The sequence below is a fragment of the Fukomys damarensis genome, unplaced genomic scaffold, assembly GCF_012274545.1.
Source record: "Fukomys damarensis isolate Sample0158 unplaced genomic scaffold, DMR_v1.0_HiC HiC_scaffold_19, whole genome shotgun sequence".
Classification (NCBI taxonomy): Eukaryota; Metazoa; Chordata; class Mammalia; order Rodentia; family Bathyergidae; genus Fukomys; species Fukomys damarensis.
Window position 1 is genome coordinate 29,570,567 of NW_022900931.1, and position 72,089 is coordinate 29,642,655.

Genomic DNA, 72,089 nt, shown 5'->3' on the forward strand with positions numbered 1-72,089 from the left:
ATCCATTTGGATTTTAGTTTAGTGCATGGTGAGAAGTATGGGTCTGGGTTAAATTTTAAGCAGCAGAGGGGCCAGGGGTTTAGCTCAGTGGTTTGGTGGCCTACCTTGCAAGCACAAGGACCTGAGTTCAATCCCCAGTACAAAAAAAATTTTTTTAAGCAGCAGAAAGCCAACTTTCTTAACATGATTTATTAAAGAGGCTATCTTTCTTCAGGTGAAAATATTTGGCCCCTTTGTCAAGGATAAGGTAGCTGAGTGTACTTGAAGTTGTTTCTGCATTTTCTATTCTGTTCCATTGATCTTTGGGTCTGGTTTTTATCTTTGTGTTGTTGTTAGTATCCTGCTGTTTTTATCACAGTAGTTTTGTAGTATAACTTCAAATCGGGGGTTGTGACGCCCTCTACCTTGCTTGTGCCCTTGTTGCCCAGAATTACTTTTGTTATTCTAGTTTTTTTCTGGTTCCAAATTAATTTAGAATCATTTTCTCTAGTTCTGTGAGGTGTGCTATTGGTATTTTGATTGGGATTGCCTTAAGTTTGTATAACAGTTTTGGAAGCATGGCCGTTTCACTGTATTGCTTCTACCTACCCAAGAACAGGAGATATCTTTCCATTTTCTGATATCTTCTTTGAATTCCTTTTTCAGAGTACTTTACTTTTCAATGTAAAGTTCTTTCACTTCTTGCATTAGATTGACTCCTAAGTATTTCATTTTTTTAAATGCAACTGAGAAAGATTGTTTTCCTAATTTTTCTCTCAGTGAGTTTGTTACTTGTGTACAAGAATGCTATTGATTTTTGAGTGTTGACTTTGTATTTTGCTATGCTGCCAGATTATGTTATTAAGTGTAGGAGTCTTTTGGTGGAATTTTTGGGTCTTCTATGTAGAGTGTCATGTCATCAGCGAATAACAATAATTTAACTGTTTCCTTCCTTTTCCAAATTCCTTTTATTTCTTTCCTTCTCTAATTGCTTTGGCTAATGTTTCCAATACTACATTGAATAAGAGTGATGAGAGTGGGCATCCTTATCTTCTTCTTCATTTTAGAGTGAAAGCTTTTGGTTTTTGATCATTTAGTATGATGTTATCTATTGATTTGTCATAGGTGGCTTGCATCAGATTGAGATAAAGACCTGATATTCCAGTATTCTGTAGGGCTTTTATTATGAATAGGTGTTAAAGTTTATTAAATGCTTTTTCTGTGTCTATTCAGATGATCATGTGTTGTTGTTGTGTTTTGTTTGTCCTTGGTTCTGTTCATGTGGTGTATTACATTTATTGATTTGCATATGTTGAACCATCCTTATATGCCTGGGATGAATCTTACTAGCTCATGGTGTAGAACCTTCTTGATGATTTGCTGCATTCTATGTCAGTATCTTATCGAGGATTTTTGCATCTGTGTTTATTAAGGAGACTGGCCTGTAGTTCTCCTTTTTAGTTGGACCTTTTTCTAGATTTAGTATCAGGGTAATGCTTGCTTCTAGGAATGAGTTTAGGGGTATTGCTTTCTTTTCAATTTCATTAAAGAGTTTGAGGAATAGTGGCATTAGATCATCTCTAAAGTTCTTGCAGAATTCAGAAGTGAATCTATCAGGACATGGGCTTTTCTTTGTTGGCAAGAAAATATTACTTCAACTTGATATTGGGCTATTTAGAATTTTTATATCTTCTTCATTCAGCTCTGGTAGTTCAGATTTATCTAGGAACTTGTCCATTTGTTCTATCTTTTATTTATTTATTTATTTATGTATTTATTTATTTATGGTTTTTGGAGACAGGGTCTCACTATATAGTTGAGACTGAACTGGAATTCACTATGTAGCTCAGGCTGGTCTCGAACTCACAGCGATCTTCCTGCCTCAGCCTCCCAAGTACTGGGTCTATCTTTTAGAGTACAGGTTCTCAAAGTAGATACTGAGAGTCTTCTGCATTTATGCAGAAGCCATTGTGATTTCACTCTTTTCATTCTTATATGCATGGATTTGGGTCTTTCCTTTTTTTGAAGGGGTTGGCTAAGGGTTTGTCTATTTTATTTAATCTTTCACAGAACTAACTTGATTTATTGATTCTTTATATTATTTCTTTAGTCTCAATAGCATTAATTTCTACTGTGATCTTTATAATTTCCTCCCTCCTACAAGGTTTGGGCTAGACTTGCTCTTTATCTAGAAGCTTGAGGTTCAACATTAGGTTATTTATTTGAGCTCACTATATTTTTCTGATGTGGATATTCACTGCTATATATTTTCCTCATAGGATGGCTTTCATTGTGTCCCATAAATTCCAGTATGTCATATTGGTATTCTCATCTAATTATAAAAACTGTAATCTTTAATTTCATTTGTAACCCATTGGTTGTTCAGGATGTGTCATTTAATTTCCATGTTTTTATGTAGTTTTTGTGGTTTCTTTTACCACTGATTTCCAATGTCATTTTTCTATGACCTAATAATATACATGAGGTAGTTTCAATTCCTTTGCATTTACTTAAGCATGTTTTATGAACTAGGATGTTGCCTATTTTGGGGAATGTCCTATGTGCTGCTGAGAAGAATGTGTATTCTGATGTTTTGGGGTAGAACACTCTGTAGACATCTATGAAATCCATTTATTCAATGGTTTGGTTCCGTTCTGATTTTTTTGTTGATTTTTTTTGTCTAGTTGATCTATTTGTGGCAGTGGGGTATTGAAGTCCCTCATTTCAATTGTTGTAGTGCTCATCTGATTTTTCATATCCACTAGTGTTTGTTTTATGTAGTTGAGTGTGCCAGTATTTGGTGCATATACATCTTTTGTATTGTTCCCTTAACAAGTACATAGTGGCCTTCTTTGTCTCTTCTGATCTCTCTTGGCTTGAAATCCACTTTGTCTTCAACTAGAATAGGTACCCTCACTTTTCTCTGGGTTCTTGTCACAGGAAGTATGGACTGTCATTGTTTTACCTTCAGACTATGAGTTCCTTTTTGAGTTAAATATAATATATGCAGCATATTTCTGGATCTTGTTTCTTGATCCCTTCTGAAGTCTGTTTCTTTTGATTGGTGAATTGAAACCATTCACATTGATTGTTATAAATGATATGTATTAACTTATCCTTTTCATATTATTTTCTTCTTGACGGTTACCTTTCTTTTCCCTTTTTAAACTGTATGCTTTACCTGGTGGATTCATTCTGTTAGGAATCCTGGAATTATTGCCTTTTTCCAGATTATTCTTTAGAATTTTTGAAGTGCAGGTTTGGTCATGAATTTCTTCAGGTGTTCTTTATCATGGAAGTATCTTATTTCTCCATCAATTTTAAAAGGCAGTTTTGTGGAGTGTATCAATCTGGGATGGAGGTGCTCTTTTAGGCCTTGAAATTCTTCACTCCAAAATCTTCCTTAAGGATGTATATTGCAGTTTGAGCAAGTTGAGCAAGAAAGAGAGAGGGTGAGTGAAAGAGGGAGAGAGGGGAGAGAGAGAGAGAGGGAGAGAGAGAGAGAGAACATGAAAGAGAGAACAAGAGAGAGAGAGGGCAAGCAAGAGGGTAAGAGGGAGAGGGAGAGAGAGAGATAGGGCAGGAGAGACAGGGTGAGTGAAGGAGAGGGAGACAGAGAGTGAGAGAGAGAGGTTGAGCAAGAGAATGAGGGAGAGAGAGGGCTAGAGAGAGGACAAGAGAAATGGTGAGCAAGGGGAGAGGGAGACATCGAGAGAGAGAGAGAGAGAGAGAGAGAGCGAATTAAGGGTTTGAGTTGTGAAGTCAACTGTGATTCTGATGGACTTTTCTTTGGATCATTTGTTTCACTTCTCTATCAGCTTTTAATATGCTGTTCTTGTGTTGAATTTCTGGAATTTGACTGTTATATGCCTTGGTGTGCTTTTTTCCTGATCAAGAGTATTTGGAGTTCTATATGCTTCACCTATCTATGTCTTAAGTTCTTTCTCTATGCTTGGAATGTTTCCTGCTATTACTCCTGTGAACAGCTTTTTAAAATAACTGTTGTGCCATCTTCTGATTCTTTGTTTCCAATAAATCTTATATTATTCTTCTTTGCATCATTTAGCAGCTGTTTGCTTGATTTTTCATGGTCTCAGCTATTTTTAATGTCTTTCATCTGATGATGAACCACAAGCATGACTTCTAGATGTGATATTCTGTCTTCACACTGGTTGACTCTGATGCACATACTTTCAATAGAATTTTTAATCTCATGGATTTCTATTTGAATCTGTTTTATGTAATCTATATGAATCTGTTTTAATGTTGGACATTTACAATGTCCATGTCTTTCCCAAGCTCTTCTGGTCTTTTAAAATCTGTATCTACTCCAAATTCATTAATCATTTCATTCATTATAGTTGTCATGTCCTCTGTTTTGTTTTTGTTAAGAGATTTATTGATCTGTTTTGTTACTTCCCTGCCATGGTTTCATAAAATTCAGGCGGGAGGTGTTTCACTTCTTCCTCCTCAAACCCCTCTTGATTTGACTTGAGTGAATTGGGGGTTATGGGTTGCATCTTGCATCTGTGTTTTCTCATTTTCTGTTTTTTAACTTTGTTTTCTGCATTGAGGCTTGTAAATTGCTTGTGGTTGGTAGCTTTATTACTAGTATTGAGACCTCTTTAGGAAATGCCTACTTTTCAGAGATGTCTTTTAGGTATAGATGGCTTTTGGCCTTTGAGTCTGTCCTCATTTATTAGGGATGAAATGTTGCTGGCTGTTTCACTTAGCACCCAGTTCTTTGGACCTGGACTATAGTATTGTTTATGACTCCCATACCATCTAGGTTTTGGCATACAAGAAAGGTCAATTGAACACAACCATGTCATCTTGGCCAAAGTAGTACAAACAGTACAATCAGTGATAGCAATAGCTTCAGGCACAGATTAGAAAATGACAAACTATGATAGTGATTAATATGACAACTTTAATGATAAGTACAAGATTTATAGTTATATAACACGACCTAAGACAAATCAGACAATTTATAAATGCTCTTAACAGGCACTCAATAGAGCAATTTTACCCTAAAGGGAATAAATTTAAAAGGAATAAGAGGAAAAAATAAATGAAAGAAGCAAAAGAAATTAGAAGCAAGACTGAAAGACAAAGTAAAATTACCCAAGCCTCGGGAAACTGGTGAAGACAGGAAGGAAAGAAAGAAGGAAAAAACAAAACCAAAACAACTAAAAATAATGTTCACATTCATAAAATAATACAAGCAAACAATTACAAAAACAAATGAACAGCAACAACAACAACAACAAAAACCCAGAGGGAAAGAAAAAAAAAAGAAAAAAATTTCTTGTGTCATTTCAAACCTATAGTTGTCTTCAGGAGTCTTCAGTGTTGTGGTAGTGTCCAATTTAGGCTGTAACTCATCCTTACCTTTGGTCTCTTGGACCTCTCCCCATTTATCTCCATTTCCTTTTGTCAAATCTTTATTTTACTCTATGTATACTTGGCCTTACTCACATGGAAAGTACCATATAGTATTTAACCTTGTGTGTCTGACTTATTTCACTTAACATTGCCTTTCTCAGTTGAATCCATTTTCCTACAAATTGTCTTGAATTTATCCTTTTTATAGCAAAGTTGTATTCCACTGTGTTCAGATACCACATTTTCTTTATCTGCTCATCTGTTGATGAATATACAGGCTGAGTCCAGGATTTGGCTATTAAGAATTGTTCTGCTATCAACACAGGTATTCATGTATCTCTGTAATATGATCTCTTTAGCTCTTTGGGGAAGATACCTAAAGGGGAATTCCTGGGCCAAAGAGGGATTTCTAATTTTAGTTTTTTTTTTTTTAGGCCACAGAATATTTAATACACCATTTGTATGAATAATCTGCTAAGCAGAGCAGCACAATGTAACACAAAGAACATTGAACTAGAATCTGGAACTGGCCCTTAAACTTAGGGTAAAATCAATTCACATTTCATATAGGGTAGACTAGGCCATACTCTCTCTTTTCAGCTCAATATTACTTTAGATGTGTAGTAAGAAGATATAGTAAGATTTTATAATTAGTAAGAAATTTAAGTGCTTTGTCACACATACACCAAATTAAGAGTTCATTTGAAAATCTATTTGATTTATAGTTGTACTTACACCAGTGAGACAAAAAACCTAACTGTAAGACAAAAAATCTGGACAAGGTGATTAGAAAGTTGGTCTGAAACATTAAAACAACAGAATTTTATTTTGATGAAAAACTTGAGTTACAGTCATCCAGTAAATGAAGAGCAAACACTTCATTTTCCTATCTCATAATGCTTAAGAAAAACATTAGTAAATATCTGTGAACAGATTAAGGGTGAGGAAGACTGGATAATAAACCACCTCTGATTCAGTTTCTGCACATGACTCACTCTCAAAGGATGAAACAGCACTAGAAATAACCAATAACCAATAAGATATGAGCACTGAATCTCATCCTAATTATTCAAATAAGCCCAAGATAAATACCATTTCTTCATCACGATCAGCAAACTGTAGACATTTTACTGAAGGAATACTTTGATGGCAGCACTTATTTAAGTTATACATCACAACTCTAAAATGGCTTGAACAGTTCCATTTAACCACCATATATAAAGTGCAACTATATAGTATACCGCATTTTATCTGGGGTGTGATGAGTATCAGTCTTGCTTGAAAGCACCCCCGCTGCCAATTTCCACTTCGGAAAAGACCCATATGTGTGAAAAAGGACTGTCCCCCATACAAAGAACCGATTTCACAAACCCACTGGTAAACAAATAACATTTTTATAAGTGGAACCTCAGGATGCTAGACTTAATTTAAAAAAACCATTCAGCTACCTTTGGACTTTACAAAATCCTACACTGTAATATCCTAAACATATGCATCTCACAATGAAGAAGAGTGGCCTTGCAGTGCAGATGAAGAGACTGGAAGAGTAGCATGCTATGGTTTCAAGAACAGCGTCAGAGCACTGGATTCTGTGCATCAGGATAGAGGTCATTGTTGCCAGAAGAGTGGATGGGGAGGATATCCAGCTCATCCAACTGCACAGTTGGGTGCGTCTGGTCCTGGGGAATTTCTGCAGTAGCTATGCCAGGTTGATGATAGATTTACTCTTTACACGCTGAAAGTCTACATGCTGACTTTTTCCTTCTTTTCACTGGATATTCGAATTAAGGGTCTTTGGACATAGTTGTAAATGACTTCTGGGTGGCCTCCGGGCCTTTACTCTTTCTTCGTACATAGGATAACCTTCTATTCCAAATTTAATCTTCTTAAGACCCCTCTCCTTGACTAATTAGGCCACATCTCTGTTTTCAATGTACTTGAAAAATCTGTAGAATTTTGTTCTGTAAATAATTTGGGAATATTCTTCTCCCATCTGTGGTGCACACTGTTCATCCCAGTGAACTACGTCATCTTCTGTGAGCACCACTATATGGCATTCTCGTTCCCCACTCTGGGCACTAGCTACCATGGGAGGGAGGATCATTTCTTCCAGATAAAATTCAAGTTGTCTACGAGCACCATCATTTGATAGCTCATGCACATCAGAGCACTGAGATATCTACATTTAATAGTATTATTTTCAAAAGAAATACAGGAATAATTGCTTGCTTCTCTCAGCTCAGGAGCAGCTATGCCATCAGGACAATGAATAATTCCTGTCTTATAGTAATCCAGGATAGCTCGAAATGCAGAGGAACCATCCCTTCTGCCACCTCATACTCTCCTCATCAGGACCTGTAAAGTCATGTTCTCAGCCAGATCCAAAAATCATTTTGAGCTCCTTCTTTTGCATTTTCATATACAAGTACCATCTCTCCAGTTGTCTTACAGCTACTATCTGAACTTGACTGACTACTGTTTCTGCTGATGTTCCCAGCAAGGCTAGCTGAGCCATTTGGAGATGTTTTTTGAGGACGAGGGCTGCTCGGATGAGAGGAATTATGATCTTTTTCTCTTTCAACATGGTGCTGCCATGTTGGAGAAGTAGTATTTCTACTACAAGGAGTGAGTTAAGACTCTGTTCTTTCATGGGATGAATCTCGTGATCTGTCACTTGACCTTCGTCTGTCTCTCGATCTCTCCTGTCCACCACTAGCACCATGTAGACTCATTTTGGTTTGGTCTGCTCCTCTTTTAGCAATTCGTGAGGAAGTACTGTATTTCCCCTTCAAAATAAAGGCTAAAGACAAGGCTCCCTTCGCTCCCTCCTCAACCGGAACCCACCAGTGGTGGCCGTGGAGGAGGCCACTCCCAGGCAGCGGTGGCACCTACCAGGGCCACGTGAGCACGTTACAGGCCAGCGCCTGGACCTCTAATTTTAGTTCTTTGAGAAATCTCCATAGCGATTGTACTGCTTCACATTCCCATGACCAATTCAGAAGTTTTTTTTTTTTTTTTCCCCCCTGCAGCTGCACCAGCATTTGTTATTATTTGATTTCTTGATGGCTGACATTCTTTCTGGTGTAAGATGAAATCTCTGCATTGTTTAATTTGCATTTCTCTAATGGCCAGATATCTTGAACATTTTTCATATGGTTATTGGCCCATTTATATGTCTTCTGAAGAGTATATATTCATTTTACTTGCATCTTTTATTTGTTGAGGGGGTCTAATTTTTTTTAGTTCTTTATGTGTTCTAAATACTAGTCCTCTGTCTAAGGAATATCTGGGAAAAAATTTTCCCATTCTGTAGGTTGTCTCTACTCTGCTGATTGTTTACTTTGTTGTAATAAAATATTTTAATTTGATATGATCCCATTTGTTGATTCTTGCTGATATTTCTTGTGTAATTGGAGTTCTATTCAAAAAGTCCTTGCTTATACCTATGACTTCAAATGTTTTGCCTATTTTATCTTTCAGTAGAGTCATTGTTTCTGTTTTAATGTTTAGGTCTTTGATTTGTTTTAGTTTGACACATAATGAGAGAGGTGGATCCAATTTCAATCTTCTGTATGTAGATAGCCAGTTTTCCCAGCACCATTTGTTTAATAGGCTATCTATCCTCCAGTGTATGTTTTTGCCCTCTCTGTGGATGGTCAAATGGCTGAATGTGTCTGGGGATGTTTCTGCATCCTCTGTTCTGTTCCATTAGGTCATTTGCAATCTGAAGCAGTTGATCCATTGTTAGCACAAAGTCAATCCATCTGGCTGCACCTCAGATCCCCATGCACCAGATTCTTACGAGGAATGCAAAACCTAGATCCTTTGCATGTGCTGTTCACATCTGTAGAATTTTGTTCTGTAGAATTTTGTTTGCACTCCTATGAGAATCTAATGCCTCTGCTGAACCGATAGTGGGCAGAGCTCAGGTGGTAATTGGATCAGTAAGGACATGCTATAAATACAGTTGAAGTTTTGGTAGCTTTCCTGGTTCCTAATAGGCTATAGACCAATACCGGTCTGTGCTCCGCGGGCTGGGGGCCCCTAATTAGTGAATTTGAAGATCTAAAGAAATGATCAGGATGCTTTCACAATATGCTATGTTAGGTACTTTGACATGATTTGTTTTAAATATCTGCAGGCCTTCTATATGTGGCCAACCCCACCCCCTGCACATTAAATACTATCTCCCCCTTTTTAGGACCATATATAACAAATCAGTTACTCCCCTTCTGTACATTTACTTTATCCCCCTCCTCCATTGTAATTCTAACCAATTTTTAAATAATGTTAAGAACTTAATAAAAATGAACTTAATAGTCAAGAATGAATCACTGAGAGATGAAATGGTAAAATAGGAAAGAAGGGTAAAGGTACAATAAGGATAAAGAGAAAAATTCTAAAATATATGAGCTGGATTTCCAAAAGGACAGGAGTGAATATGGAAGCCCAATATATCCCAACAGTATAAATAAAAATGATTCCACATCTAATCACATCATAATTAAGTTACATAACACAATAGGAAAAAAAAAGGAATCTTACTGCAAACTAGGTAAAAAAGACTAATTGCTGTCAATGACATTAGACTGACACGTGAGTTTCTAACAGCAACAATCAATGAAGGGCCACAGTTATGCTGCTAAGAAGCAGAAAAGGCAGGTTTTTGATGCAGAGAGTATAATTTCAGAGCCTAAACTCTGAACTGTACTGCCTTCTGAGTGTACTATAAGGGCTCGGTGGTTTAGGGAAATATCGCAAATCAAATTGAAACAAAAAGATGCTGCCCAAATTATTCAAGAAGGCCGAGTGTTCATAAACTTATAATGTGCACTGTGTTGTCAGATAACAATCCTCCCATACTCCTGGTACCCCCAAGAGTAATCTGGTGAGTATTTTTCCTTCCCCAAATCAAGCTGGAGCAGATAATGGGGCCCTGGCCATAGTTATAGAAGGTCTGAACGGAACCATTAAAAATAATAGCCGTATACTCCTGCAATTTTCAACATTCTGTGAACTAGGTTTTAAGTATTATTTTGTTAGTCTTTTGGAAAAAATAGTAGCTCTTTTCCTGCAGGTGAGATTATTATATGTTTCAAAACTGCTTTCTATTTTGGGCCCTGGCTAATTGCCTAATTGAATTATAATTTCATATTACATTTTAAATTCAATTTTATTAATATTAACAAATATTTTATTAAGCACGTTGGGGATTTTTGTAATAAAGACATGGTGAGGTTTTTATAATAAACTAGGAAATATTTCAAACAAAATATTTATTTGCATAACATGTATCTAGCATCTATATTAAATGTTCAATTGGCCAAAAATCAATGACTTACTATTTCTTCACCCTCCTCTACATAATAAAAGTTTAACTTGAATTCTTCATTTTTCATCTTATGTTTTATGATTGGGCTGTATTTGGATTTTACCATATATTTTTACTTTTATATGTTAGTAATGTTTTTAAATAGATAATCTTTATTTAGATCTTCAAATGTTTGCCATTTCCTCTCCTCATTGTTATGCGTGCAGCTTGATCTTCCTTTATAGTTTCTGTCCCTTCTTCCTGAAGTTCATCCTCTATACACAGGAAGTTTTCTATAAATAACTGAATATATGAATTTAATCAAAAGAAAACAGTCCAAATTACTTAAGATGTCTCGTCTGTGTATTAGAGTGGTCATCTTGCCTCATTTACCAGAAGATAGGATACCTGGTCATTCGGGCATGGGATATAGAGCGCATTACCTGGTTTTAGTCAGAACTGTGAATCAGGAAGCGTAAAGAGAGACCAGGTCCTAGGCACTCTCCGTTCTTCTCTGTGATTCTGTAAGATTCTGTTTCTAATATCAGGGCCTGCTTCCCAGTGCAAGCTTCTGGCCTCCAGCTTCCTTTTGTTTCATGGCTCGATCAGCCCAAACGCCAGCTCATGCGGGAAGAGAACCATCTCCCCCGGCTGTACTCAAGGCAGGGTAACGGATGAGTGTGTACACTTGGACTCACACCACCTCAGACCTCATGCCCTCTCTGCCGCTTCCCAGGCATGTCAGATGACCTTACTTTGACTCAGTTTCTCTAACTGTGAAAAGAGGACAGTAAGGGGACATTTTGGTTGTTGTCTGCAGGCCTGTTCGGCCTCTCAGTCCAAGTGGTGCCAAAGCAGGAGGAGTTCCTCTACAGTAGACTTCTGCATGTGGAACTGCCCGCTGGAGCCACTTCCTTGCACATCTCCTTTATCCTTCAGAAGGTTGGGGGCCCAGGCTCATCCTGAATTCTAGAATGGTATTTGGGTCACAGAAGTAGCAGTCTAGCACTGTGTCATTTTCTCCAGCAGCAAGTTTTAAAGAGACCAAACTGGTTATGATCTTCCGTTAAAGAAGACAAACTGGATGGTGGAAAAAGAGTCTGTCTAGAATAAACCTGAGAATGAGCAGGTAGAGATACAGCAAGACTTTGGAGGCAAGTTGCATCCATCTCCAATAAATACTGATGGGAAAAAACAGTGAACATAAGAAAATTAGAAAAGTCTTTCCTTTTCTCACAGACTTTATTTCTCTTAAGGCAACACATTTTTGAAATTTTCACTTCAAAAGACAGCTTAGGCTTAACTATGAGGGAAGCTATGTAGAAAAGAATCAATTTTATAGTTTGAAAGTCCTGTAGTAGAGCTAACTCCTTGTGATAATAGCTCTTGTAAATCAGTGTGGAAATGCTTTTCTACCTTGTCTAATAGCGGAATATTCCCCACTGGAGAAAAAAGAATTTACTGAATGTGGGCAAACATTTATTCACATGCGTTGTCTCATTAAACAAAGAGGCAATGCTGAAGAGACACCCTGTGCTCTTAAGGAATATTAAAAAGCCATTAGCTGGATGACGGATCTCATTGAGCAATAGAAAATTCATACTGGAGAGAAACTACAGAATGTAGCATAGCCTCATTGAATATTAACATTTGATACTGGAGAGATAGCTTTGTGCTACTCGTGATAAAATTGTCTCTCAAACTTTATCCCTTGTTCTGCATCTGAGAGGTCATACACAGAGAAGCCCTATAAATGTAAGAAATGTGGAAATATCTGCAGCCAAAAGTCAATCCTCATTCATCAAAAAATTCATACTGGAGAGAAATCTTTTGAATGTGGTAAAGCTCCCATTCTGATGTCACACCTCAGCCAGCAGAGAAATTGTAGTGGGGGAAACCCCTGTGCCTGTAGGTATGTGGGAAAATCTTCAGCCACAGATCCAGTCTCACTGAGCATGAGCTTTTTCATACTAGAGAGAAACCTTTTGAGTGTAATGAATGTGGGAAAGCCTTTAGCCAAAAAATAGTAAATCATTAAACATCAGAACACCCATACTGGAGAGAAGCTTTTTGAATGTAATGATTGTGGAAAATCTTTTAGCCAGAAGAAAAACCTCCTTACCCATCAGAAAATTCACACTGGAGAGAAACTTTTGAGTGCAGAGATTGTGGGAAAGCTTTTATTCAGAAGTCAAACTTCATCAGACACCAGAGAACTCACACGGGAGAGAAGCCCTTCATATGTAAGCAGTGTGGGAAAAACCTTTAGTGGCAGATGAAATCTTACTGAGCATAAGAAAATTCATATTGGAGAGAAATCCTTTAAATGTAATGAATGTGGAACAGCTCTTGGCCAGAAATATCCTATAAAGCATCAAAACCTTCACTGGAGAGAAACCCTGTGAATATAATGAATGTGGAAAAGTCTTTTCTCAGCGAACATCACTTACTATGAATGTGAGAATTCATTCAGGTGATAAACTTTCTGAATGCAATGCATGTGGAAAAGCCTTCTCTCAGAGTTCATCCTTCACTTTGTATGTGAGAAGCCATACAGGTGAGAATCCCTGTGGTTGTAATGAATGTGGGAAAGCTTTCTCAGATTTCTCAACCCTAGCCCTACATTTGAGAATACACACAGGTAAGAAGCCTTATCAATGTAGGGAATGTGGGAAAGCTTTCAGCCAGAAGTCACACCACATTAGACACCAGAAGATTCATACTCATTAAAATACATGTGAATATCTTCAAAATGGGAAAACGAGCACCAGGGATTTGTATCTCACAGTACATCTGAAATATTCTGAACCAAAGCACTGCAGGTGGGGTGAACTTTAACAAATGCTAAAACTTACAGGACATTAACTAGATTGTACTGAAAAAAAAAAGACATTTGTATGATGAAGAGACTGCCAAGGAGACTACAGCAAAGGTAATATTAACTTTAGACGCATTTCCCTAAAATTGGGAACAGGAAACAGAGGCCTGTTACTGCACTCAGCATGTCTGGAGATCTTCACCAATATAAGAAAAGTAAGGGGTAAGTATTAGAAAGGAAGAAGCAAAAATATATGATCATCTACAGATAAGCCTTTGTGACAGCAACTCAGCAGAGCAGAGCAGATGATTCCAGAGAGAGACCTGTGCATTTATTCAAATTTGGAATATGAAAGAGATGGCATTAGGCGATGAGGAAATACTAAGACTTAAAAAAATTGTTTGGAGGTAATCTCTGAGGCTGGAGAATAGACCATGGATTATACAGAATAATAAAACACCAGGGACTGAAGACAGGATCATAAAAAGCCAATATTCTAAAATTGGTTATGCTCTTGGGAGTAGGAAAACATTCCTTGTAACAAATTCAGAAATACATATAGTTTTACTTGTATGTATGCTTCGGAAATGTGTAGTAACCTGATATTGGAAATAATTTAAATGTCCATCTGGAACAAAATGGAAAGTTCTTATTATAGAATACTACACATCTATAAAAATGCAACAGATGAGAGCCATATGTTAATGGAAATACCTAAAAAATGTTGAGAGGAGAAAAAGTTGCAGAATGATGCATATAGTGCAATGACTTTTTGTAAATTTGAGTTATAAAAGTTTTTTTGATGTTCAATACTTTATATTGCTAATGCAGATACATGCATATGTAAATGCTTTTGAAGTCAATTGGAAGGATACAAACCAAAACTCTTTTGAGTTTTTGTTTGTTGTTTGATTTTTGGTACTGGGGACTGAACTCACGAGCATGCCCTCATGAGGCAGGCGTGGTGCCACTGAGCTAAATCCCTGGCCACAGACCAAAGTCTTGGTGGTGTCCTGTGCAGAGTGGAGAAGGGCAGGGAATGCGTGGGGAGTGGAGGTGGGGAGGGGCTTAATCTTTTTATATAAATATCCATTTCTCTTAAAAACTGCAAGGAAATATATGAATTACTAATTCTGCATTGTGGTAAAAAAATAAAAAGAGGACAATAAGGTATCCATATCAGAGCTTTGTTGTCAGACATGAATGAGAGAAAAACACAGAACAGGGCCAGCACCTGTCAACGCCTGAAAGATGGTAACTCTCTGGTTGTAACTCTTTATCTGTGCCCCTTCTGAGCTCCATCTCTTTCAATGGCTCTGGACGCTGGGCCCAGGTGTGATGGTTCAAACTGGGACAGTGGGTGTATAGGCCCATACAGACTACCAAGGGTCTTTGTTCATGACATATTCAGGATTTTCCTCTGTGCTTAAAACTAAGCTGTCCCAAGATCATACTCTATAGGGAGGTATCTTTTCTTTTAGGATTAGGAAAAGTTTGTAGAAAAGTTCTTATTTTAAATGGAAATGGTTCCAAAAATTGATTAAATACCTGATATCAATGTCCTCTAAATACCTCATATCAGTGTCCACTATATCTAAAGCTTTAGTGACACGCCCAAAATCTTTCTTAGAATTCGAATCCATTGTCACAATGCTTTGAACCTATTCTTTCACTTGGTGAACCAGTCATGAACAAAGGTATAAGAGTTTAAGTGGCACCTACAGATCTATTCTTTGTTCTTTCTAGTATGCACAGAATTCCTGTCCAGATTCTACAACTCTCTGATAGCCAGAAGAGTTACCTTTTCCCTGGACACCATAGAAAAAGAATTAATCAACTTTTGCTTAGATGTCAAAGGAAAAGAAAACCGTCTGGTATGGTAAATCTTCACCTTTCATTCTTCTTGTGTGCTTGAAGAAAGCTGCAAATGGTCCCGTTCCCGTCTTTAACTTGTCCTCCTGTTTGCTTTAAGCGCTTCACTGTGAACAGCAAGGAGAAATCAGTCTTTTCCAGGGAAACATGGCCCTGTGTATTTTCACCCTGAATAAGTGATTCATTGTGCTTCTTGTGTAAATCACAGGAAAATAGCTTTATATTTTCTTACATGAAAAAATGACAATACTGAATTTCTAATGAGAACTTATTGTTCTGAATTATGAGTGGTTTAGATTTTCCATATGTTACCAAGTCAAGTTTATCAAAACAATTTATGTTATCATTTACACAGTTATATTTTCTAATATTGTATTTAGATGGTGCTTGCTCTGTTTATAAATATGGCTTATTTCAGCATACTATTTTACATTATTCAGGACTTTTTTTTGTTGTTGTTGCTAGGAATGAGTTCTATCACTTAGCTACACCTTCAAGCCCAGGCTAATTGATTTTTGCCTAAAATATTACATTGAATTTGTCAGTTAAATATGCATTGTTGATCACCGTCCACTGATACACTGTACATTTCTTGCCATTTATTTGTGCCATCACATTTTATGTTTACTTGTAAAATTATTAAGTCAGGTACATTGAAAGACAGCACTTCTTCATGACAGGGGAGTCAAAAGGCTGGATTTTATAATTCTGTGTTCTGTTTGCTACCTGAGCAGCCTTAGGTTGGCTAGGTGCGACGTGGGGATAATAATAGTGTTGCCGTGAGAACTAAGTGGCTGTCTTTGAAGCAGTGAGAGCGACCGGTGCACAGAGAGAACCCTTAAGTAAGCATGAGCTCTTCTCACCAGCCCTTCAACATCAAATGTCCCTAGGTCCTTCTAATTAGGATGCTTCCAGAATGGAGTCCCTTATTTTCTGGTATCTTAGTCAGCTGGGGTGGAAATTCAATACTTCAACTCTGCAGACTGGGTTACACGTATTCTCTATACCTGTATTACTTGCTTTTTTATTTTTGTTTATAGTCTTGGGTGTTGAATTGTCTTCATTCTCTTTCAGTGCTATTATCTGGGAGCCACAAAAGATGCAGCCACCAAGATCCTAAGTGAAGTCACCCGCCCCATGAGTGTGCACATGCCTTCCGTGAAGATTTGTGAGAAGCTGAAGAAGATGGACAGCCAGATCTGTGACCTGAAATATGGTATAAAAGAGCCAAGTATTTTTCCAGTCCAATGTGTTGGCAAACTTCGAAACATGGCACCACATTGTCTGAAAAGTCAAGGTTAAACGGAAAGGGATTCTAGACGGATGTGGTGGTGCATGCCTGTGACCCAGCACCTGGGAGGCTGGCTCACAAGGATCTCTGTGAGTTCCAGGGCAACCTAGGCTGCACAGGGAGTTCAGGATCAGCCTGAACTACATATCATGACCCTGTCTCAAAAGAAAAATAAAGGAGTAAAAGGAAAGGAATCCTGCACTCACTGATTGGTTGCTGGGATGATAAATGCTACCTCTTGTCCTCTGAGCAGCATCTTTGAGGGAAGAGAAAGAAATAGTTCTAATCAGCCTTAGGATAAAATGGCAAACCCCAAAAGCAAAGTTTAAATTCCTAGTTTATCAAGGTGTAATCAGCCTTGAATCTGAAGAAAATTTTCGGGACAGAGTGCAACTACTCCTGGTAATATAGTTCATGGTAACTTATTAAGACAAAACTTGAATCTATTAAAAGATGTCAGTGGGACTTTCAAGTTGTAAGTGTGACTTTTTCTTCCTGGGCATGTTTACTAATGTGCCAGTTTTAAACTTTAGGAAGTAGGTTATTTATGTCAAGTCAAGTTCCACCTGATGAAACAGCTCATCAGAGGTGCCTAAAATAACCTGCCAGGATAGGAAGGAGAAGCCCCATTTAAAACATCACTCCTGGCCTTATAAATTTCGCACAGTGAGATCTATTCTTACATGGCAGGTTTGTATCCAGGCCAGCCTTTTGGGTAGATTGGATAGGTATGACAAAAGGCCGGGAAATTCTTCTTTCAGTTCACCGGAAAATCCACCAAGAGAGACACAATTCTTTTGCTTAAATCATTGTTTTATGTTACACACCCAGTGTAGTATTATAAACTACCAAAGTAATTAGTATCCATCCCTTATTATTTTAGTTTTTGTTTCCCAGCACAGCTGTGTAATATGCCTATCTGCCCCACAACTACCTAGTTAACTTTAAATGGGTTTAAATTTGGAAGGAACCAAAGATACTGTTTCTCAATTTGAGAAGCACTGGCCATAAATTCAAGGGAAGTCGTTATAAGCAGGCATACCTTTTCACTGGTTTTAAGGTAATGAAACAGAGGCAGGAATCAGCAATGCCACATATGTATTTTTTGTAAAAGGAAGAAACCTGAGTTGATTCTTTGATTCATCAAATTTATTTTTAAAAACTTGTATATGCAAAGCATGTTACAGGGCTCCTTAAATCATAAAAAAAAGTATAATCAGATAGTACTGAGAAGAAATAAATTTACTTACTGATATGTGTTTGATAACATTGACCACTAGAGGCCCTTGGGGAGTCATGAAATAATTTTAACTTTTGTAATTACTTTTTTCTTTGTAGTTTTAGGATGTCATGGAAGTGTTCCCCTTGGGCTGCCCACTTTCCGGTCCCCTCCTGTCTCTTTCAGGAGCTGTCTCTCCCTCAATAAAATTTCCTACTCTTAAAAAACCAGAAGTGTTCCCCTTTTTAAAAATTAATGTCAGATACCAAATTGTCTAGAAAAACTCAAAGAAACTATGGACACAGTAGTCGTTTGCCATTTCTCCATCTGCCATTTCTCTTGAATTGATCAACAGTTCTAAGTTTTTATTGGAATAAAAGATGAGAGTGAACTGGGGCCTCAGTGTTGTGTGAGATTAATAATTTGGGCTATAAGAGCTGGTACTTTTGAAGATACTCTGTCAAGGCAGCCATTAAATGAACAAGTAAGGTTAACTGTGGAGCTGGAGTCTCTTTTCGAGGAAGGTGTTATTGGATCTTTAAAGAATATTTTCCTCTTCTTATTTTTTTTAAAAGGATAAAGATCACTAAAAATTTAAGGGTTGTCACACAACACAGGAACATACATTTGTAATCCCAGTTACCTAGGAGACAGAGGCAGGAGGATCACAAGTTTGGGATCAGTCTGGGCAATACAGTGATGCTGTATCCAAAGAGAAAAAGGTCTGGGTGTGGCTTAGTGGCAGAGCACCCATGGGTTGAATCCCCAGTATCCAAAAGGAAAGTGAGATGATTCTCTGGAATACAGAGTTTAGCTGATCCTCCAAATTTAAAAAAAAAAAAAAATCTTTAAAATTGGGTGTGGTGGCACATTCCTGTAATCCCAGTGGCTGAGGCAGGAGGATCACAGCAAGTCTGAGGCCAGCCTGGAATACACAACACAGTGAGACCCTGCTTCAACAAAAGAGAAACGTTTAAAATCGAATTTTCCAATTTTCTAGAACATACTGGAAAATTTTGACAAATCACTTGGCATGTATTAGGTTGTTGTTTGTTTGTTTGGGAACTTTTTATTTTTTTGGTACCAGGGATCAAACTCAGGACCTTGCACTTTCAAGGCAGGTGGTAGAACTGCTAAGCTAAATCCCTAGCCTTTATTAGGTTTTTAATGTTTTAAAATGTTATATCCTGCTATGCAGGATGGAAAAGGAAGAATTGTAAAGAGAAGTCAGGCTGAGAAGTCTAGGTGTGGCACTGTTTTTTTCATAAGTAAACTTGAATGTTGTATACGAGTTCAAAGCAAACACTTAGCAGCGGAGGAGGCCAAAGGACACTTTAATTTGAAAGAGGAAAATTACCCCTTTTTAGTAGTGAAATTGTAATCATACTATAGATGAGCGGGGATGGAGTACTGAGTCCTGGCGTGCTCTGCAGATCATCTGTGAACAGAGAGACAGCAGTCACGGTTAGGGTTAGACCGCCATGACCAGCACATTGGTGAGGATTCTGGGATGCAGGTCGGCCAGCACCAGAGCACTGGTATCAGAGTGCGTATGCCGGTCACCTGCCAGGACTACTTAGTGACCCCGGCGGGGCAGGGTCGCAGGTAAGTTTAAGCAGAGAACCTACACAATGAAAGATAGTGAAGCTGCCCTTGATTTTATGTATGGTTTTGATTTCTTTACATTTTTACTGAACACTCTATAGCAGTGGTGATGAACTTATGCTACGCATGTTGTTCTTTTAAAACAAAAGATATTAATGTATGAGCTGTTTTTGCTAAACTAAAAGGGCAGCATTCAGGCTTGCTTGCAGGGCTGGCATTCTGTGATAAGGAAGTGGGTTTGGGCCTCGTCTCCAAGGGGGTTGCCACCGCTCCCTGTAGTGTTCTGTTGTGTACTGAAGAACCACCTGTGTAAAGAGCACACTGTGACTAGCTGGTTAATTACAACCTATTGCTTTCAGCTGGCCACATCCAACGCCGTTCCAAAGACACTGCCTTTTATGGATCTCAGTCTTTTTGCCTTAAGAGCAGCAATTAGGGATGCTTATCTTGAGAACCCGGCAGAGATAAATAGGTCCATGTTTTGAAGCGAGTATAATCCTGGGCAAGAAAGGCAGATGGAACACAAATTAACTTTGCGTAGTTGTCCCTCAGAATCTGCGGGAGATTGGTTTCCTGCCCTCTCGTGGATGCCGAACTCTTCAGGTGCCCAGTCCTCCATATAAAACGGTGTAGAATTTACACCTCCCATATTTCTTCAATTGCAGATCATGCCGGATTACTTACAATACTCCACTCAAGGTGGCTGTATTATGTAAGTAGTTGTATTATTTAGAGACAAGACAGGAAAAAGTCTGTACATGTTCAGTGCAGATGTAATTTTGTTTGCATTGTGAATAGTTTTGGTCTGTGGCTGGTGGCATCTGTAGAACCCACCAAAAGGGAGAGTCCTGTGGACACTGCATTTTCCTTGGCTGGGTTTTAGTTTCCATGGAAACTGGAACCATCCAAGGTGGAGCATAGGGAAGTTAGAACACTGCCTTTTGACGTGTTTCAGTTTCTTTTTTGTTTTCTTTTGCAGTGCTGGGGATTGAATGCAAGGTCTTGCAGTGAGGGGCAAGCCCTTCACCCCTGTGCCACACCCTCAGCCCTTGGTTTGTTTTTCAACTGTGCCTTTTCCTTTTTGGTGTTTAGAAAAGCAACTGGACTTGGCTTCCGTGGATCTTTGGAAGATGAGAATAGCAGAGCTGAAACAGATTCTGAGCAGCTGGGGGGAAGAGTGCAGGGCCTGTGCGGAAAAAACTGACTACGTGAATCTGATCAAAGAACTGGCCCCCAAATATGCAGCAGTGCACCCCAAAACAGATCTGTGACTTGACTGCTGGAACATGGATTATAGCTGAAGAGAGAAGGACGCGCAGGATGTGAGCAGGTTGGGTCAGCATGCGCTGGGCCTCTGCCTTTTCATCTTAGTGTTGTAGCTCAGAATTTTGTTCGGGTTTTGAGGAATGGGATGACTATTACTGCTACTTTACATTTGCTGTGCACTAAAATCTAACAGTGCCTTTCTCATAATTTTCTTGTAGGGACTATGTGAGTTAGTACTGCCTAGCTCCTAAAATTGCTGAGAGTGAATTATTGAAAATTGACGGAGTAAACCGATTCTAAGAGTGAGGACAATGTTCACAAACTCCTCGTTTATACAGTTTTAAAATTAAGTACATTGGACAAAGACAAAAGAAACAATAGTTAGCTTATTTAAATAATTACTTAATATAATAAAAAGGTTTTTTAAAAATAAACTTTCTGCCAGGCATGGTGGTAAATGCCTGTAATCCCAGCATTTAGGGGGCTGAGGCGGGAGGATCACAGGTTGGAGCAACTCAGTGACCTATCAAGGCCTTGTCTCAAAAAATAATAAGAGCTGGGATGAAGCTCAGTGCAAAGGCCCTGGGTTAATCTCTAGTACTCAAAAAACAAAAAACCTAAGACAGTCATTGTAGAGGGCTCGTCTCTGTGCGGTAAGTGGAGGCAGGGATGATCCAGAGCCATGTTCCCTTGGAACTTTATGGAGTAGTGGGAACGCCCTAACTAGAGTGGGTGGGGATAAATGCACCTGTCATACTCATCTAGGAGTACAGTTAAAAGGTGGACATTTTATTGTATGTAAATCATCTAAAATATTTCTGGAAAGTTATTGGAAAATTACGGAAGTTGACCGATTCAAAACACCTTGTTTGTTTAAAGGATTGACTGCACGGACTGGGAATCCATCGTGGGAGTGCAGAAAGGCTTTCCAGACTATAAGTGCATATTGACAGCACTGTATAATGTTCCCTTTTAGCAGGGTGTGGCTAAATCTTGCTTGTAATCTCAGCCCTTGACAGGCTGAGCTAGGAGGATTGTGAGTTCGAGGCCAGCCTAGTCAATTTAGAGAGAACCATTCTCAAAGAAAGATATTTTACTTTTCAGTGCTGTGGAGGTGAATGAATTTTCAGCTGGGAAGTTAGGACGCAAGCGAACTTGTCAGAAAATAAGGGTTCTGAAGGACACGATGCGTATTACGGTATATAACTGATAAACGAGAATAAAAGCTTTGCTGTAACCGATGGCCCAAAGTAGTTATTGTTTGTGGGTTCTGGCCCCTTGGTCATTATGTGTAAAGCACCTACTTTATTTTGAATTATATCTTTAAAAAGCCCCAAGTTAGTTTTCTCTTAAACTTCATGTAACCTTTCTGTTTTCATTTTTGCATTTTGAATGTACCAAGACACTTGTCATTTGAAAATAATAGGTTAGCTGTCCAATCTCAAAATCGGGCCATATTTCTATGTCGTCCTTTTTTTCAGTTCATAAATCTAGGCAATGGGAACACTGCCTGGCGGTTATTCAACAGTGACGGTTAGTCTGGTTTTCAAAGGGAAGGTACATCAGTGCTTCTCAAATGCCTTAAGTTGCACATAGACGAACAGGCTGGTGGGAGGCTGTCGCTGTGCAGATTCTGACTGTGTGGCTGTGGGGGTCCCAGAAGATGTCTGTGCCACGCCTTCAGGAGCCACCGCCTTGGGCAGCAAGGTGGTGGGTCCTGAGACACCCTTGGCCTCTGGCCAGTCTCACTCAGGCTTCAGGCAGCAACACCAAAGCAGCTTCTCCACAGAATACGACTGCCTCAGTACCCTCGTACTCCATGAGGCCACCCAGGGCTCAGCGCTGGCTCTCTGCTTCACCCCCAAGGCAGGCTGTGTTCTGGATCCAGCCCAAGCTGGTGGCTGGGATTCCTCGCTCCAGGAGGGAGCAGGCAGGAGAGGGGCTGCTGCTAACCGGCACCGCACTGCCACCCAGAGCACAATAGCCTGCCACACTAGCTGCCAGGATCTGGGGAGTGACGTCTCAGGGCGGGATCGTTGCTGCCCAGAAGAATCATGGTGGTTTAGTGAGGAGGAGGTGGAGACAGTCTGTGACCACAACCATCTCGGCCACATAGTGCACATTTTTCCTTCCCGTGAATCTTGGGCTGTCCTACCTTACATAAAAAGCCTTCTTCCTCCTTGCCATGTGTGTCTTTCAGACACAGGGGCGTGATGCTTTCCTTCTTTTTCTGTCTTGACAAGAAGTAGCTCCTGTTCTCCTACTTTGTTTTCATTTCAAATCTTGTCTGCCTTCACTGAGCACTTGTTTGTTTATGCACTTTTTCAGGGTTTTTACCTCAAGTCCATAAGTAGAGAGGATTTAGAAGCCAGACATTCTGACAAAAGTAACAAAAGTAATAATAATAATAATAATAAAGAAACAACGAAGAACACCACCATGTAAACGGTAGGTATTCTGGGACAGACAGTATTCTGGATCCAGTCTAGATTCCAGAAATTTCAAACAGGAGACCCTTTAATTAGGTTTCTATATAAGCATGGGAGACAGTATAACATTAACAGCACAATTGAGAAGTTGTAGTTCTTGATCTCAGTGTGGATAATTTGTAATCCACTTTCCACTAAAGTTTTAAATTTAGACCAAATTAGCTTGGCCTATAAAGTAAGGAAATAATTATAGCTCTATAAAAAAGGTAGGGAATTTTGTGATTCAAAGTTCCTATCTAGGGGCTTGCATAGCTCTTGATGCAGAGTCTTAGTAAGCAGAGATCTGAGAATTTTCCTCCTGAATCTTATTCAAAAGAAGCAATTGTCAGGCAGCCACTATTTCACAACATGTTTGAAGTACAACAGTTCCACCCAAAGGAAAATCTTCTTGGATATGGTATCGTTATTTATTTATTTATTTATTTTGGAGACACACTCTTACCATGTAGTTGAGACTGACCTGGAACTCACTATGTAGCCCAGGCTGGTCTCGAACTCACAGCGATCCTCCTGTCTCAGCCTCCCGAGTGCTGGGATTACAGGCGTGCGCCACCATGCCCGGCACTATCATTTTGAATTTAGGAACTTTTTTATGAATATCATTTATTTTCATTGTTTTCTCTTTTGTTTCCATATGGGGATTTAAAATTTGTAGTATCAATAAAAGATTACAATTCGAAGAAACTTAACTGCATCATTATTATTCTTCACAAAATATTTTTTTTCTAGTAATACAAAACATATAAACTCTCCAAGACCAGGCTGTGCCTAGACCAGTTTCTTCCAGTGGTAGGAGGGAGAAAGAGTCCCGGGTATTTTAAAGCTTTCCAGGTCATTTCAATGGGGAGCCAAACTTGCAAGCCATTGTCCTAAGTCCTCTGTGTGGACCTCTGACAGCTGCCTGCCAAGGTCTCAGTGACCTGATGCGGGAGAATCAGCCTGTACAGTGTGGTTTTCAAAAAGCTTGGGGTTCACCTTTGAAAGCTAACAGACCTGGAGTGGTGAGTGGTGCACACACTGTGGACATATCTGCCTGCGAAGATACTCTAAATACACCATGCATACCGACTAACAGGTGGATTAGCTACAATGAGAACAGAAGAAAAAGAAAGAAAAGACACAAAGACAGGACTCAGGCTCACAGTCCATTGCCAAGTTCTGTGCCACAGGACATTCTGAAGAAAAGTGTTGGAAAGGTGTGATACCATGCACACGTACCCACCCCACCCAGCCAGGGCCGTGAAGCGTGTGAGGGGTCTGAAACGCTGTCTGATGAATCTGGGTCAGAAGAATTATGTCACATTAAGCTTTCCTGTCAAATGAGTTATACAGATGGACTTACAGTTTTCCAAACTTTTGGATGTCAGCATCTTGACTGAGTGATTGTGCATGACTCTGGCCTAAGTGTTATTATCATTAAGGAACAGACAGTATTCTGGATCCAGTCTAGATTCCAGAAATTTCAAACAGGAGACCCTTTAATTAGGTTTCTATATAAGCATGGGAGACAGTATAACATTAACAGCACAATTGAGAAGTTGTAGTTCTTGATCTCAGTGTGGATAATTTGTAATCCACTTTCCACTAAAGTTTTAAATTTAGACCAAATTAGCTTGGCCTATAAAGTAAGGAAATAATTATAGCTCTATAAAAAAGGTAGGGAATTTTGTGATTCAAAGTTCCTATCTAGGGGCTTGCATAGCTCTTGATGCAGAGTCTTAGTAAGCAGAGATCTGAGAATTTTCCTCCTGAATCTTATTCAAAAGAAGCAATTGTCAGGCAGCCACTATTTCACAACATGTTTGAAGTACAACAGTTCCACCCAAAGGAAAATCTTCTTGGATATGGTATCGTTATTTATTTATTTATTTATTTTGGAGACACACTCTTACCATGTAGTTGAGACTGACCTGGAACTCACTATGTAGCCCAGGCTGGTCTCGAACTCACAGCGATCCTCCTGTCTCAGCCTCCCGAGTGCTGGGATTACAGGCGTGCGCCACCATGCCCGGCACTATCATTTTGAATTTAGGAACTTTTTTATGAATATCATTTATTTTCATTGTTTTCTCTTTTGTTTCCATATGGGGATTTAAAATTTGTAGTATCAATAAAAGATTACAATTCGAAGAAACTTAACTGCATCATTATTATTCTTCACAAAATATTTTTTTTCTAGTAATACAAAACATATAAACTCTCCAAGACCAGGCTGTGCCTAGACCAGTTTCTTCCAGTGGTAGGAGGGAGAAAGAGTCCCGGGTATTTTAAAGCTTTCCAGGTCATTTCAATGGGGAGCCAAACTTGCAAGCCATTGTCCTAAGTCCTCTGTGTGGACCTCTGACAGCTGCCTGCCAAGGTCTCAGTGACCTGATGCGGGAGAATCAGCCTGTACAGTGTGGTTTTCAAAAAGCTTGGGGTTCACCTTTGAAAGCTAACAGACCTGGAGTGGTGAGTGGTGCACACACTGTGGACATATCTGCCTGCGAAGATACTCTAAATACACCATGCATACCGACTAACAGGTGGATTAGCTACAATGAGAACAGAAGAAAAAGAAAGAAAAGACACAAAGACAGGACTCAGGCTCACAGTCCATTGCCAAGTTCTGTGCCACAGGACATTCTGAAGAAAAGTGTTGGAAAGGTGTGATACCATGCACACGTACCCACCCCACCCAGCCAGGGCCGTGAAGCGTGTGAGGGGTCTGAAACGCTGTCTGATGAATCTGGGTCAGAAGAATTATGTCACATTAAGCTTTCCTGTCAAATGAGTTATACAGATGGACTTACAGTTTTCCAAACTTTTGGATGTCAGCATCTTGACTGAGTGATTGTGCATGACTCTGGCCTAAGTGTTATTATCATTAAGGAAGACATTGGGCCTTGTTTTCCAAAACCTCTACCTTCCACAGGCTCCTAGATGTTGAAAAGAACCAGAGAGCCTCGGAGCCAGAACTCAGGGTGCTTTGCTTTCGTGTGTGTGTGTGTGTGTGTGTGTGTGTGTGTGTGTGTGTGTGTATGTGTGTGTGTGTAACCCTTGTTTTCCCAGAGCGTAGGGCAAGGTAGTATTAAAGATTCACAGAACAAATGTGCTCACCGAGTTGCCTTCCTTTCCCAAAAAGGTGCATCTGCTGTGGTTTCTCTACAGGTCCTAAGAGCTAAGATGCCCAAGGGAGCAGCTCTCCCTCCTTCCTGCAGCCCTACCTCAAACCCCCAGGATCTGCCCTGTTCGGGCTTTGCAACCAGAATGACCATCAGCTTTTCTCTGGCTACAGCACCACAATCAGCTGCAGAAGACGTTGTTTACAGGGCTCTTGCCTTTTTTCCTTTTGAATTTTTAAAAACCTATTTTGGAAAGAAAAGATCAAATGTTGGCTTCTTACTGACAGAGCAGCTATAAATACATTCTGAGGGATCTTGGGCTGTGTAATTTCAGGCAGGCAATAAATTTGCTTAACTCCTAGGTGCTATCTAAGATGTGAGCCTACATCCCAAGCATTCAAGTGTCCTTCGCCTCTAAAAATCATCCCTTGGCAGCCAAATACTTATGTATCTCTAGTCTTCTTTAAGTTTAAATGAATAGTTCCTTGTTTCTTTCAGAAAGGAACCTGGAGTTTTTTCCTTTCCAGATTATATTTACATGTGCACCATTTTGCTCACCAAATTTCATAGTGTTATAGCACTTTGACCTTGAACAGTTTTAAAAGCCTGGTTCAGAGTCAGATTTTGAAAATGATGTGTTGAGTCTACTTTCTCTGATTCAGTTTGCTAGTTATTCCCCAAAGTTTCATTCTACTGGGACTCTTCTTAGTATTACAGCCTCTGTATATACAAATATACCAGTGAATATAAGAAAATGGCAAGAGTGCCACACTGAAATTTGAGTCTTAGATTTGCTTATGGTTAATCATGCTTTCTGAGAACCTCTCAGCTTCTCTGGCCCTTGGGAATGCAGCTACTAATTTTCTATCTACTAGGGTCATTGTGAGGATTAAATGAAAAATATAAGTAAAATATGGAACAGAGTGCCTAGCATACAGGAAACACGTCTGCAGATGTTAGTTGAATCTGAATGGTGCTCTTTTACAAAAGCTTTTGAATTCTCAGTGCATTTTGCAGAAGGCACGATGAGGACTGGCCCATTTATAACATAGGTGAGGCGTGGCAGGAGTAACATTTAGTGATTTAGATTCACCGACTCCTGGATTTGATGTAATATTTAGACTGAGAAATTCAGAGTCAATTGTTTGGTTTGGAAACAAGCCCTTTAAGTGACCTTTGGGAAGTAAACACATTTATCTTCTATGCCTTTCCATTCTTTTTTTTAAAAAAAATATTCAAGGAGCTTTATTTGTAATAACACAAATGTCTAGCAACAGGCAGCTGCACAAACAAAAGTTCAATCCATGCAATGGTTTACCAGTGAGCCATAAAAATAAATGCATTATTGATACCCAGACAATGTCTTGGGTAAATCTCAAAAACTTTATGTTAGGCAATAGAAGCCAGAGTGGAAAAATAAAAAGTACATAATATCATTTAAAACAAATTATAGGTCGGCAAACACTAATCTACAGTGACAAAAAGAGATCAATACTGGCACAGGACTGAGATTTGCCTAAAAAAGAATGAGGGAACTTTTCAGTCTGATGAAAATGGCCTATATCATAATTCAGGTGGTGGTTGGATGGATGGATATGCTTACTGAAACTTATCTAACTATACATTTAGACGAATGCATTATGTTTTGTAACATATATATATATATATAGATATATCTATATATATATATCTATCTATATATATACTTTAATAAGGTTGACTTTAAAATAATCTTTTAACCAGCAATTCTCTAAGGGTGCAATTTTTTGCCTTCTTTTCCCTACTGACCAATAAAGTTGTGCTAAAGCAGAGCTGTTTTTTTTTTCATTGAGTTTATTGGTACATTTTAGGCATACAGTACAGTTACATTCATCATTGGGATCTTGTACTTCTACATAACAGGTCTTGGTTCTCATTTTTTCCCCTTGTCCCCGCCCAGGGACAATGCCTTTCCATTCTTAAAGGAATTGGAAAAATAATCAAACAAAAATGATCTAAGATGACTAGAATTCAATAAATACAGTGAGTGCAGTGTGTCCTGGGATGACAGCTACGAACATAATGGGACCTCTCTTTTATTGGGGTGACTCAGTAGTTCCAGAGTACCCTTTCATTCCACACAACTTTGAGATGCCCTCAAGTCAGGTGAGATGCACGAAGATGTAGGTCAATTCTGCCCAACAGTGCAAAGAGCAATGGATGTGTTTATGGATCTTTTTATTGCAGGCACAGAGATTGGTTCTCTGGAAATCCTGGGAAAATTGTAGTTCTCAGCACTTATCTCTGGAGTGCCTGTTAAAACTCAGGCATCTAGAATGCAGCAGTTGTGAACTTGCTTTCTTAAACTAGTTTGACTATTAGTAATGTTCGAATCTATCTCCCTTTCTCTGTAAGGCAAAAATATATATAGTATTCTGTACTAGAATGTGATGCTTTATTGTTCTGTTTTGAAGGGTTCCTTCTCATTTGTTTGTGGTTGGAAAATACACAAGTTGATTTTCTTTTCCTGTTTTTATAGTGGTATTAGTTGTTTTACTCTAACCTGTACTTACAGGTGCTCCCTAAATTATAGATCTTTCTTCTGGAGGCAGGGAAAATATGCAGTATAGTGCTTGAAAAAAGCAACAAATATCTATGATGTGCTTTGGTTAAACGCCTTTATTTTAAACCTAAGCCTTCATGAGTAAAGACCGTATTGAAAAAGACAAAAGGCCGTTTAAATGGTCTTTTACTAATCCCTGGGGTAAGAATGAAGATGAAGGGATGATTTCATATTTTTAATCTGACCGTCACATATGGCTCAAATGGAAGGATGATTGTGGTTATGCTATTCATAAATTTTCTTTCCAAAGATTTGACTCTGGTGACTGTGTCACTTCCTTCAGGAAGGACTCTAGGACACCTTTGTTCTTAGCATCATGGCCCTATCATAAAAAAATCAAAAGCCTCATAAAAAATAACCACATACAAGCCTACTTCTTGTTTATGCCTGTCAAGCACACCTTGTACTTCCCTTCATTCTCAGGGTGGCTTTTGCAAAAGAAATGTCCAAGGCTTTGAATGCTTGTCCTGGCCAACTGCTGTGCTTGCTGTAGTTCAGATATGCCCTAGATGTTGGCAGGGTGATGGCGCTACTTGTACCCCTGGCCCAGCCCAGCCTGTTCGGACCACTTAAACTCTTCCGCAGACGACCTCTCCCACTGCCAGCCTCTAACTGAGATAATGACATACAAGGGCAGATCAAAAAGCATGAGGTATGTTTAAATAAAAAACTGATTACAGTACCCCCTCACTTAGAACACACTTATCCCATGGTGCTTGTCATTTCTGGAGCAGTTCTGGAAATGCTCTTTCATGGGTGTCTTTATAAGGTGGGAAAAAAACACAGCGAGCACTGCTGCCGAGTGCCATGCGAAGGAAAGGCAGGCTTGTGAAAACGTGGCGCGTCCTCATTCACCTTATTCACCCGATCTATCACTCTGTGATTGCAGGCTCCTCCCCAAAGTTGAAATGGCTGTGAAATGTAAACATTTTGAATTGGTTCAGGAGATAGAGGCAGCCAGGACACTCGTTCAAGTAGACGTATATATTTACTTTTAATTTAACTTGTTTTTGCAGTGCTTGGTATTGAATCCAAGGCCTGGCACATCCTAGAAAAGCACACTACCACTGAAGTACATACCTGACCCCTTTTTATATTTTTATTTTTGACACAGAGTCTCAGTAAATTGCCCAGGCTTGCCTTGACCTTGTGCTTCTTCTGCCTCAGCCCCCTAAGTAGCTGGGATTACAGACATAAACCATCACACCCAGCTTCTAAGATACATTTTAAGTGAGTAAAGCAAGCCACAGAAAAGCTTGTATAAAGCACTTTCCCATTTTTTAAAAAACCTTCAAAACTCCCTGTAGGTAACCTTACAGAAATGTCTTAATCGCTCTGTCCATAACTTGTATTACTTAAATTTGCTAACAGTCAGTGTTGAACTTGACTGTGTGCTTTTTTGAGTAAATCTATTTAAAAACAACTTTAAACTTATTTAAATTTTAAATTATTTAATTTTGGCATTTAATTTAAAACTTACTGAAAATTTGCAGTTTTTCCAGAATAGCTCACAGAAGTCCCTAGACTCATCATTGCCAGTTGTGTAGATATATCCTTTAGCTCTTTTTCTACCTTTCCATCTTTTTCCTCTAATGATGGGGAGGGGATTGCAAAAGGCATGATGCTCCACTTCTTCTAAAATCCTTAGTGTATTTTCTTTCCTTTTGTGTGTGTGTGTTTTTTTTTGTTTGTTTTTTTTGAGACAGGGTCTCACTATGTAGTTGAGACTGACCTGGAACTCACTATGTAGTTCAGGCTGGTCTCAAACTCATGGTGATCCTCCTGCCTTAGCCTCCTGAGTTCTGGGATTACAGCCATGAGCCACCATGCCCGGCTAGTGTGTATTTTCTTAAAACAAGGACATTCCCAACATAACTACTAGATGCCCATTGAAATCAGGAAATTAACATCAATACCAGGGTATTTTCCAAGCTACAGATACCTGCTAAAATTTCACCGATGATCTCAACAATGATTCTACGGTCTAGATAGTGGATGTGTTTTCTCTCCAAATGGTTGAAGAAATCAATATGTTTGCTCTGATTTGAAAATTACACAATGTATGCATGCATCAAGATATCACGTGGGACTCAATTAAAATGTTTAAATATGTTATGCCTCACTTCCTTAGTTATTCTGGAATGTGCAATGTAACCCATATTTTCCTTTCCCAGGTCCACTTGTTAAAGGCCTGGTTCCCAGGTTGTTTAGAAGTAGAGGAACCTGTAGGAGGCAGGGCCTCCTGTGTGTGTGTGTGTGTGTGTGTGTGTGTGTGTGTGTGTCCTCAGGGTATCTTCCCAAGAGGCGTGGGGACCCTGCTCCACCCTTCAGCTCTCTGCTTCTTGTCCACGGAGCGAGCAGTTGCAGCACCATGTGCTCCCTGCCATTTCCACCCAGCACCTGGGTCAGAGGCTCAAAGCAATGGGTCCTCCTGATCTTAGACCAGAAACTCCAAGACCGTCATGAGCCGAAATAAAACTTTTCTCTTTATAAGCTAAATGTCTCAACTACTTTGTTGCAGCAACACAGAACTGGTGATACAAATGACCTCTAGGGTCTAGGATCTAATCTAGGATCATGAATTGCATGTTTCTTTTTCAATCTGGAACAGTTAGTTAGTTTTTCTTTATCTTTTTACATCCTTGACAGTTTTGAAGTATAGGCCAGTTTCTTTGCAGAATGTCTCTCCATTTGAGATGGCCTTGTTTTGTCATGACTGGATTCTAATATGCTGCAGTAGCATCGTAGAGATGATGGTGTGTTTTTCTCAGTGCTGTGTATCAAAACATCCTTTGTTGATTTAACCTGTTCCTGTGGATATTACCTTGGACAGGGTGGTTAAAATGGTGCTGTCAGGTTTCTACACAGGGAAGTTCACTAATTAGTACTTTGTGAAGGGATTATAACAAGTACTGGTAAGTGCTGATAATTATCCATTAAGATGTTAATAAGTATTTTGTGGGTAGAAGATATCAGACCATATATATGTTTCATTATTCAAACATCATCCATTAATTTTTTTTTTGTACTGGGGGTCAAACTTGGGACCTTCCACTTGTGGGGCAGGAGGTGGGACCACTGAGCTAAATCCTTGGCCATTAATTAATTTTGACATCCACAGATGTTTCTTACCTGAGACAATTATTAGGATGATTGATAAGTAATTATATAACACTATCATTCCTTCTATCATTATTGCTTGGGATTCTACTATAAGGTAGAGTGTTCCCTTTTTATTTATTTAAAGGAGTATGGGTTCACGACTTCCTATTTTGTTGAATTATAATCTATTATGAACACTATTCACTTGGATGCTTAAATTGGCCTAGATCTGTTCAATGAGAACATTGTAAAGCTGACTTTTACGACTACTGGTGGTCCCAATCATTCTTGGAGAAATTCTTAACTGAAATTGCAGGCTCATCTTGTACTTTTTTTGCCCCGGCCCTGGAATCAGCCACGTCTCCAAGGAGTTCTAGCAGCTTTTAGCCGAAAATTACACTTAGAAAACGAGGCTTCGGCATGCACAGTGCTTCATGTTACAAGAGTAACCCTGATTCCGGGCTTGCTCAGTGGGCAGAGTTATGCACCCGTTGGCATTCTTTATCAGTCTCTATATCCACATATTTTGGAAACCCTTCATTTGTACCAGGGCCTCTTATTACAATCCAACATCATGTAAGTCATAGTTCTCCTTTCTCCATAGTCAGACCTCTCTTCCTCGACAGTGAGAAAGCTGAGTCCCACAATCTTCAATATTTGATGACTTCTTTTGAATGCAGCCCTCTCCCATCCATTGGGGCTGTGTTCTCAGCCCAGTGTTTCTGACTCACACCAGCTGGTGTAGGTTAGGAGTCACAAATCTCCCCAATTCTGGTGACAAGCCAGAGAGGAGTTCACACTCATAACGTTTTGAATGAATCTCAACGATTTTACGGAGGAGGGCTGCTTCACTTATGGTTAAGCGCAAGATGTGTACAGTCAGAATGTCAAGTTTACATAACAGTCATGCCTCTCACTAGCTATGAAATGTTGGGCAAATTAGTTCGCCTCTTCCAGGATCTAGAAGAGGCCAGAGTAGGGAGAAAGTGGGCCGTCCTGTTGACACTTGCTATTTGAGTATAGATCCTGGGACTCAGGATGAAGGACCTGCCTTCAACAAATAGCCATTGAGTGAACAATGTGCCAACCTTCAATGAGAGCCTGTGAGATGACTTCAGGGCAGAGGTACCAGCTGGCCAGGAGGGAAGCACCAACAGAAGACTCACCTGCCATGCAACTCGCCCAGGATGACTGCTGATCTCTATAACATAAATATACATAGCAACAAATCTCAGGCCGCAATTTCTTGCAAACAGGATGGTGACGTGAGCTTCCCTAAGGCAAGGAATTCTGTACCTTAGAGAATTATGTGAGGATCAAATGCATTAATATTTCCCAGTGGACAAATTAAGAGACATTTAAGGGACATTTTCAACTTTCACTCCTTTTCCTTCCCTAAAGAAATACATATTTACGGTAGAAAATATAGGAAACCTAGATAAGCAGAAACAAGGCAATGACATCTTGGAAATACCATCAGGAAGGATAGCTGTTGATTACAGTTTGGATTAGGTCTTTCTTGTTTATTGCTATGCGCATCAAGGGTAAGGCATTAACCTGACGGATGCTTCACTCTGTTCCTGCTTTCTGAGCAAAGAGAGTACGAGATCCCCTGTGTCTCTCCTTTCCCAGTTCTCCTCAGCCCCTTCAGCTGGATCCAGTAATACGACGTCCCCACAGTAGCCGGGAAACAGGCCGGGGACTATGTGAGCCTGGTGTGGACGCTGCACATGCTCCCTTCCTGGTGGGCACCTCTGCCTGGCTGCCTGGCTGCTCTCTCCCACAGTGCCCTTCTTCCTTTCCCGGAGGAGAAGGCCAGAGAACAGGTTTCCTCCCTCTTTCACCACAGCAAATTGTCTCCTGTCGAAGCTGGCTGGTGTCCAGATCCCAGCGGAAACAGCAGTGCAAACATTTTTTATTCATCTGTGCCATGCAGTGAAACTTCTCTGGCAAGTGTGGGCCCGGAATAGATTCAGAGGATTTTGTGTATTCGTGAACTCTGGGCAGGAGGTCACAGCGCTGTTCCTGTCCCTTCTGCCTCGCCTTTGACACTGGCAAGCTTGTCAGCTGAAGCGGAGGAAGAGTCACATGCATCTTAGCTCTCTTGCCTCAGAATTGTCCCTGCCTCTCAGATGAAAGGACGGTAGTGCCACTTTACTTTGCATCTCTCTGAATGTCTCTTCTAAGGACTCCCGGATGTTCTCATCACACACAACGAAAAGTCATCAAGGTTAGGGCTTTGTTTTTGCATCACCATCTTTATATTTTTATTCATTCAAAAAACATATTAGTGTGTCCCAGGCATTCTGCCCAAAATTAATTTACTGTCTGCTAACGGTTTGAAATTTCATTCTTAGAGATTTGAAACTTTGAGTTTGGAAGGTTTTATTCATTACATAGAAAATGATCTGCTTAAAACACAACCCTAGAGCTTTGTCGGGGAATGAGTGGCTCTGTATTTGTTGGTATCATCTTTTCAGTGTCAACCCTTGGGTGTGGGGAGGACATGTGGGGCAGACAGAAGAGACGGTAACAGGGACTCAGGAGGGACTAATCCCAAGCACCACCTGAGCCGGGTGAAGTTTGCTGGTTCCATCACTCGGCAAGCCTTTGGATACAGCTCGCTTCTTTATTTTATTTAAATTCTTTGCCCACCTGCATTAAGTCTTTGTGTCCCTTCTAACTCGGCTGCATAATGCCAGAGACACTGTTTGGTGTATATCCCACCTCCTCTGACCCCTGCCCAGGGTTCTCATGGCCAACTCCGATAGACATCATCTCTGGCTGGCTCCGGCCCTGCGCCTGAGCAACTGAACGTGGCTGGAGAGCCCACAGTCACGAGGACTTCCCCCATCGTCAGTCCTGACTGTCAACCGCAGGGAGCTCTCAGGGAGTCCTCAGTGCCCCTGGAAATCCTTCCTCACTTCCCTAAAGCACACAAAAGACTGTCTTACATCTCGGTCCTCTCCTGAGCCCGGCACCTCCCCACTGGCTCTCCCCATTAGCTGAGGGCCTTGACTTAACCGAGAAAACAGAAGATGATGTCCTGATGTCCCCACCGAATCTGCCAAACTGCTAGGTTTTGCTTCTGTCTGCTTTGCTTTCTGTCTTGTTCCAAATAGTGACCAGCTCACTCTCGTCCCTTTCCACCCCGTCCGGATCCTGTTCCACATCTTTCTCTTTCACACATCCTGGCTTTCTTTCCTTCTTTTGGATTCTTCACATTAGCACCAAATATGCTGTGTTTCTTCTCAGTTACAAGCAAAACAAATAAAAAAACCCCAAAACCCAGCACCCAACTACTGCTTCACCTTTCTACTCTCCTCACAGCAAAATATCTTAAGAGTTTTCTCTCTTTACCTCCAATTCCTTATACTGTGAGACGGCGATAGTGCTATCTTAACTAAATATATATATTTAAACATATCCATATCTATATCTATATCTCATTTCTGTGAGCTTCAGAAAAACTTTGAACTAAATATTGAGGTGTAAAGAGTTTGCAGGACTGTAGGGTATGGAAAAATTTTACTTTATGTTGCATGGCTTCTATGCACATTGATTTTTTAAATATATATTCTAAATATATACGTTATATATAGCCTTCATTAGAATAAGTTGACAGTAATCTGAACAGATAAATTATGAGTTAATATTGCTTGTTTATTTTTCCTTTATATCATTGTGAATTAAAACATCCTAATACATGTATTATTATTTCAATAAATGCATTAACTGAAACATCATGCCTGTTTAAAAACAGCTACCTCACCCCACTCCCAGACAACTATCATTCTGCTATCGCCTTCTGTTAGAATATTTTAAATACCCTGTGTAAGTGACATCACGCAGCATTTGCCTTCTGTGACCGGTCCATTTCGCTCAGCAGACCGATCTCCTGGCAGAGCTGCGCGGAGGTGGGGCCTGGTTAGAGGTGGTCCCTGGGCCACCGACCTGGGAGGGCGCCTCTCCCTCTGTGGCTCCTCCTTCCTCTCCGCTCGCTGGCTGACCTGAGCTGAGCAGCTCCTCCACCCAGGCCCTTCCACGGTGTCATTTCTGCCTTGGATTCAGCTGGCCGTGGACTGAAGCATGAGAAGGTGACTAAGAAAATCTATTGCTCGTACATAGCACAGTTTCTTTTTCCATCCATCCATCAGTGGACTTTCTTGTCCCTATGTTGGCTGTCATGAATTACGCAGTGAACGTGGGAGTGTAGATATCTTTTCAGAACCCTGATTCCAGCTCTTTTGGATACGTAACCAGAACGGGGGTGCACAGTCAAATGTTTTCCTGGAAGGCTTCTTTGCTGCTTTTCATGGTAGCTGCATTGTTTATATCCCAAATGATAGTGTGTGCGGATTCTTTTCTCTGTGCATTCTCAATCATCCCCCACACACAGGGTGTGGGCAAGATACTGTGTATGGCTAATGTTTACATTTAAAAATTTTATTATAGTAAAAGAAACATCACCGTTCGCAGATGACCGTGGGAGACCAGGTGGGGAGATGGAGGCCTAACTGGCCTCCTCGGTGAGCACTGAGAAGGTAGAGGGCGTGCCCACGTGCGGACCCGACAGGGAGAAGTAAAAACAGCTGAGGTCCTGTTGTTTACTTGGATAAGTGCCACGGAGGGAGGGAGGCAGATGAGTCCTGTGGAGCCCTAATTACTTGTGCTCCTGTCTGAGTGCGGAAAGCCGGGGTGCTCCGGTCATTTAAGGCTTGGTGTCACACGGAGACAGGAGCCACCTGGGCTTCTGGATTGACTGATTCTGCCTCTTTTTCGTTTTTGTCAGGTTCGAGCTCATAGGCTGGTTCCTACAAACCCCCTTCAAAATACCACTCCCCTTACTTCCAACACACTTATCCCGTCGCGCTCGACGCTTTCGGAAACGGTTCTAGAAGTCCTCTTTTCTCTTTACAAGGCACGACCAAAACTAGAGCTGAATGCTGTTGCCAAGTGTATCCGACAGAAAGACGCCCTGGTAAATACAGCAAACCTGCCCGTTATTCAAGCTGCCCAATCCTAAACCATCCCCCTGTCCTGGTTTGCTTTTCCTGCAGAAGCCCAAGTAATGGCAGTAGCCTAACACTTCGCTCGCGCCTGTCTTCTGTCTCCTGACCTCCTGCCTGCAGAGTGTGCCATGACCCCACCCCTGGACCTGTGAATATAAACTTTGTTTTCCCGAGCCCCTCTCCTGTCCCTTCTTGTGGTCACCTCATAAAAGAATTACAAAACAAATTCCAATCAAAATCTTGGAATTTTTTAAAGGAATGGACAAGCTGGTTGCAGATTTACACACAATTATAAAAGATCTAGAATGGACAGAATGATTTTGAAAATAAAGAATAGAGATGGAAGACTCATGCTACCTGATTTCAGAGTTTGTAAATCTACAGTTCTCAAGACAATGTTATTGGTATGAGTTTAGACATACAGATTAAGGGAACCAAACTGAGAGCAGGGATAGATTCACATGCGCGTGGTCAACTGATCTTCTAAAAGACGCTAAGATAATTTGATGACAAAGAATAGTTTTTTTCAATGAACCCTGCTGGAACAATCAGATATCCATATGGGGAAAAAAAAATCCCCTATAAACCATGAACAGATAGGTGAACAAACCGTGGCAGATTCAACAATGGAATCCTACTCACCAGTAAAAGTAGACCATGGATACACTTAACAATATGAGTAAATTGTAAAAGCTAGCTGAGAGAAGCCAGGCACGAAAGACCACATGTTGTATATTCCATTCACATGAAATTCTCTCAAAGGAGTAAATGTGGAGACAGAGGTCAGTGGCAGTCAGACGCCAGGGATCAGATGTGGCATTTAGCAGACAGGGCCATAAAAGCAGTTTTAGTGGCAGTGATTAAATTCAATAGCTTGAACGTGGTGGTGAGTACCTAAATACAGCCATTTGTCACAACCCCCAAAAATGAACATTTCAAATTAGCAAGTGTTACTGAATGTAAAGTGTAACTTAGTAGGCCTAATTTTCTTTTACTTTTCTATTTTTTCTTTTTTTATACTGAGGATCGAACTTGGGAACTTGCGCTTGCGAGGCAAGTAGCAGAATCACTGAGCTAAATCTCCAGCCCCTGGGTCTAATTTTCTATAAAAACTGCCAGATAATGTGGATAATAGTCTATATGTTTACCCATAAGTTCCTTTCTTTTCTTGTGATATTAAACTCAGATGATTCATTCCTACTTTTTGCCTGAAGATTTATGTTTGGCATAAATCAAATTCTTTTAAAATACCATCACCCTAATTGTAGCAATTTAAAAATGTTCTCCTTGTTGCAGTCTAAGTTTGGTAAACTCTATATAAGCCGCTGTTTGAAAAGTGTCTGGGGAAAGCAGTTCCTGAGGACTAGGTGCTCAGGTATCGACCTAATCCTGCTGTCATCAGGACCAGAAGAAAGGGCTGGCTACTCCTGGTTCCATAATGTCAGGCTCGGTGTTCACAAGACCTTCTAGTTTTGAGGCTGCCTTGCATCCAGTGCTTCCCAGGAGCCCTCAGGATAAAGCTAGAATTTTCAGCTTGGCAAAGTAGGACCTCTCTTATCTTCCCACGGCTTACCTCGATTAGCATTATGTCTTTCCTCTTCTACTTTTCAGCCAAAGCAAGGGCTGCTTGGGTCTTAAGGGAGCTTTGCTTTCTCTTGCTTTCAGACCTAACCATGTGCTCGCACCTCTACCTGAGAAGTCCTTTATTTATATAAGTGTGCTCTTGTGGATATTGATTTTATTATTTTATTATATTATTATTATTATTTGTTTCATTGACTAATTTGTCCCAGCTCTGGCCATGGGTGCTCTTTCAGGTTGGCTTTGAAGCTGCTACATCTTTCTCCTTTTTTTTTGCTTCTCTTCCAGTTTTTCCACAAGATACCTCCTGTCTCACCTGTGTTTCCTTTGTCCCCACCACTTCTCCAAAGAGCCCCGTTCCTTTCGTAGAGTGGTGTTTAGAAACTAAGGCTCAGGAGTTAGGTATGCTCATTGCTGCTGGGTCCTCTCAGGGTGGAACTAAGATGTACGTATACGTGGCTTAGTATAAACACACACACATGCACACGTGCACAGATACACACATGCACACTCACACGTGCACACACATGCCTTTCTGGAAGTCTTCTTTATAAAATTGTTATTAGTACATATATGCTAACATAGTGCTCACCTTCGTCGTAAGGAGTTTGAATCTTAATTCTTTTTCCCCCACTCCCTTCCTCTCTCCATTTACAGAAGCTTTGTTTCCATTTTTTCCTTCTGCTCTTGTTTTTCCTTTTTCTCTCCTTTCCCTTCTTCCTCTGCCTCCCCTGTTCCCCTTCCCATTTGAACAGATTCTTCCTACTTCCCAATATCTATCCTCCATTTTGCTTCTTGTTTATACTTAGGGTTTCTCACACAAGAGAAATGGAAATATTTAAGTTTGTGTGTCTGATTTATTTCACTTAAGATTATGATCTGGAGACACATCCATTTACCTAAAGTTTATCCTTCTTTATGGCAGAGTAGTACTCCATTCTCTATAAAGACCACATTTCTTTATCCATTCATCCATTGATGGGTATCTGGGCTGTTTCCAAGATTTAGCTATTATATGTTGTGCTTCTATAAACATGGAAATGCATATATTGCTGTGGTATGATGCTTTTAACTCTTTTGGGAAGATGCCTAGAAGGAGAATAGATAGGTCAAATGGAACCTCCAGTTTTAATTTGTTGAGGAATCTCCACACTGATTTCCACAGTGGTTGCACCAGTTTACACTCCCAACAGTGAAGAAGGGTTCCTTTTTCCCTACAGCCCTGCCAGCATTTCTTATTGGTTGATTTCTTGATGATGGTTATTCTTTCTGGAGTGTGATGAAATTTCAGTGTTATTTTAATTTTCATTTCTCCAATGACCAGTGATGTTTAATATTTTTTCATGTGTTTATTTACTGTTTTTACCTCATCATCTGAGAAATGTCTATTCATTTCAGATGCCCATTTTGTATTGGGTTTTTTAATTTGTTGTGTCTGATTTTTTTGAGTTATTTATATATTCTAGATATTAGTCCTTCATCTGAGGAACAACTGGTAATTTTTTCCCCATTTCATGGGTTGTCTCTTCACTGTGTTGGTAGTTTCTTTTGCTGTGCCAAAGCTTTTTAATAAGATGTACTCGTTTTATTGGGATTATTGGAACTGTTGTCTTTTTCTAGAATATCCTTCAGAGCTTTTTGGAGTGCTATCTTGGGGATCATGAATTTCTTGAAGTGTTCTTTACAAGTAAGTACCTTATTTCTCCATCAATTTTGAAGGATAATTTTGTGGGTACATCATTGTGGGAGGGAGATTGTTTTCTTTTAGGGCTTGAGATACTTTACTTCAAGCTTTGCTTGACTTAGGTTTTGCAGATATGTTTTTTTTGTTTGTTTGTTTTGGTACTGGGAATCGAACTCAGGCCCTTGCACTTGCAAGGCAGGTGGTGGCATCACTGAGCCAAATTGCCGGCCCATTGATTTAAGGTTTTGTGTTGAGAAGTCTGTTGTGATTCTGATGAGTTTCCTTTATAGGTGATGTGTTTCTTATTTCTAACAGCTATTAACATTCTGTTCTTGTGTTGAGTTTCTGGAATATTGTGTATACATATGCCTTGGTGTGTTTTTTCTGATAATGGCTAATTGGAGTTCTATATGCCTCACTTATCTGCATAATGAGTTATTTTTCTGTGCTTGGGAAGTTCTCTTCTGTTACTCATATGAACACGGTTTTTAAAAAATGTCATTTGCACTGTCTCCTACTTTTCATTGACTATGATAAGTCTTATGTTATTCTTCTTTGCATTATCTGGCAACTGTTGTATTGATTTTTCATGGTGCCTTGCTACTTTTAAATCTTTAATTTGCTGATCCCTAACCACAAATCTGTTTCCTAGATCAGACATTCTATCTTCACAATGGTTGATTCTGCTGCATTTACTTTCAAGAGAAATTTTAATCTCTTGGATATCTGGAATCTCCTGAGTTTCTAATCTCTTAGAATTTTTAATCTTCAGGAATTTTTAAAAATGGAATCCAGTAGTTTCTTATGTTGGGCATTCATGGTTTTCTTAACTTTCCTAGGCTCCTCTATTTATCTGTATTTACTATAGATTATCTAAACCCATCCTTCATTGTGGTCATCATCACTTTAGTTAACTGAATAATTATTTCTGATTTTTTTTTCTAGAGACTCATATATCTGCTTTGTTATTTCCATGGCTACCATTTCAGAAAGTTTAGCTGGGTAGCTTCTGATTTCTTCCACCTCAGTGTCCTCTGGATTTGCCTTGGATGAGCTGGAGGTCTGGGGTTAGTTACATCTGCTTCTGTGTTTTCTCACTTTTAAATATTTTTTTGTTTATTTGTTTTCTGTGTTGAAACTTGTAAATTGCTTATGGTAGGTAGGTTTATTAATGATATCGAGACCTCCTTAGGAAATGACTGCTTTGCAGAGATGTCTTCTAGACACAGCTGGCTCTTAGCCTTTGAGTCTGTCCCAGAATCCTGCCTCTTCTGTTTATCAGGGATGAGGGGTTGCAGCCTGTTTGGCCTGCCACCCAGTCCTTTGGTAGGGACTGCTGTACTGTTTATGTCCCCGCAGGCAACTCCTGTGTCAAGCAGCCTCCACTGCTCTCTTCCACTGGTTCTGTTCTCCTTGGAGTACTCTGTAGTCACTGGCTTTCCCTGTGTCTCTGTAGATCCAATCTTTGTTTCTCATGCTGTAAGCCAGGAGCTGGGGATAAAGTTCAGGTTTCCCCTTCCTTTTTCTGTGTTGTGGTCTGTGTTTTCAATTTCTCTGTAGGCTTGGAAGTCTTATTTAATAAATATCCTTATGAGGTGTGATCAAATATATGGTGAATGCTCCAAGGAAAAGTAGGCTAAGGTGTGTCTACATCCACCTTATTCATTAGATCCTGTACTGTATGACTTCTAGCTTTTATTTCAAGACAAAATGGTTGCTAAAGGTAAATATTGTGAATAAAAGCGGGGCACTCAGGCAGTCACAATAGAACAATTAAAGACACTCTTGAGAGAGGATTCCAGATCTGCCTTAGAAAGTGGGCAAAGATGGTGGTATAAATACGTTTGAAACAAAGAGGAGTATTTTGAAGGGTAGTAGTGGCAAATCTTTTATTGTATTAATTTTAAAAATTTAAACATTCACTTTATTCTTTGATCACACCCTTACACATTTGTTTCCCGTCTGTTTGTGTATATGTATGTGGGTCTATACACATATGAATTCTATGTTTGTGCATGTGTTTATATATGAATGTATACATGTATACTATACACATACATTTTAAAAGCCATGAGTTGAATCGGTAGGAAATGAGGTAAAGAAGTACATACTTCAGATGTATTCTACTAAAGTTAGTCAAAGGCATCATTCTTTTAATTTAGGAAGCAATTTTAATATTCAGTAAGATAGTATTAAAGCCAAGAAAACATCTTAAGGAACAAAGAAGAATTTATATATTGATAAAAGAATAAATAGAGCAAGAAGATATAACCAAGAGCATCTAGATACCAAACAACATATCCTCAAGGTATAAAAGACAATTGATATAGTACAGTGGGGTGATAAATACGTATCCCAAGTATAAATAGAGGCTTTAATGTAATTACCTCAGAATTTGATGAAAGAAGTTGATTATAAGTGAGAAAAGATATAGATCAGAATCCCACAATTAAGAGTTTAATATATTACATGTCTAGCCCTTAAGATTTATAACAATCACATCTATAAAGATCTTTCCATCACATATAAAAATTCACAGGTTCTGGAAATTATGGCAGGCTTTTGCATTAGTCACTTTTCCATTACTGGGAGAAAATATCTGACACCCACACCTTAAAGGAGGAAGGTTGACTTTGACTCAGAGTTTCAGGGGGTTTAGTCCATGACTGGCTGACTCCAATACAGAAATGTTATAATGGAGTATGGGCTGGCGAGGAAAGAAACTTACTCTGTGGTAGCCAGGAAGCAGCAAAAGAAAGGAGGAGCTGGAAACAAGACCATTGTGAAAAATGGTTAGACATTATTATAAAAGGATAAAGAATGGGTGGTACCTCAATTCACAAACTTAGTTCATTTCATGATTCTGGGGAGATGGCCACATTTGTGTTTGTGCAGAGAAGATGGCTACAGTCATGTTCATTACCTGATGTGGAATTCATAACTGGCAGCAAAATTTTCCCAAATGCTTCTGTTAATGGACTGAATTAGTCATGAAAAGAAGTGTTCATGAACCAAGGTACTGCTGAATAAAATAAATAAGCCCTCTATGTAAAGAAATTAAATAATAGATTGCCTATAACAATGCAAAGAGGAAATATAAGGAAAACAATGAAATACTTAGAACTGAACATTTTAGGGACATATCTAAAGCAGTATTTAGAACAGCGTGCTGTGTGATAATCTGTCACATTTTCATTATGAAAATATTTTTATTTGCTCTGTTCAATGCAGTGTCACTAGCCTCAAGTCACTTTTAAGCAACTGAGATGTGTTAGCATAAAAAAGGAATTACATTTTTTACTTTACTTTAATTTTAACTAACTTAAAGTTAAATAGGCACATGTAGTTTGTGGCTTCCACATTGTGCAGTACAAATCAATGAGAAACTTGTACCTTTAAATATTAGAAATTATTTTTTAAAAACAGGAAAAAATGAACTTCTGTAGAGTTGGAAAAATACAACAGTACACACCCTTATATAGAGATAAAAACAAATTAATGGGTCAGAGAACAAGGATGATAAAGAAGTTGAATGAAATCTAAAGTGATTTATTTGAGATGAATAATAAGATTGAAAGAACATTAATAAAACTGATGGAAAATAAAAGAGGATGGAAATAAATAAAAGTCAGAACACAAGGATGAATATCATAGAGCGAAAGTGGTGGCAGAAGCTGGCATTGACTGGACCTCTGTTACCAGTGTCAGCTAATGCACTTTGCTTGGGGTAGTTGCCATAGGGACTTCAGGGGAGGGTGATGACCTCCTAATATTCTTTCTAGCTCACAGGCTTAAAATATGATTTTTCCAGCTTTCTTGGAGATCTATGAACTTCTTAAATCAGGTTTATGAAGGTATAATTTATATACAGTAAATTCACCTTTTAAAGCTATATGGTTCTATGAGTTTTGGCAAATTGACATGTACCATATCCATCATCACTATAGACCCCTTATGCTTTTCTGCAAACTTCTACAATGCTTCTTGACCTTTCTCAAGTTCTTGACAACCACTGGCAGTAAATTCTGCTGTTCTTTAGGATCTAGAGACTAATAAATTATAACATTTTATGGTAAAAGCAGTGCTGTATGTTTTTCACAGTTATTTCTGTGGATGTATCCTGTGTCCTGGACAGACAAAAGTGAGTAGAGGGATGTAAGATGCTTGTGAAATTGGCCCTTAATGACTCCAGTGTGAGCCTCCAACCCTGTCTTCCATTTCATTTTCCATCTTGGAAATCACGTATTTCTGATGGTGCAGTTACAAGACGGAAGCACACCTGGGTTGGTAAGTCCCTGCTTTGAGCAGATCTGCCCAGAACACCTACATTTTACTGTAATAAGACAGAGAAATGAACCATTATTTGGCTAAGCATTTGAGACATTAGTGCTTATATATTTCTGCAGCATAGTGTAGCGTAACCTAACCTGATTAACTGCTTCTTTTCATCTGACTGCCTTTATCTGGACTTTTTATTTCCCTCAGCCATAGTCTGTCACTGATATTTATGCTTTTAGGCATTTATTTTCATGTGGAGTGTCTTTCCTGTATCTCTCATGAAAATGTAACTTTCTAATTGCTTAAAAAGTACTCTAGAGATGGGGTGATGTGTGTAAGTTGTCTAGAAATACTTTTCAAGCTAAGACTGTAACTGTTTTACCATTCTTTATAAAGAGTCTTCTGAAAGTTACTATTTCAATTGTTCCCTTTTAACAAATATGTCAGCAACAATAAGAAAGTAAAATGTTTATTCCACTTTTAGAGTTAAAAGAACACAAAAGAAGCCCTCAACATCATGTGATACACAGAGATAGGGAACTTCTGAGGTTTGACTCCTGCTAAACAGTCCCAGCATCAGCCGTGTTAGTACTGAATTGGTTCTGAATAATGACAAAGGCATATGTCCTAGGAAGAGGTATCATGACATTGTTGAATTTATAAGATTGTCCAACTTTTTAGGGTTAGAAACTTCTTTCACACAGTCTGGAGTCTGGAAGTCCAAGCTCAAGGTGCTGGCAGATACCCTGTTGGATGAGAACCCTTCTCCTTGTTCATAGATGACACCTTCACATCCGTGCTTCCCGTGAACCTCCTTTATAAATGCACCAGTCCTATCCAAGAGGGCTCAACTTCCAAAGCCCCTCTTCCTCATACTGCAACTTTGAAGGATAGGATTTCAACATATAAATTTTGGGGCATGCAAATATCCTGACAGTAGGTTCTAACTGCTATTTTGGCAAAACTTCAAATGATCCTCCAATCTTTCTGACTTCTAGATCACCCAGCGCCTCCAATTTCTAGGCCTTCTGGAGGCATTAGGAGTGTACAATCTGTGGGATTCAGTGATGGGCTTCTCATAGTGTGTTCTTTGCAGACACTGATGTTTCAACCAGCTAGATCTGTTCCCTTTTCCCCTTGCCTTTTCTATTGATTTTCTTCTATTGTCTTTTCTATCATCATTCTCTTTATTGATTTAAATGCTATAAATTATTTTACTGAAATGTTTTATTGTTCTTATTACTTTTTTTTTGGTACCGGGGATTGAACTGGGACCTTGTGCTTGCAAGGCAGGTGGTGGCACCACTGAGCTAAATCCCCAGCCCTGTTCTTATTACTTTTTAATCATTTAGATTTTGCATTAGTTCTTTGAACTGTGCCAGGAATCACATTCTATTTTTATATAAAAATGGGGTTTCCTTTATTTAACAAATGAGATGATAGATTATGCTCTATAATCTCCATTTAAAAACTAATATGGTATGAAAACTTTTTATGTGGGCCCATTTGCTATGAGACTTCTTCATTCCTTTATCATTACCTGCCAATAGCATGTCATGCAGGACAATGGTATGTGTCTTAGTTACTTTTCTTATTGCTGAGACAAAAATACCTGTCACCCACACATTAAAGGAGAGAAGATTTATTTTGTTTCACAGTTTGCAGAGGTTTCAGTCCATAGTTGGCTCCAAGGCAGGGAGACATGGCAGAAGGGCATCGCAGATGAGAAACAGTCCATGGCAGGGCAGGCAGAAGCAGCAGCAAGCAGCAGCAGCATGTCTGCTTCCCTCTCTCTTTCTTTTTTTTTTTCTCAGCTCATACATTTAATGAGATAATGTCAGGGTGTCTTTCCATCCTTCTTCCCTGGAGTCAGTATACAGTGTACCAGTGTGGACACAGCAGCTTCTATTAAAAGTTTGAGTCCTATCTGCAGAAGGCAAGCTCTTTCCAGCTGTGTCTACAGTCTGCTGTGTCAGGGGCATCTTTGGGGTCATCTGACACACTGTCCTTGCCCTGATGGCCACATATCAGCCAGTGACAATCCAGTCAGGAATCCTCAATGCCAAGGTCAGTGTCAGGCATGGAGGGGAAAGCAGGTGATCTCTGCTGGCCCAGGCTGGTCTAAGACTTTGTGCCTTGGCCACTCTGTCTCCTTGGTATCTCTGGGTGGTTATGCAGCCCACAGTGAAGCTCCTAGGTGAAGATGTCTCAGAATCACACTGTACAGAATCACACCCTGCCATGGCCTATGGTGCCTGTGGGTCCTGCCTTGAGGGCTTACAAGCAACAGGCTTCATTTTGGCCAGACAACTATTTCTGAATCAGCATGAAGGCCATGAGCTGCATAATGCACCTGTGGGCCACAGCTCCAAAAGCCATCCTCTTCTAAGAACCCAGGAACCCTGAGCATGTTCCTCTGCCTTCTGACTGGTCACACGGACCACTGACATGTCTGTCCCTCTCTCCCTTTATATCTTGTACAGTCTCTAAGACTATTGATTGGTGCTACCCATACCCAGGGTGGGACTTCCGTTATCCACTCGCAGAACTATGCTAATTCCAATCAGTGGACTAATTGAGTACCACACATTACTTAATCCCAGTATCACACATTATCACACACCATAGATCCAGAACACTCTGAAAAGCCTCACCAAGACCACAGGAGGCTTTGGGGAGACATCTAGGGACAGAAATTCTACCCTTGGTCCACAAAAGATTCATGTGCATCCCTTTATACAAAAGGCAGTTAATCCAACTCCAAGAGTTGTTAAAGTTCTAACAGGTTTTGTACTGCTGAAAAGTCCAAGTCCAAAATCTCCACTGAGATTTAAGAAGAACTCTTAATTGTGAGCCCCTATGCAAATGAAAAAGTTAAATACTTCCAATATTTAATGGCACAAGATAATACCATTTCAAAAAGTACAAATAGAGGAATAGAAAGGATTGGGATCAAAGCAAGTCCAAAATCCAGCAAGGCAAAGAATAAATCCCATAGTGCTATGTCCAACATCTAGGGCAATAAGCAGAACTCCAAAGAGCTTGGGGAGTTCTAATCCTATGGCACTGCAAGTGGTTGTAGCTCCCATGACTTCTCTCTTGGGCTAATTCTGCTTACTCCTTGCAGTTTTCCTCAGATAACCCATGTTCCTGGATTCTCCAACCTCCTGGGATCTCTGCTGCATTTTTGGCTTCACACTATTATCTTCACACACTGCCCTCCCAGGATCACACTGCCTGGCCTCCTCCCAAGGCTTCTTCCCAAATCTGGGTGGAAGTTTTCCTGACCCCACAACTCTTGTATTCTGCATGCACATAAAACCAGCACCATATGGATGATGCCAACGTCTGTGCCAGCTGCAGCACTGGCCAGGCTTCCTTCTCTCTTGGCTATAGGAGTTGAGTGCCCACGCTGACCACTGTGAGCCAAATCTGGAGGAAGAAATTCTTTAGGACAATGCCACTCTGGAATATGGTGCTCTAGGGGTTCCCTTCTCAAGGCAAAGTCTTTTACTTTTGTCATTTTGAGGATGCAAAGAATGGAGTCCTGCTCACTCTTATGATATCCTCATGCCATCTTTTCTATTTTCCTGTTCCTTTTCATCAACCAGTTCTCCTCTGCTCCATCTTTGCAGGCCATACTTTACTGGAGCTTTCTTTCTGGCTAAACTCAAAAAGTTTGTGTATCACACAGTGCTGAGCCCTTTGTTCTTGATCCTTAGGGTACAGCTGGCTAACTCCACCCCCAGTAGCCATGCTACCACCTCAACATTAGACTGGCTTGAAATTTCTTCCCTGTGATTAGTCTGCCACTTTTAATCCTTTTAATCTTAGTCTGAGCAAAATGCAGACAAATTTTCTGCCAAAGCATAACACACATGGTCTGGAGTTCAACAGCCAATGGATTTCTTGTCCCTAATTGGAACCTCCTGAGTCTGGTCTTTACCAGCTGGCTTTGTAATACAGGCTGATCTTGAACTTACTACATAGTCGAGGCTGGACTTGAATATATGGCAATCCTCCTGCCTCAGCCTCCTGAGTGCTGGGATTATAGGTGTGCACTACCATGCCTGACTTACCAGCTGCATTTCTATCAGCATTCTGCTCTTCTGAACTCTGGTTGGACTTTCCCATCAACTTTAGTGGGTAGCACTCCAGGGTGGCTTCTTTAGCCAGCATCTTCAAACCTTTCCAAACTCTTCCCACAAGCCAGTTCCCAAGGCTTCTGAACAACATGGCTCAGCAGCATCACAGCAAAGACCCCCTCTTCTCTGATACCAAAATCTGTCTTAGTTGCTTTTCTCATTGCTGAGATAAAATACCCAATGCCCCCAGTTAAAGGAGAAAAAGTTTATTTCAGGGCAGGGGATTTAGCTCAGTGGTTCCACTGCCTTGCAAGTGTAAGGTCCCAAGTTCAATCCCTGGTGCAAAAAAAAAAAAAAGTTTATTTCAGCCCACAGTGTGTAGAGGTTTCAGTGCATGGTTGGTTCCAAGGAAGGCAGTATGGCAGAGGGCATTGCAGAGGAGAAACAGACCATGGTGTAGCAAGCAAAAGGCAGCAAGCAGTAAACAGCAGCAGCCTGCCCTCTCTGTCTTTTTTTATACCCATCAAGGCTATGAACCTATTGATGCTCCCTCTCATACACCAGGGTGGGGCTCCCATTAGTCACATCCAGAATTATGCTAATTCCGCTCAGTGGACTAATTTAGTACCACATATTCTTAATCCCAATATCACATACTTTAGCTGGAGCAAGCCCCGAAAAGCTTCACCTCTGAGCACGTGGGATTTGGGGAGAGGGCATCTAGATATCAGCCACAACAGCATGGTTGGCACACATGCCTTGGGGAGGGTGGAGACTGCAGGGAACAGGAGCATGTGGACAACCGTTGACCTACTAGGAAAGGATACAGGGCCTGAGGGTTTTAGGGAAGATACTTTTTCATTCTGAAACAATTACAGCTGCTCTCTCCGGTACAGAATCATACTGTCTCATGTAAGCTACTATCCTGAGACTATGATGCTGTCCTCCTTTGTTGACTCAGTAGCACTGTGCCTGACTTTTACTACCTATTTCCACCATTGCCCCAGGGGGTTGAATAATCCCCCGATGGCAAGGCATGGAACAAAAGGCACCTTAATTGAAGCTAGAGATGGCTATAGCAGGGAACCTCTGGATCCAAAGGCCAACGATCCATTGAAGGAAGCTAATTAGGACCCTGATAGATTATTGAAAGGGGGGTCACGTGCCCCTTCGGGTGCCCCTTCCCTATTTTAGGCCACTCATGCACTGAGAGGTCCGGCAGGAGATCTTTATTGTAGGGAGGCGAGCAGGAGGCAGGAAGGCAGAGAAAGAGAGAGAGGAGGAAGAAGAAGCAGAAGGAGAGAGAGAACAAAGAAAGGTAGGTCCTTTTATCAGTTTGGGGTGGGTTATTGCTTATTTATGAGGAGTGAGCTACTTTTAACCTATCACAGGTCAGATTGCTTTTATGGGCCCAGTCCTGCAGACAGAGGTTTCAACTTCCTGGACCACTGCGGCCTTGCGGGGGAGGGAAACCAGAGATAAGGGCATGAAGTCATTTTAGGAGCCAAGATGTACCAGGAGAATGCAGCCTGTGAGACGGCGTCACAGCGTACTTTGACATGATCAATTCCCTAACAATTATTATTTACTCAGAAACACTGGCAGAAACTAATGATATAATATAATCCCAAAGCTTGGGGCTTTGCTGAAATCAAATAGGAAAGGTTTGTTTTTTTCAGTGTATCTGACTTAACAGCTTTGAGTAGAAAGTGGCACAGGTTTTGCTTTTTTCTCCCAGAAGAGGAAAACCTTGTGATCAGCTGAGATTCTATGTGAGAATCAGAAAGAAGGGTGAAGAGAATTCCAGCAAGTGGATGTAAGGCAGGCAAGTCCTGGGTGCTGGTCAAATCTAGTTTTGCACTACATTAGGGCATTTTCAACAATCTTAGAAATGTTTCAGAAATCCTTCACAGAAAAAAAAAACAAGCATCACTTTATTTTAATTTGACTTTAAAATAAACATGACGAGGGGGAGAATGTAAAATCAAACAATGACATAGTCACTGGCCTCACTGAGGCCACAACTGTGTTTCTGGGTCTGATTCTTGAGTCCCTGGCTTCCTGCTCCTGCCCCTCCTGTCTTGTTTAGGCGACCTTCCTTCCTTCCTTTTTTCTCACGGGAAGTGACTTCCTGTGACTCTCAGGGACCGGTGCTGGACTGCTGAATACTGCTGTGCATTTGCTCCTCTGGGACAAGGGCTTGGGCCTGGGCTGAAGGGAAGTCTTCCCCAGGGCAGAGGATATTCCCAGAATTCACCATCCGGGGGCAGGAAAACACTAGAAAGAGGGAGAGGGAACTCAGGGCCTGATCTCTTGAGCGTCTGCAGCACTCGGAGTCAGGCTGTGCTTGAGGGGTGAGATGGTTGATTCCTTGAAGAGGCCGGACAGGAACCAGGCAGGAAGAGAAGCCTCCAGGATAGCTGGGGACTTTGGGCACTGACAGTGACATATCTAGCACCAGAAACAAACAAGCAAGTAAGTAAAAATTTAAAAAAAGAAGAAAAGGAAACATTTCTTGGGAGAGGTGTAACTTCCCTTTGTAATCAGTGAAGTCTGCTCAAACACCACAGGCTAATACTAGTTGCATTGTGGAGAAGAAGGGGGAACAGACATTTGTCTTTCCTTGGCCTGGACTTGTGAAAGAGAGACCCTGAGGCAGGGTGGGGTCAGTGGGGGGGCCAGGGGAATGTGGGTCTCGGAGGAGGCCATGGGTAGTGAGGTCGGCCAGCTTCCCAACTCGGGTCTGCACTTCCTTTCCAGTGGGCTTTCTGAAAGGCGCCTCGTACTCTGTCATGTGTCCCACTGGCCTCCAGGTAGCAAGGAGACGGAACCCTGTCTCCCCTCAGCAACACCAACACAGAACTCGCTTTCTCAGTATTGTTTGAAGACATGGGTCCGAGTGTCAGTTTCCACACCTGTGGCCCCCGCGGAAGATGAGAAATCTTGGGCCACCCTAACGGTGGCACAGAAGGCCCCCTGCTTGGGTGGCTCAGGTGTGGCCCATTAGGTCCCTCTTTGGAGGGGTCATTTGGGCCTAAGCCTTGACCCTGAGACCCTGCCCAGAATTGATCACTGTGGTGCTGAGCCACTTGGAATACATTCAGGCTAGCTTTTTTAAGTGGTAAAGTTAATATTTGCATGTTTTTAAGAAGTCAAATTGTACATCTGGAACACTCTAAAGAGTGTCTTTGCCCACAGTGGTTCCCTGTCCAGAGGCAGATACTAACTTCTTGAGCATTCTTTCATAAATTTTCTACATAAATGTAAACACATGTAAGTATATATTTATATAAGCATATTTACAGGTATGTTTACATGTTTAGTATAATTGGGAGCAGGCTCTGTTTTTAATTTACTTTTGTCATTCCAAATATTTCTTGGTGATTTTCCATATTGTCTTATGTAGATTGACCTCATTTATTTTATTTTATTTTATTTTTGGTCCTGGGGATTGAACTTGGGACCTTGTCCTTGCAAGGCAGGCAGCAGAACCACTGAGCTAAATCCCTGGCCCTACCTCATTTATTTTAAAAAACATGTTAAATTAATACATGTGTATGATTTAAATATAAAACATAAGAATCAGTAGAAGGAAATCTTCTGTTTCAGCTGCAGCCTTAATCCAGCTGTCTCATATCTCTTTGTCTTTAGGTTTTCTGATAGCATTATATTACTAATAATACATTTTTCATTAATTTTGTTGATACATTTTAGGTATATGTGATGACATTCATCTTTGGTAATTTGTACTAATACACAATATACTTTGGTTCTTATTTTTTCCCCGTTCCCCTGCCCTCCCTTCTCCCCCTCCACCCCTCCCTATTTACAAAGACTTTGTTTCCATTTTGTCCTTTTCTCATATTTTTTCCCTTTTCCTCCCCTTTCTACTTCCCCTTCACCTTTGGACTTTTTCTTTGTATTTCACATTATCCATTATACATTTTGATCCTCATTTATTCTTTCAGTTTCTCACACCAGAGAAACTATTCAGTATTAACACACGTGTGTCCTGTTTATTTCACTTAAGAGTATGGCCTCAGTGTTCATCCATTTAGTTATAACTGTCTCTGGTTTCTCATTATTTATGACTGAGTAGTAATCCATTTTATAAAAAATCCCGCATTTTCTTCAGTATCCAGTTGATGGACAGTTGGGCTATTTCCAAGTTTTAGTTATTACAAACTGTGCTGTTGTGAAGACAGGTGCACATATTATCACTGTGGTGTGATTCTTTTAATTCTCTTGGGAAGATACCCAGTAGGAGAATAGCTGGGTCAAATGGAACCTCTAATCATAGTTGTTTGAGGAATAGCTACACTGATTCCCACAGTGGTTGCACCAGTCTGCACTCCCACCAGCAGTGGACCAGGGTTCCTTTCTCCCCACAGCCCCATCAGCATTTGTTTGGCTGATTTCTTGTTAGCAGCCATTCTCTCTGGTGTAAGGTGGAATCTCAGTGTTGCTACCATTTGCATCTTTTTTTTTTTTTTTTTGGTACCGGGTATTGAACTCAGGTCCTTGTGCTTGCAAGGCAGGCCACCGAACCGCTGAGCTAAATCCCCGGACCTCATTTGCATCTCTTGAATGACCAACAAATGGACATTTTTTCATACATTTATTTATTATTCCCACTTCTTTGTCTGAGAAATGTCTGTTCATTCCAGATGCCCATTTTTGGATTGGGTCTTTAAAATTGAGAGGTCTGCACCAGGGATTTAGCTCAGTGGTGCTGCTGCCTGCCTTGCAAGCATGAGGTCCTGAGTTTGATCCCTGGTACCATTAAAAAAAAAAAAAAGGAAAAAAATTGGGGGGGGTCTGATTTTTTAAAATTCTTTATATATTCTAGATAGCAGACCTTTGCCTGAGGAACAGCTGGTATAAAGTTTTTCCCATATTGTGAGCTGTCTCTTCACTCTGTTGGTGTTTCTCTTACTGTGAAAAAGTTTTTAATAAGATGAGAACCCAGTTGTTGATTCTTTGTGCTAGTTCCCATGTGACTGAAGTTTTGTTCATAAAGCCTTTCCTCATGCCAATGTTTTCAAGAGTTCTACCTAACTTATATTTCAATAGGCTTAAACTTTGTGTTTAAATATTTATATCTTTGATGCATTTCAATTTTAGTTTGGTGCATGGTGAAAGGTATGGGTCTAGTTTTAATTTTGGCAACTTGAAACCCAGTTTTTCTAGCACCACTTATAAAACAGGCTGCCTTCCCTCCAATAAGGGTGTTTAGCTCCTTTTTCAAAGAAGAGTGGGCTTAGCATGTCTGGAGTAGTTTTTGCATCTTCAGAACTGTTCCTTTGATCCTCAGGTCTATTTCTTTCCCAGTACCATGCTGTTTTATCACAGTAGCTTTACAATATAGTTTCAAGTTGGGGGTTGTGATACTCCTCCTGCTTTGTCTCTGTTGCCTAGAACTGCTTCTGCTATTCTAGGTATGTTGTGGTTCCAAATGAATTTTTGGATGGTTTTCTCTAGTTCTGTGAAATATGCTGTTGGAATTTCAATCAGGATTGCATTGAATCTGTATAGCAGTTTTGGAAGTATGGCCATTTTCACTGTATTGGTTCTTCCTACCCAAGAACAAGGAATGCCTTTCCATTTTCTGATATCCTCTTTGATGTCTTTTTTTCATGGTGCTGTAGTTTTCTTAGTAGAAGTCTTTTACTTCCTCCATTAGATTGATTTCTAGGTATTCTTTTTTGGGATTCTATTGTGGAAGGCATTTTTTCCCCAGTTCATCTTTCAGTGAGTCTGTAATTTGCACAAGGAAGGCTACTGATTTTGTGTGTTGGCCTTGTATCCAGCTACTCTACTGAATTTGGTTATCAAGTCTAGAAGACTTTTGGTGGAGTTCTTGGGGTCTTCAAGTATCACAATGTCTGCAAATAATGACAATTTGACTTCATTTACTATCTTTATTCATGTTATTTTTCCTCTTGTCTTACTTCTGTGCCTAATGTTTCCAAAACTATATTGAACAAGAGTGATGATAGTGGAAATCCTTGTCTTGTTCTTGATTTTAATGTGAAGGATTTCAGTTTTTGACCAATCAATCTAACAAAGGAAACAAAAGACCTCTACATTGAGAACTATAACACTCTGAAAAAAAGAGATGGAAAATGATATAAGAAAATGGAAAGACATCCTGTTCCTGGGTAAGAAAAATCAATATAGTGAAAATGGCCATACTTCCAAAGCTGCTATACAGATTCAATGCAATCCCTATTGAAGTCCCAATAGTATAATTCATAGAACTAGAGAAAACAATCCCAAAATTCATTTGGAACCAGAAGAGACCTAGAATAGCAGAAGCAGTTCAAGGCAACAGAGACATGGCAAGAGGTATCACAAACTCCAAGTTGAAACTATGCTACAAAGCCACTGTGATAAAAACAGCATGGTATTGGCAAAGAAACAGACCTGAGCGTCAGTGGAACAGATTAGAAGATGCAGAAACAACTCCTGACATACTCAGCTACCTCTTCTTTGACAATGGCTGTTGGGTCTTCATATATGGCTGTTATCAGGTTGAGATAGAGACCATCTATTCTAATTTTCTGTAGGTTTTTAAAAAATTATAAATGTATATTGGATTTTGTTAAATGCTTTTCTTGCATCTATTGAGTTGATCATATATGGTTTTTGTCCTAGGCTCTATTAATATAGTGTATTACATTTATTAATTTGTATATGTTGAGCCATCTCTGAATCCCTGGGATGAATCCCACCTGGTGAGGGTGTATGATCTTCTTGATGATCTTCTGCATTGTGTTTGCCAGTATCTTATTGAGGATTTTGCATGTATGTTAATTTGTGAGATTAGCCTATAGTTTTCTTTATGTTTGGGTTTTTATCTGCTTTTGGGATTAAAGTGATGCTTGCTTCCAGGAATGAATTTGGGAGTATTGCTCCCCCTTCAGTTTCATTAAAGAGTTTAAATATAGTGGCAATAGTTCTTCTCTAAATATCTTATAGAAAGCAGCAGTGAAACCACTGGGACTAGGGCTTTTCTATGTTTGTAAATTTTAAATTCCTTTTTCAATTTCATTGATTGATACTGGGTTGTTTAAAATTTTTAGGTCATTTTTGTCCAACTTTGGTAATTCACTGTATCTAGGAATCTGTCCATTTCTTCTGTGTTTTCTGTTTTATTGGCATATAGGTTCTCAAAGTATTGATGATCCTCTGGATTTCTGCTGGATCCATTATAATTTTATCCTTTTCATTCCTAATTGCATAGATTTGAGTCTTTTCTTTCCTTTTTTCAATAAGGCTGGCTGAGGGTTTGTCACTTTTTTTTATTCTTTCAAAGAACCAATGCTTTGCTTCATTGATTTTTTTGTATTGTTCTCTTATTTTCCATTGCATTGATTTCTGCTCTGATCTTTATAATTTCCTCCCTTGCATGAGCTTTGGGTTTGTCCTTCTCTTCTTTTTGTAGAAGCTTGAGGTTCAGCATTAGGTTATTTATTTCAGTTTGTAGTTTTCCTAATATGAATATTCACTGCTGTAGATTTCCCTCATAAGACTGCTTTCATTGTGTCCCTTAGATTCCATTATGTTGTATAATCATTGTCATTTAATTGAAGAAACTGCCTGATTTCTTTTTTAATTTCCTCTGTGACCCATTGGATAGTCAGTAATGTGTTGCTCAATTTCCAAATTCTTGCAGTTTCTTTTGCTATTGATCTCCAATTTCATCAAACTATGGCCTGATAATATACAGGGGATGACTTCAATTCCTTTGTACTTACTTAGACATGTTCTATTTTGTTTGTTTTTTTGAGACAGGGTCTCACTATGTAGTTGAGACTTGCCTGGAACTCATTATGTAGCCCAGTATGTATCCCAGGCTGGTCTAGTTTAACAATATGCAAATCAATCACTATGATACCTCTACTTGCAGATAACATAACTTTGTATATAGAAACCCTGAAAGACTCCACAAAAACAAAAACCTTCCCAGTAAAGTTTCGGGACACAAGAAGTCAACATACAAAAATCAGCAGCATTTCTATATTTATTTTTATTTTTATTTTTTTGAGATAGGGTCTCACTTTGTAGTTGAGACTGACCTGGAACTCACTATGTAGCCCAGGCTGGTCTCGAACTCACAGCAATCCTCCTGCCTCAGCCTCCGAGTGCTGGGATTACAGGCATGTGCCACCATGCCCAGTTTAATTTTAGATGTTGGGCATTTTGTCTCAGCAATGAGAAAAATAACTAAGACAGTAGCAAGTAGCAAGTGATAGAAGACTTAAATCCAAAAAAAAGAAAAGGAAATTGACCCCTCACATTGCAAACAACAAAGGGCACGCATGGACCTAATCTCAGGTAAAGTTTCATCTGTTATCAGGACAGTTTCTTTCTCCAGCTCTTGGATTCTGGTTTCTGATGGCTCAATCAGCTGAGCTCTCCCCTAAAAGAGGTACAATGTTAGTACCTGCTTCATCCTCTTTACTTTCTCAGGCTTAAATCCAATAAATTCAGTAGAAAGAAAAGAAAGTTTTTTCCAAGTGATCAAGTTGTGGAATTTATTCTGCTTGGAATAATGTGTTCCCATGCTCATCCTGAAGCAGAGACTTTGGGCAGGGATTGTGGGCTTGCTGGGCACCTAACCCTGTGCCTCCAGCTCCATTTCTGTAGGAAACCAGGATCTCCAGCCAAATCGTAGAAGGAATTCTCCAAAAGGAAATCAGCAGAAAGAGGAAAGGAGACTAGGTACCAAGAATAATATATAGCCACCCTCTATGTCTTAGTTACTTTTCTTGTTTCTGAGACAAAATAACTGACATCCAAAATTAAAGGAGGGAAGGTTTATTTGGCTCACAGTTTGTAAAGGTTTCAGCCTATAATTGGCTGGCTCCAAGGCAGGGTGGTATGGCAGAGGGGCATTGCAAAGGAGAACCAGTTACCATAGGCAGAAGGCAGCAAGGCAGCAAGCAGCAAGCAGCAAGCAGCAAGCAGCAAGCAACAAGCAGTGACCCTTTCTGTCCCTTATATCCTGTCCCTTAGGGAAGGTGGTACTTAGATTTGACAACGGATGGGCTCATTGTAAAGTGTCAGGTGGAGATCTACCTGTTATTTCAGGCCATAACCAAGTGGTATCCTCCATTTTTCAAGGATCTTTACTCTTGGACCCCCATGTCCATACTAGCTACCCTTGCTAGTTCATTAGGTAGTTTTAGAGATGAGTGACCCTCCACATCTTAATATTGCAACTGTCATAGATAGACAAGAGTCTAGGAAATTTTAACTTCCATAACCAGAGCTTCTTTTAATCCTATTTCCAGAGCTGCTTTTAGGTTTCATCACTGCTGTTCAAGTCAAGAGCTTCTATGGGTTCTGTTTAGCAGGCCATCTTTCTGACTTTATTCATTAATTAATAATATTTTATCTGCTTTTTGTTCTATAGAAATTTGTTGAGTATTCTTATATGTTAGGATACTTTTGATAGAATTCTGTCACCATTAACTTAATGATTTCTTCCAAAGGGGAGTCCATACTTATGTATACTTAATTAGTATGTGTAATATGCAGTTTACACCTGAAGTCTCTATATTCTATTTTTTAAATAGCTGTATGATGTTTAAAGGTACAGGTATTTTCTTGTATATTAACTCATCTTCTTCTGATTACTAATTATTTTGTGATTAAAAGCACTAAATGCTGTGAACATTCCTCTAAGTGCCTATAGAATAAACTCTTAATAGAGTGTTGAATTAATAGTTATTGGAAAGCTCTGAGAGACAGAGAGACAGAGACAGAGACAGAGACACCGAGGGACTGTGTAATGTGGTACTGTATAGTGATTAAAAACATGATCTCCAAAGCCTGGCAGCCAGAAATCTTGGCTCTCTTCCTTAATGGTGTTGTGACCTTGGGCAAGTTACTTAAGTTTCTGTGTCTTGTTTTTCAAATGGATAAAAATGGAAATAATAATATCATCTTTCCTCTAGGGCTATGAGGATTAAATGAGTTAATTTGCCAAGATTCATGTCTGATACCGAATACTCAATAACCATTATCTGTTACTGTTGTTATCTTAGCAACCACATGCATTAAAAAGAAGTCACTGTTCTCACTGCCTTGTGCAGGCTTATGGTGGGTTTGGACCCGAGCTCCTAAGCACACCCCTTGAGAGGGGTCAGGTGGTCCCCACAGCACGGATGCAAGCTCTGGGCCAAGGAGGAGAAAAGTGCGGCTGAGGCTCTGCGCTCAGCACCCCCGTGAAAGCTGCACTCGTCCTGCTGCCTCTGCAGGTCTAAATGGAAATAGGCACACACTTGGATGAAACCAGGTATAGGAATTGCTTTTTCTTGCTTTTAATTTCTCCCTATTATATTCAAGCCTTCATAAAGCCTTGTTAAAAGGTAGGCACAGTGATACATACCTAAAGTATCAGCATCTCAGCTACTCCGGAAACTGAGGTAGGAGGATTGCAAATTCACAGTCAGCCTAGGAAATTAGTGAGACTCTATCTCAAGATAAAATAAAATAAAATGGGATTGGGAGGTAACTCCAGGGTAGAGCGCTTGCCTAGTATGATTGAGGCTTTAGGTTCATATTTCAGCATGGCAAAAAGCCAAACAAAATAGAATGAAATGAAACCAAACCAAACTAAACAAAGTCTGCCTAACTGTCAGAGCCTAGTTTCCCTGAAAGCATGTCTGCAAGAGAGAGGACCAAGGTGGATGCAGCCTGAAGTGATCTTCCTGAGCGGATTGCAGCAGCCTGGGCTGACAAGAGACGAACCCTGATTCCTGGGGCTCCCCAGGAATGCAGGGGAGGGAGCCTGGCAAGAGTCTGGGTTTTCTGAGGATGAAGGGGGTTTGGACTGCCTCACCCTGTGTATTAATGAAAGGATGCGCTCTCAACCAGGAGAATCTGGAACAAAGTTGCAACATGGTAATCTCTGAATAAATGGCAGCCTTTTATATTCTATTTCTAACTTTTGATAAATACTAAAGTAAGTTTGCATTTGATTTTGGATCTACCCTTTCTTAAGCCAGATCTGCCTTTTTGGATTATAGATGTGACTGCCTATTTATTTATTTATTTATATAGAGACAGGTCTTGCTGTGTAGTTCAGATGATTGTTTTGAACACACTGTGTAGCCTAGGCTGGCCTCAAATTCACTGTGATCCTCCTGCCTCAGCCTCCTGAGTGCTGGGGGTACAGGCATGCACCACCACACCCTGCTGGAGGGAGTGTCCTTTCAGAACAATAGTGCAAGGATGGCTGTTGCCTGGATAAGGTAATTGTCAGATTGAAACAGAGAGATCAGGCTGGATAGCAGGGCTCTCAGGCTTCCAGCCAGACCCTCTCTGTGCTATAGTCTTGTCTTACTCGGGTGAGATGTCAAAGAATGGTTTTCTGCCTCTATAAAATGGGGATTATTACCATAATAACTACCACCTGTCTGAATTTAAGAACACATCTTGATGTTAAATTAAAAGAGAGAGTAAGCAAATAAGTTAGAGTGGTATTCTATCCCGAAACATTAACCCAGAAGTCACTGTTAATTTTAAAACCATGAGAGTATTTTGTTTCTCTAACATTCCTAACAATGCTTGGCTAAGAAAAAAAAATCTCGATTTTTACATTGCCTTAGAATATGGTCATAATTTATTATTATTTCTTTCACCTTTCATGTACTAATGTGTTGAGAAACAGACCTATGTTTAACAGGGGCTTCCTTTCTAAAATTAGGAAATGCATATAGTAGATAAAACACTCTTTCACACATTTATAATACCGTCACACATGATAATGTAATATGTAATGTTCATTGTTAAGACAGATGCTTCTTTGGGCAGATATTACCAAAAAAAATATCAAGAATTTAGCCTAAGTAGTAAAAAACAAAACAATGAATAAAGACTTACTTATAACTACCAGGCCTAGTGTAGACCCAGAAACCAGGAAGCTTGTTTGAGAGAAGGTTCAGGAAAGATCCAGATAAGTCCTGGTGACAGCAGACTCACACGTGGGGCTCTGGGTAAGTTCACGTCTACCTCCTATTTTAATAATGGAACAGCTGCTAGGGTCGTGGCCCCTTTCGGGGGGGTCTTCGTTTGGGACAAATAGCTGGGTGGTTTTTGTTTTGTTTGGGGGAATAAATGTTTGAAGGGGTAACTGAAGAAGGTCTCGCTGCTGTTATGATGTTATTGATACGCAGGCTGATGCTCGTGGCGCATGCTATCAGGCTACATCATCTTTATGCCTTCAGGGTAACCCGAGGCAGCAGTCCATTGACTCGGCTCTACCTTACACCGGGCTCTGCCCTGCCTGGGACTGTAACCAGAGCCAGACACAGGGCTCACAGACAGCATCGAGGAAGCAAGAGCGCGAAGTCACCTGCATGGGCCCTTCTGAAGGGCCCGGGGAGGGCGGCCCTGCCATCTCCTCCACGTCCCTTCAGGCACAGGCATAATTACTGCACGGATCCTCCGAATTCCCTTTCCCCTTGGGACTTTGCCATGTGTCGCTGCAGGTCATGTCCACGTGGAAAGCCAGGCTCGCCCAGAGGCTGAAATCCCCCTCGGGAAGGTCGCGCCGGTTCCCCTGCTCCGCGCTGCTGGCCTGCTTCGGGAGCACCGGGGAGGCCGCATCCTTCGATCAGCCCAGCCCTGCAGGCGCGCACTCGGCCATCTGCGCCCAGCCCGAGGCCAAAGCCAGGAGGATCTGCCCAGGCCCCTGCAGGATGAGCCAGACTGCCGGGCAGCCGCTCCGCAGACCTCCATCCCCAGACCGTCAATTTCTGACGTGCCAAAGGTGAGCGAGACTTCCCAGGGCTGCGACGGTGGGGTGGTGCTGGGCTGCATTCTGATCCTCAGCGGAGGAACTCACAACAGTCCGAGGAGGGTGCAAAGCCTTTCAGTTCTGAGTGCTCAGAAGATGCAGAGAGAGGCAAAGACAATGAGCGCCAGAGCTTTCACAATGGCCAAAGGTGGCCTTTAATCAACAGGCTACGGTGTCTCAAGAGAGGATAATATGGGAAAATCCCCCGCAAACCGGGTTGTAAGTCTGTTTACATGTAAATGCACAGTAGAAAAGGCTTGAATGTAGAAATTAAGCAATTGCCTTTAGTCCTTAAAATGAATCACAGAGCAGCAGAGCAAAGTGGGGGGTGTTCGGAGATGATGTTCGTTGCTTGCACACGGTATTGAAAGGGCCTGATCAAAGGTGTCACACTGCGGGTGTTTCTGTGATACTTTTTACTTTAGGGTTTTCTTTCTATAGAAAACCTGCAAATATGTAATTTTATTTATTTCTTTCCAATTTGGCTACCATTTCTTTTTCTTTTCTTTCTTTCTTTCTTTTTTTTTTTTTTTTTTTTTTTTTTTTTTTTTTTTTTTAAAAATTTTTTTTTTTTTTTTTTTTTTTTTTTTTTTTTTTTTTTGTCTAATTGTTCTGGCCAGAACTTCTGGTAACATGGTAAGTAGGCATGGTCTGAGTGAGTGTCCTCATCTTGTTCATGATCTTAGAATAAAAGCTCTTAGTCTTCCACATTGAATGCTAGCTGTGAGTTTTCATATATGGATCTTAAAATGCTGTCATAGTTCCCTTCTGTTCTTAATTTGTTGAACATTTTCATGGTAAAAATGTATGAATTTGTCAAATGCTTATTCTGCACCAATTGAAATGTGTTTGCTTTATTTTGTGGCGGTTTGCTACACCGATGGATTTTTCTATGTTGAATCATCCTTGCATTGTAGGAACAAATCCCACTTGGTCATGGTATAATCTTTTTAATATGCTGTGGAATCCATTTGCTAATATTTGGTGGAGGATTTTGCATTAATAGTCATCAAGAATATTGGTCTATGGTTTTATTTTCTTGGGGTGTCTTTGTCTGACTTTGGTATCAAGGTAATGCTGAGCTCCTACAATTAATGAGAAAGTGCTCCCCACTTTTCAGTTCTTTGGAAGAGTTTAAGAAGGATGGTGGTAATTCTTCACGTTCGGTGGACTTCACCAGTGAAACCTGTGGTCCAAGTATTTCCTCTGTTGGTGGTGTTTGAATGGGAAGTAGATCTGCTCTCCCACATTATCTGCATCTCCCTGCTACGGTCTTGGTCCAGAAGAGCTACTCTGACAGCATCGCTGAGCTGTGGCAGTCACAGTCATCACCACTCACCGAGTCCCTCTCGTAGACTAAGAGCAGCGCTACGCACCTCACCTGGGACTGCCCATCTTTCTAGTCCTCTTCAATGTCAGCTCCTAATAATGCCCTCCTCTTCTCAGACACCTGCGATGGACCCCCACTTCCATCAGAGTAAAGGGAGGGTGCTCACAGTGGCCTGCAGGTACTATACAGAGCATCTCACGTCATCTGAGTTTACTTCCCTCTGTGCTTGACGGGCAGACTGGTCTTGGTGTCAGTTCCACTCTAAGGACAGCCCTTCCAGCACAGCCTGCAAGCTCGGGTATACATCTCAGAGAAAGCCTTTTTTGCGTGATGTGGAACTCATGCTGCAAATAACCAAACAGTTCTTTGAGACAGGGTCTCGCTATGCAGTGCAGGCATCCTGGAACTCACTATGTAGCTCAGGCTGGCCTTGAACTCTCAGCAATCCTCCTGGCTCAGCCTCCCAGTGCGGAGCTTTTGGGTGCGTGTCACCATGTCCAGCTATCTGAACGACTCTTGATCCTGCTTTCTCCCCTGGGCTCTCAGCCCTCCTCTCTCCTCTCTCCGCACAGTCTCTAACACCTGGGATGGTTCCACTGTTTGAGTTCCAGCTTTGGTTAGGTCAGATTCCAGCCACTTCTCGCGAATCTGCATCAAGGTCACGTGGACAGGACCTGGTGTTTGGGAGGCTCCTGGGAGACCTGTTAACAGGCAGTGTGGGGAGGCTCCACTCTGAGGTAACTGATTGTGTTCATCATGTGATTTTATTTTCAATCTTTTAAAGGTGTCTTCGAGTCATGGCTCGGGGCACCATCTATAGATGGCAGTGCTCAAAAGCACGCTACAAATTGCTTTGGCTTCACCACCTCTTGCCCACCTGCACCTGCCTCCCCCTTATTCGGTGGCATCAGTGGGGCCATGCTGCGGGCTGCACAGCCATTTCCTGGAACCAGTGAATTTCCCCACATTTCTTTAGGATGAATTTGCTCCTCGTTTTCTAGAGGCCTGAATAGAAGACAATGGAACTTTGCCTAAAGAAAGAGTAGAAACAAATTAATGAAGTTGTCTGTTGAAGAGATGAGTTGCCATAAATATTTACAAAATAGAAAACAACCTAGAGATCCATATGATCCAATGTCCATTTTCTGGTTGCTTTTTATGTTCCTGGGAAAACTCACTATCTTCCCCTCCCCCTCCCTACAAGGGTATGAGAATCATGTGGAGAGAGCTCCATCCCATCCCATCTAACCCCCGATAATTTCTCTTGTCAGGTTTCTGCTTTCAAAGGTTGTTAAACACAGCGCACAATATATACCTGCGTGATATACCTGTATACTCCATGGGCAATTTTCCAATCCAGATATTCAGTTGCATTGCAACTGGAAAAGAGAGAGCCAGCTTCTTGGCTCCTCTTAGAATGAAATAAAATGAATCACCCTTGTAAAACCATGTACATTTTACAGCTTTGACTATTGGAAACTATCCACGAGCTATCCATCCACACCAATGATGGCAAAAATGCAAAAGTTTCAGACAGTTTTGAGCTGAAAAATATATATTTCAAACTCAGAAATAGTAGATGAGTACATAATTTAATCAAGATTTAAAGCACATTTTCAAATGAGGTTACCACTGTATATACACTTCAGTTAAAATAAGAAATATTCTCCATGCGGTGACAGGCATGTAGGAGGGATGGCTTGTAGAAGGAAGAGGTCAGTCCTTTTTTGAGTAGCACCTATTTCCAGCCCAACAGCAGGAATCAGCGACCTGCCTGTGACCTATTTGTTCCTTTGCTCTCGATTTCTGCAGATAGTGAACAAAAGAGCAGTGTTTACTTTGTTCACAGGAATGGCCTTGAATGTTTAACCCAAGAGCTACCAAGAAGATTCCCACTAGGTGACGAGCCCTATCCTCAGACAGGTGCATCTGTCTGCTGAGTTGGAATTTCTGCTCTTTTGATCACGTAGCTCGCAGTTACACTTCAGTTAAAAAAAAAAAAAGCTAATTCCACTGGGGATGCTGGAAACTTTAAAATTTCCCATGCTCCAGGAACCACAGGCCTAGCTGAATGAATGAGCTGTATCAATCACTGGAAACTAGAGAGTTTCTTTTCCAGACAAGGACACAGTTAACCTGATCTGAATGGCTGTTAGTTTTCCACCCACAGTTTCTTCTTTCTAAAGAAAACATAACTCACCAAGTGAACACTTTTTCCAATGTGATGTTGACCCACTGGATTTGTAATTCTGCACCAAGGGAGGCAGGAGGTTGGAAATCCGAGGCAATCGGGAAGGGGGAGCCTCCATCAGGGGCAGTGAGCTTGCTGGAGATGGTATTTGTAGTCTTGTTCTGGGAAGGTGGTTGGAGTGCTTGCCAATTTCAGTGCAAAGGGAAAATGAGAGCCAGGTGACACCTGGACCTAAGCGCATGGGTGTGCGCTGACTGTCCGCTGCCGAGGAGAACTGCTCTCCACCTAGCTACAGCCCGCGAAGAGTGGGGCTATGCAGATCAACATCCAATCCCAACAAAAAGGGCAGTTAGGTGTGCTCGCAGCATTTAGCATCAACTGTGGATAATGCACTCTGCAATTTGCAAATGATGCCCTAACTTTAAAACTTAAAGGTTTCATCTTTGAGGTAAAACAATGCTAGGTCTTGTAAAGGTTCAAACATTTTATATATACACTTGAAGACAGAATCGAATCAAGGCTATCCCTCTTGTTATCCTGCTGCCTGGTGCACTAACTCAAGGGGGAAGAAAGAGCTGCAGAGCCGGGGGCTGCTGGCTCTGGGGGTTGCTGCCACGATCCTGATGTGAACATTGAGCGTGAGCAAATCATGCACAGTTGTCCTTTGATGCGTGAGGGAGTGGTTCCAGGGCCTGAGATATCAAAAGCCACAAATGCCCAACTCCCTTATAAAAGGGGTATTGTATTTGCACAGAAGCAATGCAAATCCTCCTCCTGTATACTTTAAATCATCTCTAGATTGCTTATAACATCAAATACAATATAAATAAATACTAATTACACTGTATTGTTGAGGGAACAGTAGTAAAGGTGCTGGCATATGTTCGGTATAGACTTATTTTTTGGTACTGGAGATTGAATCCAGAGCCTTTGCACTCATAAGTTACATCACCAGCCATTTAAAAATTTTTTTGTTTCTGGGAATCAAACTCAGGTCTTTGTGCTTGTGAAGCAGGTGCAGTGGCACTGTGCTAAATCTCCAGCCCCCTTTTAAAAAAATTAAAGACAAATTGAGACAGGTTCTTGCTAAGTTGTCCAGGCAGGATTTGAACTTATAATTCTCCTGCTTTAGCCTTCTAAGTGGTAGGATTGTAGGCATGTGCCACCATGGCTCGCTGGGAATATTTTTCTGAATATTTTCTATCCACACTTGGTTGAATGCACAGTTGCAGAACCTGTGTACATGGGACCAGCTGTATACAGAGCCTGGACTGAGGAGATCCTATCTAAGGAAACTTGTGAAGACATCCATGCTTATACTCTTAACCATGTCTGGTTTAATCTGGGAATTGTTTTACTTTTTTTTTTTTTTTGGTACCGGGGACCGAACTCGGGTCCTTGTGCTTGCGAAGCAGGCCACCGAACCGCTGAGCTAAATCCCCGGCCCTTGTTTTACTTTTTGACTAAGCAATGATGGGGGCCACAGGAAGCAATGATGGCACAAGGAGACTAATGGAAGAGAGTTTGGTAATAGTGAGGTGACAGATCTCACAGTGACTCTCATTCCCTGGTGTTTCCAAGGATTTCAGGTGGTCTGATTTGAGAAAGGACGTAGATTTGAGTCTGTAAGGAGAAGTAACTTAAGAAATAACTTGGTGCACTGGTGTTGCAGATTGACCTGGATTATTTTGGCCATTCAAGGTTGACCAGTAAATATTGTTAGCTTCCAGCAATTACAGACACGTTTGCACTTAGAGCTTTCTCCCTGGGATATGTTCCAATAAAAAGTCTCACATACATTCTGCCATAGGTACAAGCATCTGTTGGCGAATGGGCAGAAAAAGAGAACATTCCCTGATCTTGTAGACTAAAAGAAGTCTCCAGTTTCTGTCCTTTAAAATAGTCATGGGTAAAATAATACACAAGAAAGAATACAACAACCTTCTAGTGGGAAACCAGGAAGCCTCCTCCTGCAAAGAGTGCCCTTTGTGAAATGTGGTCCAGGATCCAGTGGAGTTCAAGATCCAAGATGCTGCCATAAAGGAGCTGGATTTCTGATCTTGCCATACTCAATCACTTCATTTCAAAAAGGCTTATTATGATTATGTTTATTATGTTCCTTGAGTGCCCATAGTTTCTCAAATGAAAACTTATTTTTGAAATCTCTTGTGCGAATTCACTGTTAGCTCTCTATTATTGTGACAAAAATACTCAAAACTGTCAACTTGAAAAGAAGAAAAGTTTGTTTAGCTTAGAGTTTTAGAGACTTTCAACTGTGGTTGGTCAACCCCATTGATTTTGGGTCTGGGGAAGAGAGAGCACATCACAGTGGGAGCACATGGCAGAGGAGGCTGTTCACCTCACCACCACCAAGAAGTGAAACAAGACAGGGGAAGAAGAGACCAGAATCCCACACTCTCCTTCGTGGGCATGCCTCGCCTCCAATGACTTAAGCACCCTCTAAGCCCTCTGCTCAGTGCCCGCCGTCCTCCAGAGGCGCCACTGGCTGGGGACCATGCTGATGACCAGCCTTTGGGAGACACTTCAGATCCCAGCGACAGTACTCACAAGCCCTCAGACTCAGGTCTAGCTGCCTTCCTTTGAAGCACTTGCTGCGACCACCATGATGAGGGTCCTTCGGCCACTACCTGATCACTCGTGTGGACTCCACAATGTTCTCTGCTCTCCAGAAGGAATACAAAGAAAATGGCGCTTGAATGCGGGCCTCTGACATTGTTGGGTGAGCCTAGAACACTTGATGCTGCTCAAGCCATCCCGAGAGCCTGGGAGTACAAGCAGCTAGGGTAACAGCAGAAGGGTTGGAGGAACTAAGGCCTTTGACAAGGCCGTGGAGCCACTTCCGGTGGGACTGACTGTGCCGGAGATGTAGATATTCATAAGTACTCATGAAAACATTTAAAAATAACTAAAAACTGTTCCAACAAACCAGATATAAACCCAGTAATCTCCAGGAAACTGTTAGCTGGTCCTACAGCCACCTCAAATTCAACCACTCCTCCTCCTAAATCCCTCAGCTTGGTTTTTAGCTGCAACAAAGAAAGCTTACTCCAGCTTAGTAGGCAGATATGTTATATCACATATCTTTAGAAAGACTTCCAACACAGGAGTGGTAAATGCTTAGGGCATGGATGTGCTCAGTACCTCGATTTTATCATTACACATTGCACACACATATCACACTGTACCCTATAAATATGAAAAATTACTATGTGTCAAGTAAAAATAAAAATTTGGTAGCGTGTCCTTAGGGTGGTTCAGTGGTGCCATGGAGGCTCTGGGTTTTATTCATCTCTGTTCTGCCATCTATAACCCTGGTTTCAGCCACACGTAGTTCCCTTTGTGGCTATTAGAAAACTAGGTGCAGGGCCGGGGACTTACCTCTGCGGTTCTGCCACCTGCCTTGTAAAAGCACAAGGACCTGAGTTCCACGCCCCCCGTACCAATAAAAAAGCCCAAAAACAAAAAAACCAAACAAACAGCAATAACAACAACAACAAAAAACAAGAAAACTAGGTGTAGCAAGGGCGACAAGCTTCCTCCAGTCCCCTCTGCTGCCTCAATGGCAGAGACAAATCTTCCCCAGCCCTCAGTTCCAGTTTGGTGCCCCCTGCTGGGCCACTTTGGTACTGGGCCTTTATTTAGATCAAAGCACTTACTATAAACAGTTGGTTCATGTATCTGACTCTCTCACTAGTCTACGATGAGCCTGAGGGCAGGGACTGTCTCTTGTGTGCTGTTTATCCATTCCATTTGTGCCCAGAGCAATAACTAGCTCATAGAAGGCATTCAATATTTTTGAATAAGTAATGGATAAGTCAATAAAATCAAAATCAGGGAAGAGGTTTGTGGTGAACATTAAGCTCAAAAGTGTTCACACTTAGCCTCTGTGTCCATGGTTCCACCAGCCATGGAGTATTGTCCATGCAGCTGGGCCTGTGATGGCTGCACTGTACCGAGCACACACAGACTTCTGTTCTTGTCATGCCCTAAGCGATATTGCACAACAATTATAGGGCTTGCGTTGTGTTATAAGTGCAGTGGAGGTGACGTAAGGGACAGAGGAGGATTGCGTAGGTTATGTGCAAATCCTACCTTGCTTTACATGAGGGACTCCAGCGTCCTCGGGTTTTGGTATGTTGGAAGCAACCTTTTGTAGAGGCCGAAAGATGACTCTAATGGGAAAAGAGTAATTGACTTCATGAGAAGGAAATAATCTCAATTAAGCATGCAACACACCATTTCTTTTGTGCTTTCATGTGAAGTCTAACTTCGCAGCGGGCCATCTGCTTCCATTCCTCAGGTCAGCAAACTTTGGTGGCGGCCCAGTGTGTGCTTAGTTAGGTGCTGGGAGACATGAAGAACAGCGCTGGTCTTGCCTTTGAGTTGCTTGCTCTTAGCACAGGAGCAAAGAAACAGCTGCAGTACAAGGCCAGAAAATGCTAATGTGGCACTGCGTGGAACTCATCTCTAAGGCTTGTGGTTGGACATTTAAATAATTACACACACTTTTTCCCTGCCCACCCTGTAAAATCCCCATGCATCCTACCGTAATCATGTGTCGGTATCTTACAGTCACAATCTCAAATGTGCCCATATTCCTGTCTCATGACTCCCCATTTCCGTGCTGTTAGGATTCTCATTCTTTTTTCTGACTCAGAGTTAAGCTTTAGAATTTCTGCTGTCACAGAGTCTCTGTCTCTCTCTGCCACTCTTTCTTGCTTGCTAGCTCTCATTCACTTATTCACTCTTTCCATGGTTGCGACAGGAGCTCTGCTGTCCATGCCTTCCTGTTTCCGTCTCTTCTGAGCTTCCAGTCTGGGCCCAGAGACAGGAGCATTGCGCAGAGGACATGGAGAAGGTGACAGTGGTCAGTGCCAGGCAAGAGCTGGGCCTCTCAGATGAGCAGGTGCTTGCCAGGCGAGCTCGCCAGAGAAGGGCATCAGCACAAGTGGCAGAGAACCTGGCTCTCCCTGGCTGCAATAGGAAAGACATTTTTTATCTCATGCAACTACAAGTCCAGAGGTTGATGGCCTTCACTGCTGCCGGATAGAATTTGATAAGATGTGCTCTGGTGGCACTCGCTGGCTTGGGCCATCTAGCCCCTCAAATGATTAGGTTTTCTGGCTGAAATACTCATTCAGAGGAAGTAAAATCAATCCAGAGCATTGAAAGCGTTTAAAGAACAAAGACTGAAAATTCCATCTGCTGCCTTGTTTGCTCTGTTCCTCTTACACCTGACTGAGAGTGTGAACCAGCAGTCCCACAGCCCAGCCCAGACTCTGGCCTTTAGATAAAAGTTTTGAACTCTTCATTTTCTCAGGATGGGTGTGCTGGCACCTGCTCCAGATGCAGAGCCCAGGTGGGTGTCTGGCAACCTGTGCTACCCTTCTCCCTACTCTGCAGGCCTTGTCCTGCTGTCTGTGAAAAGCCATCTCCTAGGTGGCCCTGAGAATACTTTTGCTAGCTTTGAGGCCCTAGCCCAAGCCTATGTCCCCTTTGCTTGTAGCTTTTGAAAAATCATCCTCTGTTCCTGGAGCTGGCATTCAAATTCATGCTTAAGTTGTTCACCAGTAGTCAGTTCTTATGCTCAGTTCTTTAATCTAGACCAAGTTTTTATACCTGTCTTAATTCATTTTCTGTTGCTATACTTGCATATGTAAGATTGGGTAATTTATAAGGCAAGTATATTTATTTCTTGAAGGTCTGTAGGTGGGAAGTCCAAGGTTGAGAGGCTCCCTGCTCGGGGGAAGTCCTGAGGTGGAACAGGATATCACATGGTGGGCTGGGCACAGATGAGAGGGAGGAGCCACGGTGGCTTTCAGAACAGACTCACTCTTGAGACAACCCATCAACACATTGATCACCTAATCACCTGGTCCCATCTTACTACCTCACAGTGGGGATCCAATTTCAACGTGAGTTTTGAAGGGACATTTAGACCACAGCACTACCTCTCATGCTGTGTCTCTGCATGGTCCTGGAGTTGGCACCATCTTTCCTGCTAGCCCATGTAAATTACATTCAGCCCCTCCAGGGACGCCCAGTAAACCCTCCTGTCATGACTTTCAAAGGCTCTGTGTTGTACAACCCACTAGGCCACGTGTATTTTTGTTAGAGGGTGCTTCCAAGTCTTGGCTCACTTGCAGCATCGCAGGATGGACAAGTCCCACATCAGGCTGGACGGCTCCCCCAAGCATGTTATCAGCACCAGCAGTACCTGTGAGGGCCGTAGGAATGACAGAGGACTTGTCTTTTGGAAGCTAATTGCTAAGTTTCACCATGGCAGAATTGCATTACTTGGACAGTACCCAAACTGACATGATTGCCATCTAACAAATATCTATAGAGAATAAGCAGCATGACCAGGTACTGTTGTAGGAGCTGGATATCCATTCAAGTGTGGAAAAAGCAGTCCATACAGAGCTTCAGGCCTAACAAGGAAGGCAGACAATAAACAAGTTGGTAAGATGTGTAGCATGCTCTGGACAGTAATGACTGCAGGAGAAAGAACAACTGGACATCCCTCAAGGAGGAAAAGGATGCTTTGGGGAGAGTGACTGGAGGCCACCGCTCTCTTACTGTGGGTTGGTGTACACTTGTGGTTGTTGCTATTCTTACCCCTCATGCTGTTTGTTTAACTGATAAATAATAGCTTAAATGGTAACAAGATTTACCCCTTTCTATCTCTGTTGTTCTCAAATCTGGCTATATCTAGGATCACTTAGGAAGTTTTTTTGTTTTTTGTTCTTGTTTTTTTAATACTGCTACTACTACACCGTAGTAGTCACTTTCCTATTGCTGAGACAAAATATCTAACACTTGCAACTTAAAAGAGGTTAATTTTGCTCATGGTCTCTGAGCATTCAATCCACGGTTGCTTGGCTTCAAGGCAGAAGCAGCCTGGTAGAAGGGACTGGCACAGGAGAGCTGCTCAACGCACAGAAGCCAGGAAGCAGGCTGAGAAGGGAGAAGCCAGGGACGAGACAACACCCTTCTGGGTCACACCCCAGTGATCCACCTCCTTCCACCAGTCCTCCCTTCTGGACAGCGCAC

The 72,089-nt window shown here is 40.9% G+C and overlaps 1 protein-coding gene and 1 pseudogene across 1 annotated transcript; one reads left to right on the top strand and one right to left on the bottom strand.

Moving 5' to 3' along the window:
• Window positions 1–6,938: 6,938 nt before the first annotated feature.
• On the bottom strand, window positions 6,939–8,135 carry LOC104874757 (annotated as a pseudogene).
• A 2,962-nt stretch (window positions 8,136–11,097) lies between these two features.
• On the top strand, window positions 11,098–21,132 carry Cdnf (cerebral dopamine neurotrophic factor). Its single transcript, XM_033765956.1, has 6 exons — window positions 11,098–11,150; window positions 11,224–11,342; window positions 11,496–11,617; window positions 15,218–15,367; window positions 16,440–16,581; window positions 20,573–21,132. Exons 1-6 carry the CDS (start codon window positions 11,098–11,100, stop codon window positions 20,749–20,751), a joined length of 765 nt encoding a protein of 254 aa, XP_033621847.1. The 3' UTR covers window positions 20,752–21,132.
• Window positions 21,133–72,089: the final 50,957 nt, after the last annotated feature.

Coding starts and splice junctions, on each gene's coding strand:
- Cdnf (XM_033765956.1), top strand. CDS start 11,098: ATGGGATATAGAGCGCATTACCTGGTTTTAGTCAGAACTGTGAATCAG. Junction 11,618..15,217: donor TCTCCTTTATCCTTCAGAAG/GTTGGGGGCCCA, acceptor TGGCACCTACAG/ATCTATTCTTTGTTCTTTCT. Junction 16,582..20,572: donor GATCTGTGACCTGAAATATG/GTATAAAAGAGC, acceptor TTTGGTGTTTAG/AAAAGCAACTGGACTTGGCT.